At 34.1% G+C, this 72,089-nt stretch overlaps 1 pseudogene; it reads right to left on the bottom strand.

Moving 5' to 3' along the window:
• Nucleotides 1–21,063: 21,063 nt before the first annotated feature.
• LOC110585920 lies at nucleotides 21,064–21,746 on the bottom strand (annotated as a pseudogene).
• Between the last annotated feature and the right edge of the window lie 50,343 nt (nucleotides 21,747–72,089).

Here is a 72,089-nt window from a genome sequence, read left to right as displayed (position 1 = left end):
GGATGCTACATTAAGTAGATTAAATTTATTTTTAGAACAAGGAAGCATTGCTGAAGGTTTTTAAGCATGGGAGTCAAAAAAATATTTCTTTAGAATGGTGTTGGGAAAATTGGACAGCCACATGCAGAAGAATGAAACTGGACCATTTCCTTACACCACACACAAAATTAGACTCAGGATGGATGAAAGGCCTAAATGTGAGACAGGAAATCATCAAAATCCTAGAGAAGAACACAGGCAGCAACCCCTACGACCTCAGCTGCATCAACTTCTTGCTAAACACATCGCCAAAGGCAAGGGAACCTAGGGCAACAATGAACAATTGGGACTTCATCAAGATAAAAAGCTTTTGCACAGCAAAGGAAACAGTCAACAAGTCAATGGTTTCCAAGTCAGGAAACAACAGATGTTGGCGAGGATGCAGAGAAAGGGGAACCCTTCTACACTGTTGGTAGGAATGCAAGCTGGTGCAGCCACTCTGGAAAACAGTATGGAGGTTCCTCAAAAAGTTAAAAATAGAGCTACCCTATGACCCAGCAATTGCACTACTAGGTATTTACCCCAAAGATACAAATGTAGTGAGCCGAGGGGGCACCTGCACCCCAATGTTTATAGCAGCAATGTCCACAATAGCCAAACTATGGAAGGAGCCCAGATGTCCATTAACAGATGAATGGATAAAGGAGATGTAGTATATATACACGATGGAATATTATGCAACCACCAAAAAAATGAAATCTTGCTATTTACAATGACGTGGATGGAAATAGAGGGTATTATGCTAAGCGAAATAAGTCAATCAGAGAAAGACAATTATAATATGATCTCACTGATATGTGGAATTTAAGAAACAAAACAGAGGATCACAGGGGAAGAGAGGAAAAAATAAAACAAGGAAAAACCAGAGAGGGAGACAAACAATAAGAGACTCTTAATCATAGGAAACAAACTGAAGATTGCTGGAAGGGAGGAGGGTGGAGGGATGGGCTATAACTGGATGATGGACATTAAGGAGGGCATGTGATGTTATGAGCATGGGATATTATATAAGACTGGTGAATCACAGACCCATACCTCTGAAACCAATAATATATTATATGTTAATTAATTGAATTAAAATAAAAATAAAAAAATAAATATAACTCTAGTTGCATTGCCATAGGAGTTAAGGATGCCAGCAACATGGAGAACTCAGGAAAGTAATAAAGCTGATGAACTTAGTGGAAAAGGTCAGGAGATATAAACTGCATAGATTGGACAAGTGATTGATCCCAGTGTTAATGATGAAAATGGGATGACCCATGGCCATCCCAAAGATTTCTAGCTGATAACAGTATCTAGATAGTGTCTTGATTTCCCAACAGAAATAGGGCAAAAGAAGGAGCTAATATCATGAGGGAAAAATTTGGAGGCAGTTTAGATTTTTTTTCAAAGTTACCTTATAGAGGATAGCCCCTTTTTAAATCTATTTCAAGGACAAAATTAAGAAAAATGATGTTATTATTGTTCTTGTTGGTTTGGTTCTTTATCCCAGCTTTATTTATATTCAAGTTAAGTGTATATGCTATCTTATAAGATAGCAGGTGTGTAAAAGAACATATCAAATATACATAATTATAAGAAACTATTTATAAACCATAGTTAACTAATTGGAACATTTTTATCCATTTTTACTATTTGAATATTTTACATTTGACTATTTGACTACTATGCTATTTGGTATATATCCACAAAAATAATATTGCTTTCATTTTAATAAAATGTTAACTGCATTAAAATATGAGATTGTATTCAACAAATTTGAAGTTACACATTTAATTTTTATTTCATATTTCAAGTTGAGATGGAAAAAAATGGATAGCTTAAAATAGCAAAGACTTCTAATGTCATAGATGGAATTAAAATGCAAATGATCATCCCTATATACCATTGTTTAAACTTCAACTGTCTTATTAAAATCATCATTATATTTTCCATTGAGTACTTTAAAGGAAGTTTAAAACTAGTGGCAGTAATTAAAGAAGACAGACTAAATTTATAAAGAGAAAAACCTACATTTGTTTTAGTTTCAAAAAGTAACCAATGATTATTTTAAACATTTAAAAATATTTATATATGTATTATAAATAATGATATTCATAAAGTTACTTTTATATATGGGCACTGAGGAGAAGATCAAGGTGAGCGTTAAGGCCTGTAACAACAAGAGCATAATAACTTTGCACAAAAGAGCCTTGATAATGCAGAGCCTGGTTTATCAGAAAAATAATCTTTCTTTTAAATATGTATGAAGCTGTAAGCAGACAATTTTCTATAATTTATCTCCCTACTGCATGCTATCATTACATCTTCCTGGATAAAGAGATCATAATGAATTATGTAAATTTTTTATTGTGTTAGCAAGCACTCTTGTACCTTGATAATCATTGCTAGATTCTTTGCAATTTGGAAATAATGACCTCCAGAATGCTCACAGCCCATTTGTAATCTGTTCCAGGAATCAATACAAAGATTGCTTTATATGATTAAGAGTATCCTCTAATTAAAAGCATGACAACAATACATTGAGAAGCAAAAATAACTCATTGTGTTTTGTAAAAATTACTTTTTGAAAGAATGAACATTTTTTGAAATAAATTTGAATATAACAAACTGCCTAACATTATCTGAATTAGCCATAGAATTATTTTTATTGATCTTGGTAAAGAACAAGCATTATTTAAATATATTATATATGCAATGAAATTTTAGAATGTGTAAACTTCTATCAACTAAAAACCAATCTATACAAAATATACTACATGAGAGCACTATAAGTGAAACTTCATAAATTACAAATTTACCTGAAAACATACACTTTCTCTTGTTTACGTTTATGTTTGGCTATTACAATCATACTTTGACAGTTGTGACTTCCATTCTTTCACTTTTTTTGTAATAAACACATCACTAAAGCCATTAATATTCTGTCCACATTTCTTTAAATACTACATTTCTGAAAACCTGTAAAGTTTCTTAAGTGCTACCCCCACATTGTACTTAAATTAATACTCTTGGTAGCTACTTTAAAATAAAAAAAGCAAAAAAAAAAAATAAAAAATAAAATAACAAACCAAACTCCAAATGAAACAAAAACCTCAATTTTCTCCTAAGCCTGCACTGTATCGCCTGTCGTTTTGTTTTATTTTTTTTCACCCGTCATTTTAAACTAATGTAATGAAAATATTACTCTCTAAAGGTTCTTGAATTGAAAAGCAAATCGTAGTTTCCCAAATAGGCAAATATAATATTGCAAAGCTTATACAAAATATAGTAAGTCCCTACAATTAAAATCCTCAAATTATTATATATGTTTTTCTTATAAATAAAATTAAAGTTGATCCTAAAGTAATTTGAAAAAAATTTAAAAAAGATTGAAGACGGTAAGCCTTTATGATGTAAAAGCCATTGGAACTAGGGAAACAAAAGCAAAAATGAACTATTAGACTTCATCAAGATAAAAACCTTCTGCACAGTAAAGGAAACAATCAACAAAACTAAAAGGCAACCTTTGGAATGGGAGAAATATTTACAAATGTCATATCTGATAAAGAGTTAGTATCCAAAATTCATAAAGAACTTATCAAACTCAACACCCCCCAAACAAATAATCCAGTTAAGAAATGGACAGAAGACATGAATAGACATTTTTCCAAAGAAGACATCCAAATGGCACTTGAGGAGATACTCAACATCTCTCATTATCAGGGAAATGTAGATCAAAACCATGATGAGATACCACCTCACACCTATCAGAATGGCTAAAATCAACAACCCAGTAAACAACAGAAGTTGATGAGGATGTGGAGAAAGGGGAATTCTTTTGCACTGTTGGTAGGAATGTAAACTGGTGCAGCCACTCTGGAAAACAGTATGGAGGTTCCTCAAAAAGTTAAAAATAGAGCTACCCTATGATTCAGCAATTGCACTACTAGATTTTTACCCAAAGGATACAAAAACATTGATTCAAAGGGGTATTGCACCCCGATGTTTATAGTAGCATTATCAATAATAGCCAAATTATGTAGAGAGCTTAAATGTCCATCAACTGATGAATGGATAGAGAAAAGTGGTATATATACAATGGATATTATACAGCCATTTGCAATGACGTGGATGGAGCTAGAGAGTATTATGCTAAGTGAAATAAGTCAGTCACAGAAAGACAAATACCATGTGATTTCAGTCATATTTGCAATTTAAGAAAAAAAATGAACGCGGGGGGAAAAAAGAGAGGCAAACCATAAGACGTAACTATAGAGAACAAACAGGGTTGCTGGAGGGGAGGTGGACGGGGGGTGGGTTAAATGGGTGATAGGTATTAAGGAGGCCACTGGTGATGAGCACTGGGTGCTGTATGTAAGTGATGAATCATTAAATTCTACTCCTGAGACTAATATTATACTGTATGTTAACTAACTGGAATTTAAATAAACACATGAAACTATATATATAAATAAAAAATAAGTACATAAATACATAAATAAAACAAAATAAAAGGCATTTGAACTATATAAGAAAAGGTTAAAACAAAACCTATTGAAACTTTTTAGACAATTTGTAATAAAGACGCAAACTTAACTTGTTCATTCACTTGAACTTGGTCTGTTACCTGAACTTCATTTTCATCTTAAAGGTCACAAAAGAAGGTTTATTAATAAGATAAATACAAAGAATATATGAAAAACCGAAAAATCAAAGTGAAAGAGAAAGAATGAGAGGTTGACAGAGAGGGAACACAGGCACTGGGAGAAAAGATTAAGTGAGGACAAGTGACAGCATTGTCATAGTGGTCTACTTTGTAAATAAGAAAATGTGTAAATGAAAGGGTAGGCTGTGTTTGACTGACATAACAAACAATACAAAAATATTTGTGTCTCTTACATTTGTTAAACTCACAAGTTCTAGTAGCATTTCTGTAGACTTAGTACAATTTTCTACATAAAAAATGTTTACTTTTGGGCGCCTGGGTGGCTCAGTTGGTTAAGCGACTGCCTTCAGCTCAGGTCATGATCCTGGAGTCCCGGGATCGAGTCCCGCGTCGGGCTCCCTGCTCGGCGGGGAGTCTGCTTCTCCCTCTGACCCTCCTCCCTCTCATGCTCTCTGTCTCCCATTCTCTCTCTCAGATAAATAAATAAAAAATCTTTAAAAAAAAAAAAAAAAAAAAAAAAAAAATGTTTACTTTTACTTATTTCCTGGTGACTTACTTATTTTTCTAGGTGTTTTACACTGGTTACAACCACCATGTAAGTAGTAAGAGTCAACATCCTTGGCTTGTTCCTCATCTTAGGGGGAAAGCATTCAGTCTTTCACCATTAAGGAAGATGTTAGCTGTATGTAGGTTTTACATCGATGTCTTTTTTGAGATAGAGGAAATTCCCTTTTACTCAGAATTTGCCAAGAGATTTTAGGAAGAATGGATTTTTTTATTTTAGCAAATGTTTTTTTCTACATCTATTAAGATGATCATTTTTTTTTCATTATAGTAAAATAAATTGTATTCATTAATGTTCAAACATTAGACCAATTCTACATTTCTGTGATGAACTCACATGGTAGTGATAAATTATTTTTATATACGGTCTGATTTAATTTATCACATTTAAAAATTAGTAAAATCTTGTATTATTTCGTATTAGTAAAAATACAATAGTTTTAGATTTACAAAACAGTTGCAAAGACTACAGAGTTCCTGTATACTCCTCAGCCAGTTTCCCTCTTGCTTTCTCAATTAAATACCCCAGTCAGCAGACATTTACACATGTTTTCTGCTAAAGAGCTCTTAAGCCAGAACTAGTCACATAGTTACACCCCACCAGAAGAAGAAAGAAAAAGCATCTTATGGACTACAATGCTGAAAGCCAGAAACTAGACTAGGGTTTGTGAAACACAGGGCTAAAGACTGGCAATTATAAGAGTCTGAATTTTCGCCAAGAAGTGTTTTCTTTCAATAGCACCATACTATAAAACTCATACTTATTTTATTTATTTTTTTAAAAGATTTTACTTATTTATGTATTTGTCAGGGGAGGAGGAGCAGAGGGAGAGGGAAAGTATCTCAAGCTGATTCTGTGCTGAGTGGGGAGCCTGACAGGGGACTCAATCAGGAACCAGAGATCATGACTGAGCCAAAAGCAAGAGTCAGAAGCTTAACGACTGAGCTACCCAGGTGTCCCATGCTATAAAACTTTTGAAAGACAGAGCAGGATATGTACTTTTGCATATACTAAAATTATCATCATTAGCTATTATATACCTGTACATTAACATAACTGTCTATTTATCCATGATAATTGAGTGTGTTACACTGACACAAAAATAGATCTATTTTTGTACAGGACAACTCTAAAGAATTCATCCCCTTGCTTTTTTCCAAGCCTTCCTTCATCAGTTAAAACTTTCTATCTTAATATTACATCAAAAATAACTGAGTACTCTACTATTCGACATCTCAAGTAATATCCCAATAAATCTTCCTTGGACTGTTCTCACAAAACTGATCTTGGACTCTCCCAAAACTCTTCCACCAATCATTTGAAAATTTTCATGTGGGACTTATTCTACACATTACTAGTCTCTTTCACTAGGCAGTAGTTCTTTCTCAGAGGAAAAACTAACGTCAGGATTTTGAGCTGTTGCACTTAATCTCATTAGAGATAAAACAGAATTTAAAAGGGAATGATGATAATTTCCTCATATTTGTATGTGATTTACATTTTCAAAATATTTTATGCATATTGGCCTTTCTCAAACAAGTAGGGTATTGAACACCTGATAGAAGAGGAAGTAGTTTATTTTTTTAAAGATTTTATTTATTCATTACAGACACAGAGATACAGAGACAGAGAGAGAGCACGAGCAGAGGGAGAAGCAGGATCCCTGCTGAGCCAGGGGCCGGACATGGGGCTCTATTCCAGGACCCTGGGATCATGACCCGAGCTGAAGGCAGATGCTTAACCATTTGAACCACCCAGGATCCCTGAGAAAGTAGTTTAATTGATTTCCTGCATCTAGTATTCCCATCGGCATAAGTTCATAAATTCTGAAAGGGTATCATTTAATTTTGTCTTAGTATTATTTCATTACTTACCTACATATTGTGTATTTGTGTCCATCCCATTTCCAAATTGTATGTGGAAATTCTTTCATAGCTCATTGCTTTATAATAAGGAATAAATTTGATTTTAAGAAGCATCATAAATATATACTGGACTAAGTTGAAGCCATGTTTTCAGGAGAAAATACTTAATTTCTTTATTTGCACTGCCATTTTAATTTTCTGCCTATTGCATTCACCAGTCTCTTAAATATAAATACTTTCCAGGAATTTAGTGATATGATGTAATTTCTTATTTATAACCAAGAAACAATTAATTGTACAAATTTGTGTGTGTGTCCTACAATTTAGTGATTGTAAAATCTTGATAATACTTATTTGCTTAATTATTTTTAAAACAGACATCTTGGAAAGATATTCTAAAGATGTAACTATTTGTCAAATTGCATTTTCAGTTTCTAGTTAATCTTTAGCTAAAATAGTCCCTGGGCAACCACTGGTCTGATTTCTCTCATTTTAATAAAAATGGACTTATATTTAGTTTAATGATTTAATAATATTGAATGAGAAGTATGAACTATTTCAGGCTCTTTTTACTCAGCACAGTTATTCTGAAATTCATTTATGATGTTAGATGAAACAATACTTTGTTCTTTTGAGGGAAACAATATTTTGTTCTTTGTTCACTGAGTGGTACTCAATGTTAGGCTATATTTGTTTGTGTAGTCACTCATTGGATATTTGTATTGTTTCCATTTTAAGGCTATTAAAGTCAAGCTACTGTGGACATTTGTGTTTATGTCTTTATGTGATAATAGGTTTTTATTACTTTTGGTCATATATCTAGGACTGGAATAGATATGGTAGATAAAGTCTTAACATTTCAAGAAACTGTCAAATTCTTATCCAATATGTCTGTACCTATTTAAATTCCCAATGGTAGTGCTGAGAGTCCCAGATATTTCACTGACGTCCTCGATAATACTTGGTATGTTCAGTCTTTAATTGTCATCATTCTATCAGATATCTGGTTGTATTCCATTGTTAATTTATCTTGCATTTCTCTGATTAATACTGATTTTTCACATCTTTCATGAGTACATATTCATGCATATATCTCTGGGTCAGCTATTTGTTCAAATCATTTACTTCTATTTTAATTGTATTGTTTGTCTCATTTGGGAGTGATAATCATATATTCTCAATACAAGTACTTTGCCAGATACTTTTTAAAAAAATCTTGTCTCCTGGGCGCCTGGGTGGCTCAGTTTGTTAAGCGACTGCCTTCAGCTCAGGTCATGATCCCAGGGTCCTGGGATCGAGTCCCGCATCGGGCTCCCTGCTCTGCAGGGAGCCTGCTTCTCCCTCTCCCACTCCCCCTGCTTGTGTTCCCTCTCTCGCTGTGTCTCTCTCTGTCAAATAAATAAATAAAATCTTTAAAAAAAAAAAAAAAAAAAAAAATCTTGTCTCCTAAACTATGGTTGAGTCTCCCTTTGCATTTTGTTAACAATGAATATTGAAGACCAAAGCTTTTATGTTTTATGAAGTCCAAGTTATTTTTTTCTTGATTGTTTATGCCCATCATTATATTAAGACAGTGTTGCATAACACAAGGTAAAGAATACTTTTTCTTATGGTTTTCTTTTTTTAGAAGTTTAGTAATTAACTTTCTTACATCTTGGCCAGTGGTTGTCAACCTCAGCACTCAATATTTGGGTGGATAATGCTTTGTTAGGTAGGCTGTCCTAGGGATGGTATGCTTAGTAGTTCTACCTTTATCTGCCACATTTTGTTAGCAACTCTTTCCAGTTGTAACAACCAAATATATGGTTGTAGTTGTTGAGTGCATCAATAATTTCATTTTTATTGCTGTGTAATATTCCATTACATAAAAAATACCACAGTTATGGTATATTATTTTAAACATTATCATTAGGACGCCTGGGTGGCACAGTCGGTTAAGCATCCAACTCTTGGTTTCAGAAGCCCAGGTTGTGATCTCAGGGTTGTGAGATTGAGCCCCATATCAGGTTCCATGCTCAGTGCAGAATCCACTTGAGATTTTCTCTCCCTTTCTCTCTGCCCCTCCTGCTCATGCTCTCTCTAAAATAAATAAATAAAATCTTTGAAAAAAACTCATTATCACAATATTCTTTTTATTTTTTTAAGATTTTATTTATTTATTTGACAGAGAGATAGACAGAAGAGCACAAGCAGAGGGAGTGGCAGAGGGAGAGGGAGAAGCAGGCTCTGCACTGAGCAGGGAACCCGATGCGGGACTCGATCCCAGGACCCTGAGATCATGACCTGAGCCGAAAGCAGACGCTTAACCATCTGAGCCACCCAGGCGCCCAATCACAATATTCTTGTAGGCATTGTTAAATACATAAAATGCAACTGTGCATTTTTCATATATGGATAGTTCTTTCAGCTACATTTTTGCTATTTATTTTTAAGTTCAGAAAATAGGAAACAAATTTTCCTTCATTATTAACACAAAAATATTTTACACTAATATTGAGTGATAGTATGGCATTTATTCTACCATTCATTTATTTTTTTTAATATATTTTTTAAAGATTTTATTTATTTACCTAATAGAGCGCGAGCGTGAGCACAAGCAGTGGGGAGTGGGAGAGGGAGAAGCAGGCTTCCCGCAGAGCAGGGAGTCCAATGCGGGGCTCGATCCCAGGACCCTGGGATCATGACCTGAGCCGAAGGCAGATGCTTGATCGACTGAGCCACTCAGGCGCCCCCCCCATTCATTCATTTTACAAAGGTTTCCATGTGTTTAAAGTTTGCACAGAAATGGGAAGTTCATATATTTATAAAGACAAAACTTCACTTGTTTTAGCCTTTGGTTGTGCCTAAAGAGCCAACTTTTTATTAAATAAAATATATACATATATATTTGATCCCAACATTTGCATCTTAGAATTCCTGACTTCTATCACCTAAAAAAACCAAAAACAAAAAACAAAACAAAAACAAAACCTTTTAGTGACAGAAACAACAAAAATTACAAAAGCAACACTGGTAAGAACTGTATACAAGATTTGTGCAAACATCAAATCATTGTCAGTTGCATCTATTATGGTTATGGAAGCTTTCCATGTAGCTTGGCAGTGTGTGTACAATAACCTTACATATAAAATCTTACTCCAAGTTGGTTAGAAAAACAGACAGAGACTTGCACATGTCCAATGTTGTAAAAGCCACTAATCAAAAATGATTATTCATTATATTTCAAATGAATAAAGATATTTTCTTTTTTAATTATCAATGATATTTTAAGAATATCTACAAGCAAAATCATGATTTTGTAGTTTGTGGATTTATTAAGATAGGGAGAATGAACTAATAATACTAAACATTTGTTACTATGTTTAATTGGAAAGAAGTTATGTAATTTTATTTTTTATATTTTTAAAGATTTTATTTATTTATTTTTAGAGAAAGAGAAAGGGAGAGAGCACGAAAGGAGAAAGGTAGAGGGAGAGAGAGAATCTCAAGCAGACTCCTTGCTGAGCTAAGTGCATCACCTGGGGCTCAATCCCACCACCCTGAGATCATGACCGGAGCCAAAATCAAGACTAATTTTGACTAAGCCACCCAGGCACCCCAGAAGTTATGTAATTTTAAAAATGTATTTTAAAATTATATGGATTTTTGCAACATAAGCATCTCAAGGTAAAATATATGAGTCCAACTATTGTATTAAAATTTTCTATAAATACTGTGCTTGAGAAAGTTACTTTCAATAGAGAAATTTAGGAAAAGGTGTTTCTGATATGTTTATTACCATAATCTACAAATCATAATTGTTCTCAAGAAAGTTTAACTAGCTGACACCCAGGTATCCATTTTTTTTTCTTTATAGTTCATAATCTGAGACATATCATGAGAAAAAAGTAAAGGCCACAAAATATATTTTCTTACTAACTTTCTAGAGTTGTCCTGTCTACTACGGCACCTACTAGCACATTTGACTATTTAAATCTGAATTAATTAAATTAAATAGAATTAGATTTCAGATTTTCAATTAACGTACCCATACTTAAAGTCTTCAATCATTGAACGTAACTAGGGACTGTCATATTGGACAGCATGGCAGAGCATTTCCATTATTACTGAATGTTTATTAGGCAACACTGTTTGAGGGGTTATCTTTGAAATTTCATGCTGAAACTCCAAAGAGCCTGCATTAACATGTTTTCTGTCCAATTAGTACTCTGTGACCTTGGACAATCAGTTGAATTTCTCTGCTCCAGTTTCCTCCTCTACAAAATAATCCAAATCACAGTACCTATCACCAAAGTTTCCAGTAAGAGTTAAGGGGGTAATGGAAATAAGGTGATCTGGAAAGTGCCAGGTATATTTATGTGGTATATAACTGCTATTGTAACAATAAAATAATATTTATCCTTATTGTATAAAGAACGATGGCATAATTTAATTGTTTCTTGATTGTCACAGCTTCAAAATCTCTCTTTTATCTCCCTAGTATGGTGTTACTCCCTATGAGAATTTGCTTCTTTCACTCTGCCTCCAAACTGAGCTACCATACTGGCCATTTTACTTTTCCTGAACACACACACTCACACATGCACACACACACACACAGTGGGAGTGAGGTCAATGCCCAATTTTATTAATTCATCCGCCTACCACTTTACCGTACCCCTTTCTCCAAGTCCTGTGTTCACATGAGCCACTATAAGTCCCATAGCTAGGCTGACCCTATATCTTCCAAACAAGATGTTTGCAAGAATTAAAGTAAGAATGATTTTGGATTGTTCTAGAATATGACTTTGAAATGGAGACTATCCCAGGCAATGTGGTAAATTAGGATCATTCTACGAATAGCCTTTCTAGCCCCAGAGGAGGGAGAAGAGAACCTGAAATCCGGAACCTGTAGCTTTCTCTGGTGTGCCCTACATGGAACTCCTGACTTATTATTGACACTGCATCCCTGGGCACTGACATTCCTCATATTTCACATGAGTGTGGAATTTACTCAAAAGCAGGGTGAGGGTAGAGGTGGGATTAGTGCAGTGATGTTATTATTCATTTTTTCTTCAGCTTTTTCTTGTCCCTTCAGGTTTTCTTTTTTCTCTTCTTCCACTTATAATTTCCCCAGCATTATAGTGAAGTGAAAAATGTACAGTCATTGACACTTTAATCATTATCAAAATATGCAGAAGGATTAAGTGACTTATTCTACATTATCCTCTAAATCTCTATTTATTCTGTGATCCTTAAGAGTCCAGTAAAGTGCCCCACAGGCTGTCTACAGAAATATCTACTAAACATGACCTCAGGGTTTGCTGCCTGAAGCAGGAATGAAATGGCATCTCTCACTGTTACTTATCCTACTCTCTGTTTCCTATTTGCCAAAATGTCCGCACCTTATAATGCACGGGTTCACCCTTTTGGGGCATCTTCCACCACACTCTGGCCTCCGGCTGTTGTACATTTCAGCATTTCTTTGTGCTATGTTAATCACCTACTAATAACATAGTTTGTGGTTTTCCTGTTGACTTAGCTGCATGCAGCTTTCTTAATCTTCACACCCATTTCTCATAGCCTATTTTTGTCAACCGGGTATACTCGTTAATGTACATATTATGTACCAGTACATCCAGAAATGAGAATTGGAATACTTAACTTTGTCCTGATTCACATCTCAGCTGAAAACTATTATTAATGTCAGATTACTTAAAACCTGTTAACATAATGTGATTGGGCATTAATATTTCTTTTTTTTTTTAAGATTTTATTTATTTATTTGAGAGAGAATGAGTATTCCACATTTATCTAGCATATATACTAGAAATTAGTAAATCTTCATTCTTCATAGTTGTGTTAAGCAGATAACTAAACATCACTTTTAGAATATTTTATTTTCATAATCTTGAATGCACCTTGCTAGGTCATATCTATGTTACTTCTGACTGCTAATGTTTAAATTGTACCACATCTACTTTCAACGTTTGTTTTACATCAATACCTATATTAAGAATTCTAGGGGCGCCTGAGTGGCTCAGTTGGTTAAGTGACTGCCTTCGGCTCAGGTCATGATCCTGGAGTCCCGGGATCGAGTCCCGCATCGGGCTCCCTGCTCGGCAGGGAGTCTGCTTCTCCCTCTGACCCTCCCCCTCTCATGCTCTCTATCTCATTCTCTCTCTCAAATAAATAAATAAAATCTTTAAAAAAAATTAAAAAAGAAAGAAAAAGAATTCTGAATGTGCTTTCAATGAAAAGGATTCTGCGGATACACAGTTGTCCTAAAATTAATTCCAATTCGGTGGTGTGTTGCAGTGTATCTGTGAGCACGTGACATTGTATATGGATGTATGTGTAACAAAACAAATGAAGTAAAACTATTTTAATGGAAATTAGGTCCTCCCTTAAATTAACTTTGGTGAGGATTGTGGGAAGAGGCCTCCCATGCAAAATTATTTGAGAATAGATATTACTGCCACTTCATAAAAATGAGCTTGATTTGTTTCTTCCATCACTGCCTTCTGCAAATTTTTTTTCCTAGTCCAACACCCCAGCAGGAACAGTTTCTTCTGCCTTTTGATGATTGCTTAGGAAGTTAACATGCAGAATTATAATCTGTTTTGCCTTTCCACACACTCATTTGTCATCCTGCCATTTTCAGATTTTCGAATTATTCAGGCTTTAGAAAATCTTGAGTACAAAGTTCATGGGCTTTAAAGAATTATCTGTAATTTATATCAGGTTAATGCTCATTTTATTTTTTACTTATTTTTCACTTTTTTAAGGTAATGGTCATTTTAGAAGTGCAATCTCAAATTACCTAAAAATGTTGTTGTCTGTGGCTTCCAGTGTGGACTTCATTATTTGACCTACTGTCCGTTTTTAGAGAATATGCTGGAATTTGGAGATTCCAAATGCCAGGTGATTATAAAAAAGCAACTGGGGAAAGGCTGGAGGTTGTGTTCAAGGCCACAACATTTGACTTAGGTGAGTCTTTATTAGATAAATAATTTTTGTTGTATTTTTGTAGGTTCGATAATATTTACACACTAATTTCTAAAGTCCCTCAATGTTTGTCACTCAAATGCACCATAGTATCTCTTTTCTAGAATAGTTTATATAAATAACAAAGCAAACTGTATAATAAATATAATAAACATAAATATAATAAATATAATATTAATATAATAAATAATAAAATTTACTTTTCAATTCCTGCAATATTAAAAATTCCTTCTTGGGAATTTTATAGGAACAACAAATTATTTTCAATAATTTTAAATTTTTTAAGGATTATTTATTGAGAGAAAGAGAGCATGAGAACAGGGGGAGGGACAGCAGGAAAGGGAAAGAAAATCTCAAGCAGACTCCCTGCTGAACGCAGAGTGGATTCAGGGCTCCATCTCAGGACCCTGAGATCATGACCTGAACTGAAACCAAGAGTTGGACTCTCAACCAACTGAGCCACCCAGGTGCCCCAATAATTTTAATTTTTAGCTGAAACTATAAGGAGAGAGTCAAATATGTAGCTCATTCATGAGGACTCTAGCATGATATGAAGGCTGATTCCAAAAGAAAGTAAGAGTGTGAAGTGTTTATAGTGGTTAAAAAAAAAATGCTTGAATAAGATTACTATTTAGCAAAAAATTAAGGTTCTATGGGACAACAACTTTTAAATTTCGAGATTTTCTTATGAACAGAACTTAATTCCAGCTCTATCATACATACTCTGTGTGCATCATTTGCATCTTCATTAGTTTTTTTCACTAGCTACCAGGGCCATTACAGAAATGTAAAATACCCTAATCAATAGTAAAGAGCAAATATGTATTTTTAAAAGGTACACACTTTTCAACCAGAGTCTTAGGTAGAAATGGAGATTGTGGGTTGCTATACAATGTCCAGCATGACACTGAAAAAGCACATGGTGATTCCTTTTACCTTAACAATTATTGGATATTTTTTAAACACATACAGAACCCTAATTCTGACTATTCACTATTGTTCACTGTTATTCGCTATTGCACAATTAAGGGAAACTCAGTCACTGGTTTTTTGTTTGTTTGTTTTAGATTCACTGTTTTTGCCTTTTTTTTTTTTTTTTTTTTTTTCCTGACTGATCCCTTTCATAACTTCTTAAAGACTGATGTAATTCTACGCTGGGAATGGTGTAGTGATAGAAGGCTTCAGTTTCCTCCTGGCAAAAAGACAAACCATCTCTCTGCTTCTTGGTCATCTACCTATCCTAAATGGTTTCTATTGAGCTGTATGTTGCCCACTGCCTTTTCTACACTTCCTTTCCAACATGCGCCTTTTTGGCATTCACTGCATGCTTTTGTTTTAGAAGGAGTTTACTCTGCACCTTCAAATGTAAACACAGCAGGTATGTCTCCCATTCTGCTCTCTGATTACCACATGATACATTCTTCATGTACGGAACTCACCCAAGTTTGCTCCTGATCTCCACACACAAACACAGCATGCCGCTCTTGATATTTTAAGTCCACACACCATGATTTTAAATGGAAGATTGCTCTGTGAGGCTTGAAATATATTCAGCTTCACCAAAGAATCAAGATGCAATCCTATCTGCCCTGGAGTTCTGAAACGTTATGGAAATGTTATAATCCCAGTTAAATCTTCCACTGAGACTTAAATGAGAGTAATATAGCACTGTTTAGGTCTCATGTCTGTTTCCGAATTTTTCCTTCCTCAGAAAATTGTAAATAATTTTCAGGGGCGGTCTGTTGTTTTATTTATTATCTTTCCAATCTGTTTTTGTGGCACAACTGTTAACATGCTTATTCTTTTGGCTTATAGCATTTTAAATTGCAAAATAGTTTTTACTCCTCAAAAGTATTGGCTTTAAAGAAACTATTTTAGAATATGGAGCTAGGAATCTCCCTTCTTTGTTTTCTCTGATTTCTCTTTTAATATTGTCCTCTTACTGATAAATGATACCGAAGCACTGAATGCAGCTGGTTGATTCAATCTGGTAGTGGAAGTATGCAGGAGAAAGATGGAAGAAAGAGTGAAAATTTGGGGTGGAAATCATTTTGTACATTTAAACCACATTTGTCTTTTTATTCTCAATAATTATGTCTTTTTAGTGGGTTTTTTTTTTTTTGCTGTCATTCTCAACATATAGTACAATAAGTCACTCTTATATTTTTAACTGTTTAATATTATTGACTGAAGAACTTGGTAGAATGTATAAAGACATTAAGAAAGAAATGCAACTCTACTAACCCTGTGTTGCTCTAAGTGAATATTTTAAGTGTAATGATATCTGTACCTACAATATGTCATCATTTTTCACAAAATCACAATATATTTTTTCTATTTTTCTATTGGGATTATGTATTCCTTATAAAGCTTTCTTTTTTCCCTCCAGGAATGCCAAATTAAGTTACACATTTCCTGTTGCCAGTACACATCAAAATATTCAATAATCACTAATTCCCACCAAAATGTCTTAAAATTTTACACACAGAGTCACCTTTTTCTTTAAGTACTTTAGTAATGTCAAATGTTCCCTAGATCATTATAAAGCTGTTATTTTTGATAGCCCCAACATTGATTTATTGATAAGTCTTCTTTTATCTTACTCTTTCCTTGTGATAATGCTCAAGAAATACATATATATATATATATATATATATATATATATATATATTGCCATGTGTATTACAAGTTCTGAGTCCCTGCACATTGGAAAATAATTTTAACATTTACTTAGAATTGGAAGGCAGTTCTGGTTGGGTCTGGAGTTCTAGGTTCAAATTTTTTTTTCTCAAACTTTACCAATTTATGTATTTGTTTCTCTGTGAATATTACTTTTTTTAATGCTGAATTTTTTTTTCAGAGTACATCATTATATTTGCCAAAAATCATTAGATTTGGCAGTTTGCCAGTGTTTCTCCACTTGAAGATACATAATTTTCTTAGGTTGATTTCAGTAACATATTTTAACATTTTGTTTTTTTTCAACTCTTGCTCCAATCTTATTCTTTTTTTTTTAAATAAAAATAATGGCATGTAGAATGTATAGTTTCTCACATTTTTATACTTTACATTTTTTATCGTGTACAAGACACCAATTGATTCTTTGGATATATCCTTTCTGTTCTTCAACAATTGTTAAATACAGATTACACCCTCTTTTTTTTTTTTTTAAGATTTTATTTATTTATTTGAGAGAGAATGAGAGACAGCACAAGAGGGAAGAGGGTCAGAGGGAGAAGCAGACCCCCGGCTGAGCAGGGAGCCCGATGCAGGACTCGATCCCGGGACTCCAGGATCATGACCGGAGCTGAAGGCAGTCGCTTAACCAACTGAGCCACCCAGGCGCCCCAGATTACACCCTCTTAAAAACATTCAGTAACACATTTTTTTCTTTAGTTACTGTTCTTTTATAGAAGTTCCTTTCATGTCTGGTTATGCAAAAATTTTCTGATAACTTTTAGAAGCTCACATTTTTTAAAGTTCTTTATTGTGCTTCAAATTATCTTTGTTTCTTCATTTTTTAATTATTTCTCCTGGTCCTCAATTCACTTTTATATACTATAGATGATAAAATGATAGATTATACTTTGACAGGAAAGGAACTCAAGTTTTTAATAAAGCCTGTTCAGCAGTCAAAACCACGACTACGTTTACCAGCATCTTCGGGAAATGTTAGGAAAATCATGAGTTAGTAAGTACTTTTGCATACTGCATAATTAAATATTCAAAAGCATGTATAATCATTACTTTTCTATCTATCAAACAATATTAACAGTAGAAATTGTTAAGAAAGGATTGGTAGGTAACAAAATTCCTAACAAGTAACAGATTAGGTGAAAGAGTAACTGATTTTTGCCCTGGAGTTGTTTTGCTTAAGTATTATAGTTTGATATCTGATCAACGGACTGAAATATTGTGTTCACATCAAAGTCTTGTCCATACACTGTTCCGATATCAAACCTTTTCCAGAAAGCATTACTTGTGCCACCAAACCTTATTCTGCCCAGTTTCATGATCTCATTTATCCATTTAAACCTGCCTTCCCTTAAACTTCAGTTATTCTGTTTGAAATGCTTCTCAAACTTAAAACAACCCATTTGCTAAATACTTTTTAGAAGGAGAAAATTGTTTGAGAACTATGTAATATTTGAGTCGCAGTTCCGCTATTGCTTCAAAAATCATTCTGTTTTCACACGGTATTACACTTTCCTTCTTTAAATAGATAAATAAGGGCCTAAAGGCAGTCCCAGTCTTAGTACTTGCAAGGTTGGGCACAAATGGCAGCCCACATACCATATGTCCAAATACTTAAAAGTTACAAATCAAGTTAACAGATTGTGAAATGAAGTATATTCTATCTTTCCACTTTGACAAATATACCTTTATAAAGTCTTGGAAAGCCAGGTTTGAATTTGGAATTATTAGACTCCTTCTACTGCCATAATGAAATATGGCACTCTGGAGAGAGCCAGCCCTGGATTCCAGCCTATATATATATATATATATATATATATATATATATATATATATATATATACTCTCTCCATCCATGGTTCCCTCCTGCACTATGATGGGCCTTGAACATATGGAGGTAGACCAGTTGCCCACATGACCAAGTTTTGTTCATGTGCTCTGAAATGAAATCTTCTTGGTCTCTTTGAGGATAGACCTGGGGTAAAGGCACATGAAGATTCTGATATTGGTCTGAGAATCATTTGAATTCAGAATTTTAGTCCCAAGTCCCCAGTGCATAATCTTCAAAGACAGAGGCATATGCTCGAAGTGGGAACATTCCCTTGGCCTGTGGGGAATGGTATGTGTAGAAATGGAATCTAGTAAGGCTCCAAAACAAGCGTGATGCATTTGATCTTTTGCCGGGGTCAAAGGGCAGTAGTACCTTGTCACATCATATCATTATCATGCCATTGTCAATTATCTTGATGAAGTAGTAGCTTCCAAATACAATACCAGGTAACAATCCCAGATGTCATGGAATAGAAATGCTCACAGAACAATTTAAGGTGATAACTTATCAAATTAAATTGAAATGCACAGAAAGAAGCAAGGAGAAGGATACTAGGGAGAAAAATATACTTAGAAAAAGGTACTCATGGGTGGAAGAATACCACTATTTGAACCCTGAGTTATGCAATTTTTAAAAAAGATTTTATTTATTTATTTGAGAGAGAGAGAACACATGAGCAGGGTGAGGGGCAGAGGGAGAAGCAGACTCCCCGCTGAGCAAGGAGCCCTACGCAGGGCTCATTCCTGGGACTTCAGGATCATGACCTGAGCCGAAGGCAGACACTTAACGACTGAGCCACCCAGGCCCCCTGAGTTAATAAATGTTTATACATTGTCTTTCTCTCTCTCTTTTCTCTACCACCACCAGCTTCTCCACAAAAAGTCTGATTATAAGAACTAGAGTCAAGATTTGAGCAAAAAGTCCCCAGCAGATGACGACTGAACCAATGATACACACACATCTTCTATTAGAATTATTCGTAAGAATAGGTGAATATATGCCTTGCCAAGAGCTGTAGCTTACCAGTTGCCCTGCTGAATGGTTATGAGTTTTACCTGTTTTTCTTGGGCTGAGCACATATGGGCAGAATAGGACTATATGAGTGTCACCAATAGGTGGCCAATTTAGGGGAGACATAGCTGTTAGCCCAGATATGTCATAATCATGACTTATTTATGTCTTTCTATTTAAAAGTAGCACTCTTTTTTAAATCAAATTCTTTATTTATTGCTACTATCTTTGCTCTTCCTTACATTTAACATACTATACACTTAACACACTAATTGAATCTGTCTTTTATGCCACTAACTCACCCTAAATATCAAAAGCATCCTATAAGTGCATCTAGATATCATGAGCAAATAGATAACTTATGATCCATGTTTAACTTTTCTCATGAATTTCACCCTTCTAATTGTTTTTATTATTTATAGAAAAATTGAGTATTTTCAAATAGTACAACATCATATAGATGTCATACTATCTTTTAAAGTTTTTACTTCTTTTAATAGTCACATCGGTTTTTGAGGTAGTCTTGATAAAATCCTTCATTTTGTCATATGAGTAAATAATTAAGCTATGGTATTTTGAAAACATTTTATGGCAGACATCACAACTTCAGGTGGAATAGAATCTAAAAATGCCCAAAATTATGGGATTTTTTTTCCCCTTACTTTCTTTTTACCAGTCCTTTGACTTTTTTCCCAATCTGCAAGTCTATTCACTTAAGAAAACACGCCATCTCATTAAAGTAGACAACAAAATAAACATACTCATCATTATCCTTGAGTTTTTTCCCCATGTATTCTAAAATGCTTCATTGGAGAAGTATATATATATATATATATATATATATACAAATTTTTTTTTTTTAAGGAAAAAAAAGAAAGGAAGATATTAGGCTTTCCTTATTCACTATGCACTAGCAAAGATCAATTCCAGCTAATGAGAAATTTTTCAAATCAAGAGTCGGGTAGGTTTTTTTTGTTGTTTTTTTTGTTTGTTTGTTTGTATTTATATTCATGTTATCATTTATTTACTTATTCATTTAGGTGATATTTTTTTAATTTAATTTTATTATGTTATGTTAATCATCATACATTATATCAGTAGTTTTTTTGGGGGGGGGCAGGAGTTAGAGGCTTATTATCAGTCTATGTGAGACTAAACTTCAAAGCAAATTCAATTTTGCTTAAGGGAACACTGTAAAGTAACAATTCTTGATATTACATGCCTCATATGATCCATTCAAATCATAGAGAATTACATCTTTACGTGTCACTGTTCCAAGAGACAAACAAATGTGAACAGCTAAAACATCTTAAGAATGCATCAAGCTTATGAAGTCTCAAAGAAAACTTGAATTTTCTGTACATACTCCTGTCAAATGAAGTTATTTCGTGTACACCACTACCTCTTGCAAACTGGTCTTCTATTTCCTTTCATTTGACCTACATCGGCAAGAGACCTAGAGAAGGATCGGGAAGGCTTGTGATTTCTCTCCTGAGACAGTGATCTCTGTCTCCTCCTATCTCTAGAAAGGGACCTGCTCCGGCTGCGGGAGAAGCTTCTCTGTCTTGGAGATCTGCGGCGAGGTGGAGGACTCCTTCTCCGATAATCATCTCGAGGGGGACAACCCCAAGACGGTGGTGGGCCACGATTTCGACTTCTCTTTTCACCATTCGAGAGTTCCACTCTTACTCAGCAGCCACATAATGTTCTCCCAACTAGTTCTCGAAAAGCATCGGGGATCTTAAATTCAACAAAAGCAACAAAACCCGGGAGGGTTTCTAGCAACACACACTTCGGAGTGGTCCATAATAGCCAAAAGCTGGTTCCGATTCAGTCTTTTTTTTTTTTTTTTTTTAGATTTTATTTATTTATTCATGAGAGAGAGAGGGAGAGAGGCAGAGGCAGAAGAAGAAGCAGGCTCCCCACGGAGCAGGGAGCCCGATGCGGGACTCCATCCCAGGACCCTGGGATCATGACCTGAGCTGAAAGCAGACGCTTAACCGACTGAGCCACCCAGGCGTCCCCCGATTCAGTCTTGTTACCAGTGTTTCCAAGATTACCTACATAAACCTTACAGTCCAATGGATAGGAATCACCATGCATTTCGAGATCTTGGGTTGGAAAGCGGACGCTCAAATCCACACCCCCCCAGATGGGTCTTCCCGCTTCCCGCTCCCCTCCCTGCCCGGCTCCCGCAGATGCTCTCACTGACCTGGCGTCCACGAAATGGTGGACATCATTAGTTTTTGATGTAGTGTTCCATGATTCATTGTTTGCGTAGAGTCAGGTAGGTTTAAATAAAAGGTGTTTACTGTTCCTTTTATCAGTCAAAAGGAATAAAGAAAAATTTACATTTATTTCTTTAGTGATAAGCATTTCATGGTTATAATGTAATGTAATTTTTAACATGTTTTTATTCTAAATACTTGTTGGAGTCCGTTAAATATCTTTTCTTTCAACTTTACCTTTAAGCTAGAGGTGAACAAATAACTTTTGAATATTTAGCAGTTTCTGTTACCAAAAGATCCTCATTAGTCCACATTTAGCTAAAGCTGTTCACGCAATGAATGTCTATAATTCAGAACTAGACACCCAGCAACAAATTGCTGTATTACCTTCTTCTATTTTTTACTGCAATAAACTAATTTTAAGGAAGTTTATAGAGTTTAGAAATTCTTCATAATAAAATCTTATATAATTAATTGGTCACAATAATTTACATGAAGTGCTTCTTCATTTTCTTAATTGCATTAACTTACAGCCATATATATTCACATGCAAATAAGCTACTATATAATTATCTGTATGACAGAAAATGGCAATATCAAGATTCATTAGTATAATTAGAATCAATTCAATAGCAGATGTTAGTATACTATATCTTCATTTAGTTTACTTCTTTTCTATGATACTTTTGGAGTAGCAAATCAAACTAAATCCACTCTACATATTATAGCACACCATCATCTTTGGTCTATAAAAACTCAATCTTTTATTTTGTTGGAGGAGTATATATTATGGTTGCAGAGAATTATGGGAATTATGTAGGGAACAAAACCATCATATTCCCTGCTGTCATCTTAATGGAGACAGAAGAATGATGATAAGACTTCTAACCTACGACACCAGTAATAAGTGCTACAAAGAAAAAAACCTAAGGGAGGTGATATGAAATGCTGCGGCAGGGCAAAAGTGGATTGTGGTCAGAAAATGACTCCCTGATAAGCTAACATATATGGAAAGAGAGTGGACAACAGTGAGGACATTAAGAAGGGTGAGCATAGGGGCGCCTGGGTGGCTCAGTCGTTAAGCGTCTGCCTTCGGCTCAGATCATGATCCCAGGGTCCTGGGATCGAGCCCCGCATCGAGCCCCGCATCGAGCCCCGCATCGGGCTCCCTGCTCCGCGGGAAGCCTGCTTCTCCCTCTCCCACTCCCCCTGCTTGTGTCCCTGCTCTCACTGTCTCTCTCTCTATCAAATAAATAAATAAATAAATAAATAAATCTTTAAAAAAAAAGAAGGGTGAACATAAAAATAATAATAATAGTAATACTAATAGCTTTAAAGGATAGAAACTATTTGTTCTCTGCAAGGACTCTAGCATGGCTGGTGCATCAGATAGAGTGTTAGAAGATGAAACCCTACAAATGCAGATAGGAAAATCGTATTGAAACTTTAGGCCATTTAAGTACTTAGGGTTTTACTCTCATTTAAAGGGTAAAATTTATACAAATTCAAGCAAAGAAGAGACATGATCTGACCTCAGTGTTTCAGTGGATCATTGTGGTTGCATTGCCAAGAACAGACATAGGCAAGGAAGGGCAATGATACCACTTTGATGCTTCTGCAAAAATCCAGATGAGGCGTACCTGTATCTGTACCAGGATTATAACAGTAGAGGAGGCATTTTAGAGTTAGTAAGTACATGGACCTTGGCCTCGGAGGATCTGGGTTCTAAACTCAATTTATAAACACTGAATTATGATAGTGTAAAAGTCACATTGTTCCTCTAAGGTTTAGTCTCCTCATCCATGAACAAAATTTTATATATAAAATTTATATTTTATATAATTTATATAAATATATTATATATGAGGTAATACTTATAAAGTATAAGACACAATACCTTGTATAGAATTAAAGTTAAATAATTTATTAACTTTAAGATAGGGTGTGAATAGGGAACAGGATGGAATGAATGGGAAAATGAAATATGGTAAATATATTCAAAACCATTGAGCTGTACACTTTTAAAAAAAGATGAATTTTATAGCGTGTGGATTATACCTCATTAATTAAATGAAACAAAAGAAATGGAGACAATGACTTTCCAAATATGTCATTTTATATAGATCTGTTGGAGCCATATTTATGTTTCACATATTAAAGAATAAAATCAAAGAGGGAAAGAAAACTCAAAATGGAATAGAAATAGAACTAAATGAATCCCTCAATTTCAAATGAATAACATAACTATACCACACAGAGGCAAGGAGGAAGGATGAACTTAGGTAACTCTTTAAGGCAACATTTTGGCCATCTAATTTAAGGCTAAAGCCAAAAAGAACAATAAGGAAATATTGTACTTCAGTCAGTAGATTTGTTACTCGGAGTGTGATTTAATAATTTTAAAATTGTTTTATGTGTATTCTAGGATTGAGCAAATAACTAAATATATTGTGTCTAAGCATATATTAAATATATTAGAGATAATCAGTATGAACTCTTGTTTGTATAGCTTTATAAAGAGATCGAGAGAGAGAGAGGTAGATGTATAAATGTATATTAAGAATTTAATATTAATATTTTAGGTAATAAATATCATTTTAACTCATTTTCATATTTTCAATCATATTTAATTTTCTTGGTTTACATCCTTCCTGTTTCTTTTAACATTCAGCTATATCGTTTATCACATAAAATCACTTAACAATGACATACATTTGATGACGGTTTTACCAGGTCTCTTTGTTTAATATTACTAAAATTTACATTTCTACTTATCAGACAGAACAAGAGGTTGAATTCCATACATCACTAAAATATATACTAGAGCATAATGTAATGATAGCAAATATGAAATAAGATGTCAGCTTTACATTACATAGTTCTATGATTTGCAACATCAAAAAATGATCTAATCAGGTAATCTTTTCTATGGAATAGTATTTATTTTATGCATTTATGTTCACTATCTAATAAATATAAGAATATATTATGTTGTGAGATGTCAGGATAATATCATGAAGACAAAGCAATCCACAATACATGTAAAAATTGAATATCTAGAACATGAAGACAAATATCAATATTCAAGAGATAGAAAATCTGGTACTTCACAGGACTTCCTGTTTTATCTTGTTTCTCAGTAAAAATATTATTTGACATAAAAACATTTACTGATCTGTTTTGATAACATAGTCATTCTTAACCCAGTCGCTCTCTACTTTCTATCCTTTTTGAGAAATGCCACTTGTCAGTGCATTTTGTGTAAAAAAAAAAAAAGGAGGGGGGGAAGGAAAACAGTAAAATATACATGTTTTTGAATATTGCAAAAAGGAAACCACAAATGATGCACCATAACACAGAGAGCTTGGTTACCTAGAGAAGATGGATGGGAACTGCATGAAGAGGGTAGCAATAATATGGAGTGAAATCCCTTTTCTCTTTCTTTTTGCACATTTCTGACTTTTGGAACCATGATAATGTTTCACATACCCAAAGAAAGTAATTATAATAAACAACAGTGGGGAAATGATACTTAAAATGAAATACAAAAGGGAACAAAGGAAATAAAACATATTTTAACTGAATTATGTAACAACAGTGAAGGGTAGATAGGCAAGGGAAAGTAACAAACTAAAATTTGTGTTCAGTATTTAATCTATATACCCTCAGGCTGAAGAAAAAATATACAGTATAAGCTCTAATTCATAGGGTTTTGTTTTCTTTTTTACATAGCCGTAGTCTAGCAATTTTGAAACCAGAATATACTACCTATGTATTGTGGACTGGCAAATAAGTAAAAATATTTTAGGTAATGGTATTTTCACTGACATGGAGGGGAAATATAAATACAGAAAAAAGGGAACTGGCTTGAAATCTGACTTTATGTATAGAAATATAGATATATATTTCTGTGTATATGTGTCACACATACTTATGCATACATGTATGTATGATCTGAGAATTCATGCATCTCCTTCCTAATTTTTCCACTGAGAGGTTTGACAAGCACCAACACCCCAGAAGAAATGAGCACAATTATCATTCCAGCTCTGGATTCAAATATTATTTTATATAAATATTATTCTTCACAAAAAGGAACCAGTGTTCTTTGGAGAAATGATTGCCTCCAGGTATGGACAATATAGGTACAAAGTGAGCCTGACACATTTTGTGGTGGCAGAAAATAAAGTAGTCATCAAACAACAATGGGGACATGTGTAAAGGACCAGTGGTAGAAAAAGGATATAAATAGTGAATAAAATAAGAAACCACTAACCACACTGCTATAAAGAAATGCATATAGAATACATAAATACCAAAATAAATGGTGTAGCAAGAAAAGAACTCCCTTGCAATAGAAAAGCTAACTAATTGTATAAGAGATCATGGAATTAAGAAGTTGCCAAATTATTTAGGCAAGAATCATCAATAAAACTGAGTGCAAATATCAGATCATGTGTTACATTTAGTTGCCTTTATTATTATTGGGTAATCTGGTAAACTGTCATTTTATACACTATTTATGGTTTCTCATTTGTCACATATCAAGTCAATATATGTGTATAAGTGAATACCATGTACATACACACACATACTGTGTCTAACCTATCCTTATCAAACTATTTTTTCATGAACCACAGACACTATTTTATTACTTTAACTTTGATTATTTTAATGTTTGTAAGGCTGAATGTTCCTTTTTATCTTCCCTTTTCTTTCTTTGTCTCTGTCTCTCATTCTTTCTATCTTCAAACCTTATGATTAAAAAAACAAAAAAATATATATATAGTATGTTAAATTTTTAAGAACTCTTTGCTTGCTTGTGCTATTTTTGTACAATTCTGTTATTATTTCACATAGGCACAACATTTGAGGAAGTTAATTATACATTCTTTATTTTTTTTAACTTTTCTTTTCATCCCTGAATGTATTCTGTTCCCTTCTTTATTTCATTTTTACTGTATATTTTTTTAACTTTTTAATGTTAAACAATTTCGTCATTCTGGTGATTCCTTGTTTTCTACAATATGAATAAAGAAAAAATAGTATGTTTATACAGTCTCACAGTATCTTCCCATGATGCAATTATTAATTTAAAAGGAGAAAATAATTGTCTTACAATGAAGGAACCAGAGGGTTATCATCATACTAGGTGATTAAAGTACATAGCAATGGTTGGCATCATCTGCTTCTTAATACAATGGACTAAGAAGGCCACAACATTATTTCTGTGGTATACCTGCCATACTGAATAATGTGACAAAATGTTAGACAGATTCAAATTGAGATGTGTTCTACAAAATATCCATAGAGAAAATGATATAAAATGGAAGAGTAAACTCATATGCAATTCCCAAAAAAGCATAAAAAATAATGATGGAACTGATTATGGTGAGTTTAAATATTCTGATTAACAAACCAACCAACCAACAAACAAATAAATAAGAAATTCTAGTTAACAACAACAAAAAAAAACTACCTTAGACAAAATTAGCTACTTTGTAAAGCTTAGAGATTATACTCAGATAATTTTAGACTAAGAAGGAATTAATATTTGAAATATTCAGCAAATTCTTGCCTATAACAATAAAAACACCAGAGCCTGTAGGGCAAATTGCTTAAGAATTAAGATAAAGTAGATTATAGACAGAAAAAGCCAATTCCTGACAAATATATACAAAGATGTTCAAACTGATATTGAAAAATAATAATAAGATGCAAATCAAAATAGCAATTAAATCCATTCAACAGTATGGCAAATATTAGACATCTGTATAATACCAAGTGTTGACAAGAATGTGGGGATATAGAAACACTCATGGAAGGGAGTGCAAGCTAAAATAATAATTTGCTGATGTTGCATTGTCAAAATAGAAATGCATGTGCTTTATAACTCAGTATTCTTACTCCTGGACATACTTCCTAGTGTAATTCTTACACATTTCATTGGTAGGGTATCTGAAAACATATTCATATTATTATTGCTTTTGGTTGAAGGTAGATGAGTACCCTGGAAACCTATCACTGGATGGGCACAATAACAAAATGTGGGTGATATATACTGTGAAAAATTATGCGACAATTGGAAACAACAAATTAGATATAGTTAGAGCTACATGGACCGTTCTTATAAATGGCTAGCTGAGAATGATAAGATGTATAACCTAATGACTTTGTGTAAAATATAATTAAGTATCTGTGAAAAATACAAATTTTATCTAAAGTTCTTATGAGGGGAGAACAATAAGAATTGGAAAAGAATATAGAGCTTTTAACAACAACAACGAAGTAACAAGAGCTTCACACTGCCTGCTGCTGATAATCCCCATTGAATTGAGAGGATTGTGACTAAGTTAACATTATACACTGGATTTTTAATTAAAGCATAGCCACCACCCAAAGAAACTATTATCAATAGTTTGGTGTTCTTATTAAAATAATTATTGTATAGATTTTTTCTCTGAATGTTAAAAACAATTGCATTTGGGGGCGCCTAGGTGGCTCAGTCATTTAAGCGTCTGCCTTCGGCTCAGGTTATGATCCCAGGGTCCTGGGATCCAGTCTCACATCATGCTCCTGCTCAGCAGGGAGCCTGTTCCTCCCTGCCCTACTCCCCCTACTTGTGCTCTCTCTCTGAAATAAATAAATAAAAATCTTAAAAAAAAAACCCACACAATTGCATTTGATAATTGTGGGCATTTGATGGTTTCTCATGTTATTCATTGGGTAGTATCTAAAAATTAGAGAAGAGACAATAAACATATTTTTTCCAAGAATAATAATAAACATTAAGGCATTTGCAGCTTAGGACACAGTTTTGGTAAAAAAGATGTTTCCTAGCACTAGCACATTTTGAATTTAACTTAATTTTTTCATAATTTTGTTTAAGTTATGGGGAAAATATTAAATTACTATATGATTTCACTCATATGTGGCACTTAATAAACAAAACAAATGATCATAGGAAAAAAAAAAGAGAGAGAGGCGAGTCGAAAAAGAGACTCTTGACTACAGAAAAAAACTGATGATTACCAGAGGAAAGGTGGGCAGGGGGATGGGTGAAATAGGTGATGGGGATTAAAGAGTGCACTTGTTGTTATGAGCACTGGGTATTGTATGGAAGTGTTGAATCACTAAATTGTACACCTGAAACTAATATTAAACTGTATGTTAATTAACTGGAATTTAAATAAAAACTTGAAAAAGGAAAAAAAATGACATTTCCAGTGTCTGAAATATAATTGTTAGTGTTGGGGAAAAAATGTATCTTGTGTAGAATTTTGGTAACTTTTAACTGGATTGCAGTGCCTTTCTTAACTCATTAAAACTTCATAGAAAGTATGGCTAAGACCAGGTTTTATTTTATTAATTAAGTTTGAACAAATCAGAATTTCTTTTTTTTCTTTTAAAGATTTTATTTATTTGACAGAGAGAGACACAGCGAGGGAGGGAACACAAGCAGGGGGAGTGGGAGAGGGAGAAGCAGGCTTCCTGCTGAACAGAGAGCCCCATGCGGGGCTCGATCCCAGGACACCGGGATCACGACCGGAGCTGAAGGCAGACCCTTAATGACTGAGCCACCCAGGCACCCCATAAATCAGAATTTCTAAAAATGTAATTCCATGGAACACAATTCCCTTCTAAATTTAAGTATCATATATTTAAATTCCTTTGGGAAAATCAAGTAATGCATCTATATTTTAATATTCAAAGTTATTATTAATAATTATTAAAATATCTAGGGCACCTGGGTGGCTCAGTCATTAAGCATCTGCCTTCAGCTCAGGTCATGATCCTAGGGTCCTGGGATCGAGCCCTGCATCAGGCTCTCTGCTCCGCCGGGAGCCTGCTTCTCCCTCTCCCACTCCTGCTTGTGTTCCCACTCTCGCTGTGTCTCTGTCAAATAAATAAATAAAATATTTTAAAAAATAATTATTAAAATATCTAAACCTATTTATACTTTTATAATACATCATTATCCAAATGCATTTGAATATTGTTGCATTCATATTTACTCAAGCTTATTAATATTTTAATACCTCACTATTTATATATATGAAATGTTTTGAAATATAAAAATTCACTAAAATTTTAAATATTGTCTGTAGCCCATAGAGAAATAGAGTGAAAAAATCACAGCTAGCTCAGAATACAGAACAAGAAACTAGATAATTTAAAGCCTAACAATCTAATTTACAGAAAAAAAATCACTCAATGTTTCATGCACTTCAAAGAATGTCAGAAGTATCGTCTTCATATATGAAGGTCATCATATTTTATTTGTAGCTGCTTGCCCCTAATGTAATACTGACTTCTTTGCTTCAAAAAAAATCCATATATGCTGTAAATCAGAGTGTTAGTAAATGACTAAATTTTACCTACAGATTTATGAGATGAAAATGTAACCATTAGTCACATGCACTCAAGATACAGATACTTTCCTCTGGCTGTTCCAACCAATTTACCTTAAAAGTTTATATCACTTTGGAAAATTTGTTGTATTTCATTGAAAAAAAAATTGAGTTAAAACCTTAGGAAGTATATATTTCAAATAATAAAAAATTTGAACATACTTCAGTACACTTATTTTACATTGCAACTCTATTAAGGGAAATATTTCATAATTGATTAAAGATTCAGTCAGGAGAAATTTTTAAGACAGTTTTTTATTACTTACAAATATGTTTTGATTTCAAATGTACTCATGCAAAAGGTATATACTTTTACTACCCAGATATAGATATAGATATAGATACACATAACTGCTTCCTGTCATTTTGATCACTTAATTTTAATAAAAGCATGGATTTCACAAAACGGATGAATATAGGGAAAGGGAGGGAAAAATAAAATAAGACGAAATCAGAGAGGGAGATAAACCGTCCGTGACTCTTAGCTATAGGAAACAAACTGAGGGCTACTGGAGGGGTGGGGTGTGGGGGGATGGGGTAACTGTGTGAAGGGCATTAAGGAGGGCACTTGATGGAATGAGCACTGTGTGTTATATGCAACTGATGAATCACTAAACTCTACCTCTGAAACTAATAATATACTATATGTTAATTAGTTGATTTTAAGTAAATTTTTTTTAAAAAGATGGATTTCAATTTTTAACTATTTAAAATTAATATTACAGAAATAATGATTTCAATTGTACTCTATAATCTTAAACAACTATGTTAGTAGTTACAAGATATTCCATTTAATAAGTTAAAGTTGCTTTCATTAATACATGGAATAATTATGCTATTGAGAAGTCATGGACAAATTTAAAATATTTATAACAATTAGGTTTCTCTTATTGGATTTAAGAAAATTCAGTAAATATATTTCAGTAAGCTTAGTTATAAATTATATATACCTAAATAAACAAACCAAAAAATAAAACAAAAATTTGTTTCTGATCATATGTGATGCCATAGTAGAAATTTTAGCTGACAGTCCTGGCTATGTTATTCTTCTACTCTTTCTATGCTAAGAATCTTGAGAAAAGAAATACTTTTTAATTTATTGTGGGTCTAGGTGTAGCATTTTCTTAAATCTTGATCATATTTTGCTGAGGTGATTTTGCTGTGCTTTCTCTTTATGCATGGAGAAGAAAATTCTTACCTTTTCTATACCTAGTATTGTTTTTCTTTTTTTAATATTTTATTTATTTATTTTAGAAAAGAGAGAGAGCATGAGTGGGGGCAGGGACAGAGGGAGAGAGAGAATCTCAAGCAGACTCAGTGCTGAGACCAGAGCCCGACATGTGGTTCAATCTCAGGACTCTGAAATCATGACTTGAGTTGAAATCAAGAGTTGGACACTTAACTGACTGAGCCACCCAGGCACCTCATATACCTAGTATTCTCACTGTAATACCTAATATTAATCCCCAGTAATAACTCCATATTTATCAGATGATGGAAGCCACTGTCTACTAAGTCATACAGGATCTAACTGCAGTGTTAGGAGCCATTGTATAATGCTTATTTCTCCAAAATTTAAAATAGATTATACTTAGAGATGTAGCTAGACAGACAGACAGATAGATAAAAATGTTTTTAAAAAATTATGGAAAACAACTGATTTCACTGAGTACATTAGCCACCCACACAAAATACAGAGAAAATATAAACCTGATCACTGGAATATTTATTAGTTCTTTAAAACCTATTTTGAAATGGAGGTTTACATTTTTAAAAGTTTTTTAATCTTATTTCTATCCCTAAAAGTGCAAAAATTTCATGTCCTATAAGTTGAGAATCTGGCATATTACCTATTGGTTTTACCAGTTGTTTTTCTGTTTGCTTTCAGGTAAATAGCTTTTTAATGCTCTGCTCTGCTCTGCTCTGAATCTTAGGGCAGGACCATTTCTCAGTCTACCTTGCCAGTTTACTTCTGGCCATGTTCTGGCAATTAAGTTCCTAAAAGTTGAGTGCAAAACTGGGAGGAGGAGAAACAAGGATGTATGTTTTAGGAATCTAGTTGCTTTCAGATAGCTCTGCCCTCCACGATTCCAGGTCATCCAGGGAAGCTCACGTCCTGGTTCTAGTTCTAAGTGGCACACCATGTAAAATGTTCTATAGAAAGCAGACTTTAAGATATCGTTTACTATGCAGATTGTTATCGGTTAGTGTGTAAAGTACTCTTACAAATAATACCCATGAAAGACAGAGTAAGGAGCAGGAGTAGCAGATGGAGAAGCTGAGCTGTGAGGTAGACCCAGAAACAGTTTGGACAGACCTCATGGGGAGATCTGGAGAAATAGCCACCCTTGATTATCCTCGTGTTATCCTAGTGAACTGGGAGGGCTATTCTTTATGCTCACTCAGTCAGTTGTTGGATGTTGATTTTGTAGGAAGAGGTGTGACTTTGGGAGCAAAAGTACCAGGTGGGTGACAAAATCACAGAAGGGCTTTCAGCTGAAGATTGTCCACCTACAGCATCCCTGGAAGTTGGGACAATGGGTTCTTCACTGAAGGGAGATCTAGGCAGTGCATCAATGTTCAATACAGATCACCTTTGGTGCCAGCTTCTTTAAGGTTCTGATAAACTTCTCGAAGAAATGTAGGAAATAATCATATTAAGTTGAACTACTAACCCAGATACTACATCTAGTCTCAGGACCAAATGTAAAACTCATTGTCTCCTTTCTCCTATACCCATCCTCTATTCCCTCCATCCTCAGCTAGGACAACAGTTGGTGTCAGAGGTATAGTTAGATGTAACTAAAACCTTTGTCTTGGAGGGATTTGAGCCCCTAGCACATTCTTTTCTCAGGACACAGTTGCTAAACATTTGTATTTGCTATCAAACTTGGGCAAGGGAAATACAAGAGCTGCTCAAGAGAAACAACTGGGTACCTAACATCATCCTGATCCCTTCTTCTGTGTGACTGCAGCCTTATTTCCTCCTGCTGATCAGGATCAAGTCCCCAGTCTGGATGGTGATTCTTGTTCTTGTCTTCTGCTCCCTTAACACAAGGAATGTGACATGTCCCGGTGGCAACCACAGCTTATGATTCACTAACTTTCTTTCTCTATCCCTGGCAGCAGTATTCTCCTTTTCAGAACAAAAACCTCTAAATTTTCAGCGATCAAAGTTGTGGTGAGTGAAAGCACACCAGGAGTGTTGATAAGGAGAACTATTCCTGTTTCTAACTCTGTGGTTCTTGGACTTCGTGGTCCTGATGAAGAAATGGCATTATAAAGGTGTATATGTAGATGCATCAGCATATGTATATGAGTAAATGTATTATAATAGTGTAGAGTCTGTCCTGAATGATAGTGCTTCATTTTACTAAATTATTGCCTTTAAGCTAGTACATCGTTCTCTACACAAGCTATCAGGTCAACAACTTCTGTATAGTATTTTGGATCCCAAGTCATAGGGCCACTCCCAACATTTGGGATAATGTGAGAAAGAACTCTGGACAGATATGTTGATAAAATTGATCCCATGTTGACAGAGGAAACACTCAATAAGGTTCTAGACAGTTGCACTAGCTAAGGCCCTTTGGGCAGGAAAAGAAAACTCATATCTGCATTATGGGTCTACCCTATAAGAATGAATCACTGAATCAGTTTGACAGAGTCTACTATAATCAAGTATGGGGTTTTCTGAAGGATGGTGGCATATCTGGGACTTAGCATTAGTTCCCATTGCTGGAAAGTTGGACATTCAGCCATAAGATACCAGAGCTCTTTCTGTTTTCTGCCATATGAAAATACACAGTAAGAGGATGGCTGTCCACAGGCCAGGAAAGCACCCTCATCGAGAAATGAATCTGTCTAGGGCAACTTGATCTTGAACTTTCCACACTCCAAAACTGTGACAACTAAATGTTTGCTGAATAAGCCACCCAATCCATGGTAATTTGTTATAGTAACCCAAATAGTCCAAGATATGTGAGTCACTTGAAAATTATTTAAGATTTCTTCTTAATTTATTTATAGTGTTTTATGGTGTGTAGCTTTGTATAGTTTTCTTAGTGATTGGTCTAGATATTATAGTGTATATAAAAACATATCACAGTCAACTGGCATTAATGCTTTTTTCAGATTAAACTAATATTTTACTTCTATTTAGGTCCCTTTACCCTCCCCAGGTTATATATAATTATTTTAAGAATTTCCTTGGTATACATTGTACACAACATCAGATGTGTTATGATTTTTACTTCAGCATCAAATGTGATTTTAAGAAAATCATGAGATTAATGGTCTGTTTACCCTTATTTGTACTGATTCCATGTTTTAATTTCCTTTCTGGAATTCCAAGCCTTTTTTCTATTATCATTTCCTTTCTGTATATAGAAAGGATAAACTTCCTAGTAACAAATTTTCTTAGTTTCCCTTTATCTGAGAATGTCTTACTATGTCTTTACTCCTGAAGGATAGTTTTGTCAGCTATAGATCTCACAGTCGAGGATTCTTTTCTTTTAGTATTTAAAGTGTGCTTATTTCCTTCTGACCTGCAAATTTTCAGATGAAAAATGTTTTTCCCCTATAAATAATTTGCCCTTTTTCTCTGACTTCTTCCAAGATTATTTGTTGATCATCAGCTTTTAGACATTTAATTAGGGTATGTCTCGGCAGGAGTTTCTTTAGGTCCTATTTGAGGTCCAGGGTCTTAAATCTGTAGATTTATGCCTTTCACCAAATTTGGAGACGTTAAAATCACTATTTCTTTGAGTTCTTTTTTGGCCCCACATTCTTTCTCTTTCCTCTCTTGGTGTTGAATGATAGGAATTTGTTAGTGTTGCTCTTGTTGCTAAGACTCTATTCATTACTTTTTTTTTTTTTTTATTCTGTTCTTCCTATTTTCTCTGATTGAGTAAATTCTGTTGATTTGACTTGAAGTTCGCTGAGTTCACAGAATCTATTCTCTGTCATCTCCACTATATGCTATTAAGCCCATAGAGTTTTCATTGTTGTTGTTATTGTTGTCACTGTATTTTTCAGTTATAATTTGCATTTTGGCCTCTTTTCTATAACTTGTTTTTGTCAATACGTTCTCTTTTTTATTTGATTCAAGAGAACTAATAATTTCTTGCTATAAAGTGAATGAGTAGTCAGGGCCTTGCAATCCTGACATATCCAACAATATGTGTAGGAGTCCAGGAGGCCCATCCTGGGCTGCTTCCAAATAATCAGTAAATATGGCAAGGCTGCAAAGCAACAGAATTCGGTGTGTGCAATTACCTTAGTAAGTGATAAGTGGCAAGGTCAGACCATCAAGCAAGGGCCTGAACCTCATAGATTTATAATGAAAAGCGCTAGCCAAGATGGAGAAGTCTAATTCCTACTAGGTCCTTCTACTTACTACTACTACTAAAAAAAAAAAAAAAAAAAAAAAAAAGATAAAGGCAAAAACAAGTATAAAAAAATCTTGAAAATTGGAAAGACAAAGGAATACTAAGGGACCTTGTGATTTGAGGAATTTCTCTACTATGGGTCCTTTCTTTGTTGCCTCCCATATATCTTAGACAGGGCATGGTAGATGCTACCAAACAAGAAACTCCAATAATGACAAATAAAAATTTCATCAAAAGCCCTTCTCTCTAGCTCAGAGACTGGGAAAATAATGGCCCAGTAGTAAAGAAGACCTTTTTGACAAATACCCTGCTACAGTCCAAACAAACGAAAGTAGAAAAACATTCCCCTCTTATCCTCATGGTTTTAACAAAGCTGTGTGGATCTGGTCTTCCATCCTACTCCTTCATTCCATGGATGACACAGCTGTTAGAATTATCTGACTAGGATTTTAAAGCTGCCACACCATATTTCATTAAGTTTAAAATATTTATACCAATTTGGTTTTTCTTGTTAGACTTAAGAAAATTCAGTAAATATACTCCGGAGGGATTAGTTATGTTATATACGCCTGAAATAAACAAAAACTTAACTCTGATACTAAATTCTGCAATAGTAATAAGTAAGAATAAGTATCTTTTCAAGATTTTGATTTTAATTCTACAGAAAGACAAATACTGCATGATTCCACTTATATGAAGCATCTAAAATAGTCAAATTAATAGAATCATAGAGTAGAATGGTGATTGCCAGAGGTTAGGGGAGGGAGGAAACAAGAAGTTATTAATAAATAGGCACAAAGTATCATTTATGCAAGAGATTAAGTTCTGGAGATCTACTGTACAACATTATATCTATAGTCAAAAATAATATCACATACTTAGAATCTGCTAAAAGGGTAGATTTCGTATTGTTTTTACCACAATAATTTTTTTTTTAAAGGTATGCTCAGAGATGTATCACTTGCTCCTCATTTCTTCTACCTTGTTCTTATTCTCAGATTCGTTTCTCCCTTTCTCTACCCACTGCCTGTAACTACCCAATTTTATTATTTTCTGGTTTCCCCTTCTTATATTTCTTTAAACAAAAGAGGAGATATGAGCATAATTTCTTTTATTTTTATTTTTTAAACCACTCTATTGAGCTATGATTGACATACAAAAAACTGTACATATTTAATGTATACAATTGGATGAGTTTGGAAATAAATATGCATCCAATGACCCATCACCACAATCTATGCCATAAACATACTCATTACCTCCAAAAATTTCCTCCATCTTTATTTAAAATAATGATGATATAATATTATAACAATTATTTATAATAATAAAAGTATTATTATTTGCAATAAGAACATTTAACATAAGATTTATTCTCAGCAAATTTTCAAGTAAATAATACAATTGGTATTATTAACTATAGGCACTATGTTTTGTAGGGATCTTTAGAACTTACTCATCTTTCATGACTGAAATGTTGGACCCTTTGACTAAAACCTCACCATTTTCCTCCCTTGCCCCCCAGTCCCGGGCAACTACCATTCTATTTCCTGCATTTTTGTATAGAGTATAACATACTGCATATAATTTGTGATAACTTGCCTTTTTGCAACTAACAACATATCTTACAATATGTCTTGGAAACCAGTCCATATCAATTCATAGAGTCCGTTTTCATTCTTCCTTCCTCCATTGGTTGTATAAAACATGCTTTATTTAACTACTTTTTTATGATGGACATTTAGGTTGTTTCCGCCTTTTTTTTTTTTAAGATTTTATTTATTTATTTGACACAGAGAGATAGCGAGAGCAGGAACATAAGCAGGGGGAGCAGGAGAGAGAGAAGCAGGTCTCCCGCAGAGCCGGGAGCCCAATGTGGGGCTCGATCCCAAGACTCAGGGATCATGAACTGAGCCGAAGGCAGACGCTTAACAACTGAGCCACCTAGCGCCCCAGTTTCCAACTTTTTTATATTTGATTTGCTTCCTCAATTTTGAAAACTCTTTTATATTAAGGATATTATTAGCTCCTTATGATATATGTTGCAAATATGTTCTCCGTTTGTCAGTTTATTGTTTGCCAGTTATTATTATTTCATTTAATGATTATTTTTTAAACTTATATAGTTGAATTTAGAATATTTTCCCTCTGGATTTTTATTCACTTATTAAGCATTTCCATACATGAAGCTTAAAGTAGAGTCACTTGTTTGTTTCCCTCTCAGGCATGTATAGTTTCGTTTTCATAGTGGATATTTAGACCTTATATTATTAAAAATTCTAATTTCATTCCATTTAAAGACGGGTTATTGAGCTAATGGCAGGAAACAGCATAGAAAGAGAAATTGTAAACATATGAGATCTATAACTGAGAGGTAAAGGTAATGTAGATATTGTGAGAACAGATGAGGAAAAGTTATGAGGAAATGGTTAACGTGACAAGGACTTATATGAATTGCTTTTTGTTTTGTTTTTTCTGTTTTGTTTTGTTTTGTTTTGATGTTAAGAAGTTTATTTAAAAGAGGGACACCTGGGGCGCCTGGGTGGCTCAGATGGTTAAGCGTCTGCCTTCGGCTCAGGTCATGATCCCAGTGTCCTGGGATCGAGCCCCACATCGGTGTCCTGGCTCAGGGGGGAGTCTGCTTCTCCCTCTTCCTCTGCTTCTCCCACTGCTCATGCTCTCTCTCTATATATATCTCTGTGTCTTAAATGAATAAATAAAATCTTTAAAATAAATAAATAAATAAATAAATAAATAAATAAATAAATAAAAGAGGGACACCTGAAGGTAATTTTTGTACCTGTGTGACAAAGAACACTCGGGAGCTCCCTGGCACTCTCCGCTGCCCCTTCTGTAACAGGAGATCTGCTCTAGGACCCCCAACCTAAAGAGCTGACCTGGGGTCCTTCCCATGAGCAGCAACTGCAGCTCATCCAGTTAAACTCTCCCCAGACAGCACTTATAAAACAGAATCTCCAAGGCTACTTTTTTCCCCAAGGGATCCAAAACAAGAAATTAGCTGAAAGATGAAGACTATTCTTTCTCCTGACGCAGAAGCAAGAAAATAAACCAAGGCAAAATCCAACCCAGAGGCCACCATGTCCTCCCAGTCCAAAGCCGTGTTCAGGTAACTCTCTTCTCTCATCCATGACGATAAAAAAAAAGAACAGTGCTGGTCTTTAAGAGCTGCAATTTCTCCAGATGGAACTTATATGAATTGCTAAGCTGAAACAGGATGGCAGGATCTAAAAATGATGCTGTTGGTGGTGGTGATGGTGGGTGATGGGTGATGATGCTTGTGATGATGGTGGGTGATGATGCTGGTGTTGATGGTATTTGCTTGAGTGTATGCGAGTATGTGTGCATGAGTCAGTGTATGTCTGTGCAAGTAGGAAGAAAAAGCACAGAAAAAGAAAAGAAGGGGAGGAGGGACATAATTTGACAAATGTCTTGGTTTCTATATGAAGTAAGAAGACCAAGCTTTCTGAGGATGCTGAAAGGGATGGGACTTCTCTTCCTTCTTTGCTTGCTGTCTCTACCTCATATCTTTCCCTTCACCTTCATTTTTCAGGGCAATAGGACCAGCCGAGACCTGTAGAATCTACCTCTGCCATTACTCTCTTCTCTCATTTCTAGGGCTGTAATTATGACTCTAATTCAGATCGTTAGTTTTATCTCACCAGGTTGTTGCAGGAAGATTCTAGTCGCATTATCTTCTTTTTTCAAAAGACACACACATGCTGTGTTTTTATTTATTTTGGTTTCCCCAAAGTTTGAGGTTCCTAAATGAAAGGTGCTTCGAATTTGAGACATTGCAGAAAGTAACATATGTGGTTGCAATTTGTTACTCATGGCTACACTGCATATGCTTTGTGTTACTCATCATTCTTGCCACAAACACTGGGATTTCCAGACTATGTGACATGACTTAGCTTTTTCATCGCTGTCTAGAAAACTCCTTCCTTTACCACCGTCTACTGAAAGTTGTTTCAATCACTCATATTCTCTATTTTTCCTCCATTCAGTCTGTATGAATTCTATTTTATATCTCTTTTCTTCCTCCAGAACTTTTTGTGTCATTAAAAATAATCTGACCTACGTTATAGTTATAGGTGTACTTTTCATCACCTCTCCTAGCCTAGTAAGTTATAAACTAAGAGCAAATAAATTTTAATTATTTAATAAAAACATTAACCTTTCTCTTGGTAAGGATCAATCATATATGTCACACTGACCAATTTTTACAGATTCACTAAATTTAAAAATATATATAATCTTGTGGATCCTAAAGAGATGTTAATCACTGCAGCTCCCAAATAAGTTTTAAGAACAAGATATTTTCCTCATTTCAGAATTTACATATAAATGTATATATATAATATTTATATATTATATATCATTTAAACATGTAATTTATATACATATATTTAACCTACAAATAGCAAAATACGGCATGTGTCCTGCTATTATGGTATATTATCATTGTGATGATTATAATTTTATTTTGAAAAATGAAACTACTGTTAGCACAGTGTAACAAAAAGAAGCTGATACAAATTTACTTAAAATCTATACATTAATCTAAGGAAATACTAGGAAATATTTAAACATAGCTCTTCTCTAGCTACTTTTTTTTTATAAATTCCATAGGCTTAATGTTTCATAGGATCTGCATTTTCAAAGTTCAATAGTGCCAATTTAATTTTTTATTTTATCTAAATTTTAACTGTAAATATATACTATTTGCATTTATGAGCAAAGCCCGTTTTGAAGGAAGTGGGAACTTTAAATATTAACTTTGATATTTTAGGTATTAGTAGCAACTAGTTTTAGAAGTCCTGGCTCTGGGAAACATATTCAGAAAGGCATATATATTAATTATTAAATCTTCTTTTATCTTTCAAGGTGTTCACAAAATACAATGTATTTTTAACTCACAATGTTAAAAGCAAAGTATTAAAAAACTTACTTGTTATAATCAAAACACAGCAGCTATTAGAAGTATAGCAAAGCACTAGGACAATCAAAACTTTTCCAATTCCAGTATATCAACTTGATTTCTGATACTCAAATTACTTTGCCCCTTAAACATAGTGAGATAAAAGTTAAGCTCTTTAGTAGGAGTGCCTTTTATATTTATTGCAGTATTGTGCTCCATACCTTTTCGTGTTTTGTTTGCTTTTTGAAAATGTTCTTCCTTAAAATGTACTCAATTTTCTCTTAAAATAATCTGTGTTAATATTTCTTAAAATAGGGGCACCTCTGTGGCTCAGTTGGTTAAGCGTCTGCCTTCAGCTCAGGTCATGACCTCAAGGTCCTGGGATCGAGTCCCGCGTCAGGGCTCCCTGCTCAGCGAGGAGTCTGCTTCTCCCTCTCCCTCTCCACTCATGTTCTCTCTCTCTGCCTCTCTCTCTCTCTTTCAAATAAATAAATAAAATCTTTAAAAAGTATATTTCTTAAAATAAAATCCAGCCTAGGTTACAATGAAGTACACCTGGAAACTCCAACTGTTACATCCACTATTGCCAACTCCAAGTCAACGGGTGGGATCGCTCTTTTTAGAATAGTTGTTTGCATGAGACTAAAATGAGGTATGGAGAAGAGCAGAGGACGTATTTGATTTATTTTTTAAGCATTTTTACAAAAACTTGGCTAAGAAATAGGAAAATTGTTTTGTAGTCACAAACCAGTGCTTGAGTAAGTGATATGTTTCTAATATCCATATTTATTCATTTTCATCACAAAACACACATTTTCTGGAATAGATTTCAGACATATTATTACATACAGCAATAACCACATTAGATCCCTAAGCCCCATTCTCTCCCAAGCAGATGCTATGAAGGTCAGATACTCCTGGGCATATGCAAAAAGAGGATTAAATTTACCACAAGAAAGGAGTCCCCAAATTATGAATCTGAACATTTATATAGGTTATAGGCGGCTCAGTTGCCAACCTCCTCTCCTGAGAGAGGGAAAGAAGAATCATCTTCCTAATGTAAACAAATATTTTGGAATGTAAAACATGCCTTAAGATTTTATCTCCCTTAGTAAAGTAATCACACCTTCCAACGGAGTTAAATCTCTCTGGAAGTTATTTCTCTATACATTCAGTGATTTTTTTTTTTTCTTTTTCATTTCAGAGGATGTGTTTTGAGTCATGTTCCAGTTGTCTTTGAGTTCTTTTGCTTTGCATTAAAAAACAATATTTTTTATGACAGTAGACAGGATGATTTCCTTCTCTCTACCAATGTTATCATTACTTTATCCTCATTCTATGAAGACAATTAGGAGCAAAGGTAAGATTTGGAGAAATTCTGCTTCAGTTATTTTTAGGTGCCATTTTTACCCTCTACTTAAATCTTTAAGAGTTACTTTTCCTATATGAGTTAATAATGACCAAACCATTAAAAGGAGAAGAAAAGATAATTTTAAGGAGTTGGAATTTATATATGATTATAAAAATATTTTTCCCAAATATTAAAATAACTTTTGCTGTAATTATTTAATATTTCCATTATATACCTGATGGATGGACATAAAATTTTATTTCAGATTCTTTTTGTAACTAATTAACTCAAAAAATATATATTGAGGAGTTCTATATGCTCTGTCATAGATGTTAAAAATAAAGTTATGAACTTCCTGGTGTTTGTACTATGGTTGGAAAGACACTCAAAATATAAAAAACAAATCGCACATTCTAAGTGGCTGTTCTGTTTTGCATTCTCAACAGCAATGTGTGAGAGTTCCTATTGCTCCATATCCTCACCAACATTTGGTGTCAGCCACTCTGGAAAAAAGTTTGACGGCTTCTTACAAAATTTAACTTGTACCATATGACCCAGCAATCAATTCCTTGATATTTACTCAAAGGAGATAAAAACTTATATCTACACAAAAACTGCATACAGATGTTTATAGCCACTTTACCATAATTGTGAAAACTTGAAAGTAACCAAGATGTCCTTTAGTGAGTGAATGGATAAAAAAGAGTTAACAAGAAATTAGCTATCAAGCCATGAAAAGGCATGAAGGAAACTTAAATGCCTATTACTAAGTAGAAGAAGCCTATCTGAGAAGGCTACATCATGTATTATTCCAACTACATGAACAGACAAAACTATGGAGACAGTAAAAAGATCAGTGGTTTCTAAAAACGAAGTGGGGAGAGATGAATAGGCAGAGCACAGGAGTTTTAGGGCAGTGGAAATACTCCATATGATATTGTAATGATGGATATGCCATCATACTTTTTCCAAACCCATAGAATATACAATACCAAGAGTAAACCTTAATGTATACTATGGACTTAGGTGATTATGATGCATCCATTTCCTTAGGGGTAAAAAACATACCATTCTGATGAATGTTGATAACAGGAAAAGCTATGCATGTGTAGGGGTAGCGGTATACGGGAAAACTCTACTTTTCTCTCAATTTTGTTGTACACCTAACACTGCTCTTATAAAGTCTTAAAATTATATTTTTTCAGGAAAAAAATGAAAAATATAAAAAATATATACTATTTTCAAGTAAAATTGTATCCTATGTAGAAAATAAAGGATGATAAGTTATGAATAATTGAAATGGAGTGGAAGGCAGCATTTTAGGAGTTGTAGTCATGGGAGATAACAGTTTAGCCAAGAGCTGAGTAAAGAGTTTTGAATGCCCCCCAAATAACCAAAGAAAGAATATTCCTGTTTAAAAAAGTAAATTGTGAACTATTGGCAAGGCCCTAAAGATGAGAACAAAATTGTTTTCTTCTTTTAAGAAAAAAGAAAGAATGATTATGTGCCTGGGCGCCTGGGTGGCTCAGTCGGTTGGGCGTCTGCCTTCGGCTCAGGTCATGATCCCAGGGTCCTGGGATCGAGCCCCGCATCGGGCTCCCTGATCCATGAGAAGCCTGCTTCTCCCTCTCCCTCTGCCCCTGCTTGTGTTCCCTCTCTCGCTGTGTCTCTCTTCTGTCAAATAAATAAATAAAATCTTAAAAAAAAAAAAAAAGAATGATTATATGCCTGGACTCTGCTATGTATGTGGAAGAGAGTGCTATGAGGTGACGCTGGGGAGCTAGGAAGTGGCCATATAATTTAGACCCATTTAGGCTATGCCTAGGCACACAAATTTTATTACAATGATTAGGAGGAAAACAATGAGAGCGAATTTGTCTTAATTATGTAGTAGACAGATCCATGTGATTGCAGAGCAAAAATTAGACTAGCAAAGGGCAGAAGTGGCCACAAGTTGAATTTGTCAATGCCAGTGATGCTACAATTACCAAAAAAAGAAAGCATCTATATTTAGGATCATAAAAGTTGAAGTAAGATGCGGTTAAATATGAGAAATATCTTGAGATACAATGAACTGACTTTACATTTGGGTAGAATTTTTGTGTGTTTCTGGGTAGCAGAATGAAGAAAGCAATAGAATTAAACCATAGAGGATTCCATTTAGTGAGATGGGCATCTGGGAAAATGTGGAGCTGTTAACTGAGATTAGGAAACTGGGAGAAGATATGATAAATGGGTGCACCAAGTTTAATACAATCTGTCGATGAGGAAGAAAAGTGGTAGATCTACCATGTATTTTATGCTGACCATTGTGTTTCTACTAATTTCACATGAAGATCAAATAAAGATTTGTGATCACAAAATACTTCACAAGATCACATGAAGTATTTTGGTGCTCACATCAAAATATTAACTCATTGAAATGTGTGTCAACTGAAGTTCCTAATAATTTTTTTTAAGATTTATTTGTTTTAGAAAGAGAGAGGGAATGAGAGAGAGCAAGAGCATAAATGAGGGGAGGGGCAGAGGGAGTGGGAAATAGAGAATCTCAAGCAGACTCCCTGCTGAGTGCAGAGCCTGAGGCAGGATTCCATCCCAGGACCCTGAGATCCTGACCTGAGCCAGAAACCAAGAGTTGGCCACTTAATCAGCTGAGTCACCCAGGTATCCCCTCTAGGAACTTTTAGTACAATCTGTTGTTATGGGCATTGGTAGTTTGAAAGTAAATTCATAGATTTTGCTTGCAGTTATTAGCTGTCACTTATCAGATGTGTTCTATTGTTCTAATCTGTCAAAAGCATTTTTTTAAAGATTTTATTTTTCTGAGAGAGAAAAAGCACAAGGGGGTGGTCAGAGGGAGAAGCAGGCTCCTCGATGAGTGGGGACCCTGATGCAGGACTCGATCCTGGGACTCCATCCTGGGATTCCAGGATCATGACCTGAGCTGAAGGCAGACACTTAACCAACTAAGCCACCCAGGTGCCCTGTGAAAAAGCATTTTTTGTATTACAGCTTTGCTTTCCAATACTTCATGTTAACAACAACATAAACAGTTTTCTGACTTATAGTATATCACCTGGATGCACCAGTTTTTGCATATGATCTTTTTCTGAGTTTCTTGGCAATCTATACCACATTGGTTTTGTGGTACTGTACTGCAATTAGATCCTATAAAATTTCAAAAAACAAGGAAAACTTAAAGGGTCAAATAACCAAGCTCACTGATTCCCCTGCATTCACTATTCTTATCACCAAAACAGCAAATAAAGACACAGAGATTGTCATTCATACATGTCAAATCACAAACTGGGGTTGAAATTTAAAAAGAAAGGAAAGAAATGGAAAAAAAAAAGATAAAAGTCAAAGAAAGGAGTAGGATGGGTTGGGGCAAATAAGGACATTTGAGAATTCTAGTTTTGAAATCAGATTACCTGAGGTCCGATGCCAGCCTCACTGCTTTCTAGCTATGTGGCCTTCAGCAATTTGGTGTTCTCATCTGTCAAATGGTGATAACAGAATTTACTTTATTGGTTAAAGAAAAAAAAGATAGTATCAGGGCGCCTGGGTGGCTCAGTCGTCAAGCGTCTGCTTTAGGCTCAAGTCTTGATCCCAGGGTCCTGGGATTGAGCCCCGCATCAGGCTCCCTGCTCAGTGGGAAGCCTGCTTCTCCCTCTCCCACTCCCCCTGCTTGTGTTCCCGCTCTCGCAGTGTCTCTCTCTGTCAAATAAATAAATAAAATCTTAAAAAAAAAAGACAGTATCTAAAATGCTATTGATATGTTTGCTAAAATTAAGCCCATGACTAAAATATTCAGTAAGCCCAGATCAATATTTTACTGCCTTTACAGTTCAGTAATCATCATCACACTTTTTGATTGAATTGTGCAGAGAAAACACTATGATTAATTAGGCAACATATCTTCGATTTCTCATAAAATTAAATATTCAGAAAAAATATGTTCATAATTCATATATGTATAATTCTTACTCTATTATCATTTATTGAGATAGTTTTAGTACTGTCCAATATATGAACAAAATATTGTTGGTTTTATTCCATTATTTTCATCATAAAATATTTTATTAGTACAATAATTTAGAACGTATCAGCATGTTAACATTGGCATGTGACTAAAACCGTTATTATAGTTATTTATTTATTTATTTTTTTTTTTTAAAGATTTTATTTATTTATTTACTTGAGACAGAGAATGAGAGAGAGAGAGCACATGAGAGGGGGGAGGGTCAGAGGCAGAAGCAGGCTCCCTGTCGAGCAGGGAGCCCGATGCGGGACTCGATCTAGGGACTCCAGGATCATGACCTGAGCCGAAGGCAGTCGCTTAACCAACTGAGCCACCCAGGCGCCCTATTATAGTTATTTAAAACTGCTTGAAGGTGTATAAAAAGAGAGGAAAATTCTCCCTAATTAAAATTAAAAATAAGACACAAACTAAAAAGGAAACAGAAAAAAATGACCTATAAAAAAGTTGATGCTGAAAATACCCAAATATGTATCCACGTGTGTCCAATCAGAATTTAGAACATATAGTAACTGTGACGCTGGACTCTTTTTCTACATTATATACAATGTATTAATTCACTGATGTTGAAAGAATGACTTTTCCAAAATTAGTAGACAAGTGATTTTTCAAAAATAGTAAAATCAACTGAAAAATATAACATTTTGTTCATTCTTTTAATTTTTAAACAATACCTTAAGCATCAATTCCTTAAAGCTAGCAGATGATATAAACAACATAAGTCCATTTTACAAATGGTGTAAATCATACATCAATTTATATGTAATTTAATACACTGAAGAATATGGCACTATCATAGTTAATGAAAAGTATAAATAGTAGGATTAAATAATAAACCACCAAAAATTGACAAAGATTTTTAAATAATGAAAATAAAATCAAAATATGTTGTACATTTTTATTTGTGGAAAAATTAATACAATAAACAAAAAGATAATTCAAGGAAGCAGATTTAAATGGAATCATAAGGGTTACCATAAAGGTCATAATTTATGGTAAATTTAAGAATTTGAGCTTTTATAAATTTGAACAGATGGTTTAAAATACATTCAAAAAAAACATAAATTCTAGGAATAAACAAATACAACAGTCTTTACTAGATCAATTAATAGAGACTATGATAAAATTTGAATAATACAAATTATACCTACATATGGCAATTGACATTTAAAAATAATTTTGTATTTGGTTCAACAGGTAGAAATATTATAGCCATATCATCTGATCACAATGCAATCCGATTTACTTATTAATAAAATGTTAAATCATCTCCCTAAAATATGTAAACATATAGGTAATTCCCTAAATAACTCTTGCATCAATCAAGAGCTCATATATTGTAAAAATGAATAAAGGATACCTGATTTCAGATGAAGTCTGGATGCCATGAAGAGAGAGGTCTCACACATGGACCATTCATCTCACCTTACATGACCAGAGAGGAAAGAGTTCCAAATACCTCAGTAACTTCCCACTACTTGCAGCCAATGAGAAACCACTACAACAACCTCAAATTCTCATTCTCTCCCAATGAATTTCTGTTCAAAACAACTCTTCCCAATTTCCTCCCCAAACCTAATAAAAGCTGGTCTTCCCTTTGGCTCTTTGGATTTGCCAATGGTTTGTTATAGTTTGCTTGTCCCAAATTTCAATTCCACAGCTATTCCTGAATAAACTCATCTTTGTTTAATTAAATGCCCCTAATTTTTTTTGTTATTTTAGATTGACAGATATTTGAAAAGCAAACAGAAAGTTAACAGAACAATACTCAGAGGCAAGTGTTTAAAGTCATAAAATATTATCCTTAATAATAAAAAAATAAAGTTAAGTAAAATAATCATTGAACAACTGAAGTTATTTATATAAAATGAGTATTAGTTCCATAGGAAGGAGGTAATACATATATAAAGGACAAATTAGGCAAGAATTAGAAAGATAAAAATACATTTTAAAATCTAAGAATTTTTTTTTTTTTTTTTAAGATTTATTTGACAGAGAGACAGTGTAGGAGCACAAGCAGGGGGAGCTGCAGAGGGAGAGGGAGAAGCAGGCTCTCCGCTGAGCAGGGAGCCCTGATTTGGGGCTCGATCCCAGGACTCTGGGATCATGACCTAAATGGAAGGCAGATGCTTTTTTTTTTTTTTTAAGATTTTATTTATTTATTTGACACAGAGAGAGAGAGCACAAGCAGGGGGAGTGGCAGGCAGAGGGAGAGGGAGAAGCAGTCTCCCCGAGGAGCAAGGAGCCCAATGCAGGGCTCGATTCCAGGACCCCGGGATCATGACCTGAGCCGAAGGCAGTCACTTAACCAACTGAGCCACCCAGGTGCCCCTGGAAGGCAGATGCTTAACTGACTGAGCCATCCAGGCACCCTTCTAAGAAATTATTTTTTAAAAATATTTTAATAGAAAAAAACTTCCAGTAAGATTGAACATGATACCAGAGAAATGATGGAACTATCAAGGTTAGAAATGGAAAAATAATATAGTCACAAATATCAAGTATATTCAAACATTTAGTAAAATACTGTATATAATAATATGCTAATACATAGTATATCTTTATAACTAGACATGTTTTTGAATAAATAAATATGAAAGATTAAAATAACTAACTGTGCCCCAGAGAGATTAAAATCTCAAGTTATCATTTCTCAAAATATCACCCTCTTTTTATTACTTATTTGTCCTCTACTACAAGTTCTATGCCTGAGAGTTAACACTTCCATGGCAATTTTATTTGCCTTTGGTTTTCTTACTTGCTCTCATTTTATGTAACACTCTGTATAAATGTTAAGCTTCCTCTTCTTTATTATTATTATTTCTCTTAGAATTAAGCATATTCTTCTTTTTTTTTTTAAGATTTTATTTATTTATTTGTCAGAGAGACAGAACACAAGCAGGGGGAGAGGCAAGTGAGGGAGAATCAGGCTCCCCGCCGAGCAAGGAGCCCGATGTGGGACTTGATCCCAGGACCCTGGGATCATGACCTGAGCCGAAGGCAGCCGCTTAACCGACTGAGCCATCCAGGCGTCCCTAAGCATATTCTTCTTAAATCTTTTATTATCTATTCAGTACATTTTACCTATTTCTACAATGTCTCAGATGTTAGGATCAGTACTTTAAGCATTTTATAACCTCTATCATTATTTTTAAATCTGTGGATTATTCATTATGTATACCAGCATATCTTATGAATTTCATGTATCTGATATTTTACTTTTATTCTTCTACAGTATAACTAAACATCCTCAAATATTAACTAAAGTACACAGTACACCAATACAGATTAAAAGGAGTCATGATGGGTAAGAATAGAAAGCTAGATGATAGATACAAATATACTTAAAAATGTACATTTAATAAATATTGTAGTCTTTATGAATAAAAATTAGTATCCAAAATCTTTGGCTGACTGTAGGCATTTTTTTTTTTTTGTGAAAGAAGGGGTAAACTATCATTTTTAACTAGTATTTTAGTACAAAAATTCCTCATATATTCAAGATCGGATTATAAATAAAAGAAAAAAATCCCACCAAACTCTATATGACTTTATGTCTTTGTGGTTGGGAAAATTAATATTACTAAAATCATTTTATCATGTCACTTAGAAAATGCTTTGCTAAGACAGTTTGATGACATGTAAACTAAAATTTGAGATTTTATTTACAAAAGCTGAATTTAGTTATATGCATTCCTTTTAGTATTTATAATTCTACTCAGGATACTGAAGAATGTTTGACTGATATGAATTATAAAATATGACCTCAGCTAAAGTCACTCATCCAATTGAGACATTTTCATGAAATATATACATACTATTTTATGGTCATTACATAAGCAGGCTGTTTTATCTTCTTTACAGTTTCATTTTGCCCTAGGGAATCCAGCTGCCAGAAAATGTGTTATCATTACATGCATGTCAAAGAAGATACTACACACTTCACTAAAATACACTCATTCAACACATTCATTTGGCAACCCCCAGCTGCTACATATTTAACACAACATTGAAATTATCTGCCGTACTGGGAATTGAGAGCAAGATTTATTTCAGTGGAAATATAAAACTAACTGGATAATGTAATTTGCAGTTTATTCCTTTAAATTCCTGTAAAAACAAACCTCTTTTAGCTAGATAGATTTTTTCTTTAACAAAATGAATTCACTACCCTCAATCAGAATATTGTAATATAGCCATCATGATTTAAAGGCATGAGTAAGTGGATTAGGAAAAGATAAGAAAAATATTGATTCTTTCAGGTATATTTTAGGCATGAATTTAGGGGAATTTTTTACACATGTATAACCAATTGCCTTTTTATTCATTCTCCTGGCATTTGTGATTCACTCATTTTGACCAAATACATTTTTGTGAGTCAACTCCAGAAAGCTTTTCCTTTTGTCAAGACATATTCAATTAATTCCAGAAATCATTATCTAACCATGAAAAACTTAAGTCTAATATATTAACAATAAAATATATCTACACTTACTTCAAAGCTCTTTTTGATGGCCCTGCTTCAAGATAACAATACACAAAGCTAAAAATTTGCATGCATTTCCACTTTGTCATCAATTGTTCACTTCACAAATATGAGTGCCTTTTTAATCAATATTTTACATAAAAAAATCAAGACTTCACATATATAATATGAATATGTATATATGTATACTATGCATACATGTATGCTGACAGGTCTTTTATTTTATTTTATTTTAAAGATTTTACTTATTTATTTGAGACAGAGAGAATGAGATACAGAGAGCATGAGAGGGAGGAGGGTCAGAGGGAGAAGCAGACTCCCTACCAAGCAGGGAGCCCGATGCGGGACTCGATCTCGGGACTCCAGGATCATGACCTGAGCCGAAGGCAGTCGCTTAACCAACTGAGCCACCCAGGCGCCCACAGGTCTTTTATTTTAAAGACATTAAATGATATGCATATTTGTTATAACAATATTTTTCTAAAATATAGTTTTAATTTCTAAAAATATAATTTCCAACACTGTTTTACTTATAAATCATCTGAACTCTATTCAGATCAACTATGCAAATAGCTCCAAATATCCAAATACATGGTCCTATACCTTAAAATATAAAACAAACTTTTCATCATTAGGGTTTTAACCTTCAGAAATATGAGTTAGAGAAACCAGACAAAACTCACAAATATTCGCAAACACACAGAAGAGACAGAAAGAGAGAGAGATTGAATCTTCCTCCAAAAGTATAGCTCCCTGGAAACTAAAGAAAATATAATCTGGATTTTTTTATCCACAATGAATATACATACACAATGCTTCCAATTGCAAATGACCTTATCTTTTGGTTGTTAAGGACACTGTGAGTCACCTTGGGAAATCAGTCGCTATATTCAGAGCAAATCATGGTGTTATTTACAAAGTCTATGAGAGCAAATGAGATTATTTATACCCAAAGGACCTACATACCTCACCTATTGCTTTTATGGATTTAAAGGCGTTAGTTCTTATCTTTTGCTCTGTATCAATATCCACTGATGGTACCTCTAAAAAGAATTGGGCTAAGGAGATAAATATAATTTGCAATATTTCTGGTGAATGCAAAAAGGAATGCTATGTGTGGTCCTTAGCAATTTGACTGCTTAGCACAGGTAATAAAAATCTGCCTCACTACTCTGTAGTGGATGACTAACATTGAAATACCTTTATGCTACCCAAACTTGAGAAAGCAGAAACAAATTTGAACTTTGGCAGAACTTACAACTGAAATAATTTTGGAAGTGCCTTTTCCTGTAGGACAGGATGATTCTATAGAGAACTGTCACACACAAAGTGGTCTCCCCAGCATACTGATGTTCAAAGAAATGTCATAATTGACGTCAGTCTCCAAGGCCATCATTATCCAGCTATATGTAAAAGCAAGGTAAGTTTCACTCGTCAGCAAGGATTTAAGTGGTGCACATGTGTATTTTAAAATGAAACAAAGAAATTTGGAGTATAAAAATCATATTGATAGGTATGTTTGATAGTCCAAAATCTGTGTCTCCTCAGTAAATAGGAAATATTTTCAAGCAATGCATAATTTTCTTGTTCATGAAATAATTTCATAGAATTAATTTCTCAATGCAACACTTTTTATTGTCTGTGTTTCTTCATTTATTTCTGTTTTAACATTAGAAAATAACAACCCTGGGAAGATGATCAATCTTATCATTTCTTAGATGAGGTAACCAAGGTATTTATTTCTTACAAGGGCTGAAGAACTTTTAGAAAAGCTTCTGATAAACTTCCTTCCTGGATTATATCAATTGTCATTATATCATCTCCTTCCACTTTTTCTCTTTCACAGCAAATTCTCCTCAAAACAGATTAGAGCAATCCCTTTAAAACATAGATCATATCATTCTACAACTCAGTTACTCACATAATCATCACATTTGGGTTAAAAATGTCAAATCCTACCACATCTCTTCATCAGCTAGCTGCTGGTTCTTCTGTGTCATCTGCTCTGGCCACCTTGTCCTTCATTTGGAGTTATTGTCTTATGGGTGGGTATGAGGTGTATTCTCTCCATGCACTCAAGTCTGTGCTAAGATATGCTAGACATTGGTCAGCTGCTCCCCAAGCCTGCTTTTCCTTACCAGGACAGAGCTAGCAACAGCTACATTGCAGTTCCACTGGAACTGAGTCCCACAAAACTCTCTGGTCAGTAGATGTGGTATGGGCAGGGGTTTGTGCTGGTCTTTGGGGGAGGGGCCCCTCATGCTGGGACAAGACATGCATGACTGAGAAGGGCAGTTCCACACTGGAGTGCAGGGGGTTGTTGCATGGTGTAAGCAAGTTAGACAGTAAGTGTTGGTATTGTACTGCTTACTTCAGGTGGCTCTGTGCTTATGTTGAGGGGAGAGGGAAAGAAATGGACCGGCCAGCTTCTTAGTTCCTAGAGAGTTATCTCTGTGAATGCTGCCGCTCAGGGACATGCTCCAAGAAGTGAGAATAATCTTCCCACTGTGTGCCTCAGGTGTTCTTAAGATTGCTGTTTCCATACTGTCTGTCCCTGGGTTGTTTTTTTGCCTTCTCTCAGGAGCAGTGCAGTACCATTTGGGTTCTCTAGGCCAAGCCCATTGACTTTTAATACTCCAACCCCACCCACTGGTTGCAAGAACTCACAAAATTGAGCCCCTCTTGTTTTCCAGCCAGTGGTTTTGGGGAGATGTTCTCCTTGTGAGTTCCCCTGTGTGTTCCTCTCTGTCTTGCCCTTCTCTGTAGCCACAGCTCCCTCCCCTCTGCAGCAGCCTTAACCCCTTTCTCTCCTAAACCATGTCCCCACACTTCCTTACCTTCTTCAGTATGGCATCCTCCCTCCCTTTAGTTGTGAAGTTTCTTCTGTCAGTCTTCAGGTTGATTTCTGAGGTATTTAGGATGACTTGATAGTTACCAAGTTGTGTTTGTGGGATGAGGCAAGCCTAGGGTCTTCTTACTCCACCCACCAGCATCTTCCTGCTCCCCACTAAAGTCAAATAAATTTTGTAAAACTTCAGAAAATAAAAATACTTATAAGAACCTTCTGGAGGTGAGAAGAAAATGTCTTTGGTACATGAAGAAATCACAATAGTACCTCCCTTCTCTACAGCAACACTGACTACAACAATATAATGACACTTGTCTTAAAATTTCTGCAGGAAATCTTTTTCCAACCTACAATAATATCCAGTCAAACCACCAAATATAAGGATATCATAAGGCATATTCAGATATGCCAACTACATTTTCTTAAGAAGCAGTTGAAGGTTATTCTTTAGCAAATGAGAGAATAAACCAAGAAGAAAGCCCTGATATCTGGGAAATAGTGTAGCTAATAGAAGGGAATGGTTTTGAGTAATGACAAGATGAGAGCTCTGTTTCAGCGTGAGTAAGAAAACGTACAGGTTAGAAAAGAAATATGGCTGTCCTAGAAAGGAAGTCTTCAGAAGAAAGAAATTAGGAACCAATTTCATGAGGACATTACCAATATGTCTGTGACAAGGATGTCAGGGTGTGTGGTATATAATACATGATATTTACTCTGCTCATCATTTGCCTACAACTCTATAATTTGGTCCCCATCATTCCTCTGTCCCACAAGAGCCTGACTCCTGCCGACTAAATGTTCCAGGCTTCTTTGTTAAATGGATTCCAGTTAGGTTAGGCAATGGAAGATAATGGCAGGCGATTGAGAAGTAGGGGAAGGGAGAAGTCAGTGTGTATGTACCCTCCCTACCTTCACCACCCCCACACACACTGCTACCATTGGCTTTTCCATCTTTGGCTGAATTTCTTCCATGTTCTAATTCTTACCAGCTAGCTCCTCTGTCTTGTGGCCCAAGTTTCTGCTGATCAGGCCTTATAGTAGTTACAGTGTCCCTCAAAGTGACCCTGATTTTTAGGTTCCAGTAATTGTTCACTTGCACAATATTTTTATAAACAATACAGTATAAACAACGACTTCTGGTTATATCAAAATATGGTGATAACTGAGGAAGAAGAGAGGGAGATGGGGTAAATATGAGGAAACCTACCCTTACTAGTCAGGAAAAGGATGAAAGTAATGCATAAGATTGAAAAGAATCCAGAAAAAATGCTTATTAAATTATGTCTGTATTGAATATAAATGAAATTATTTTGGTAAATAGTGAAGTATAAAAAAACAAGAATACTTGAGTTGTAGACTTGTGAAATAATCTTGTTTATTATAAGTCCTTTAGTACCGTTTGATTTTTAAAACTATGTTTAGGAATTACTTTGATATCAACAAAATTATTTTGTTTTAAAATGAAGTACATTGTATAAAGTGTTGTAGTATAAATCAAGTCATACTTTCTTTTACTTAATCTATGATTGCAATAATTAAATATCTTGCTAATACTAAATATGGTAATTTATAATACTATAGTGCAATTTGAACTGTCAACTATCACATTCTAAAATCCCATCAAGTCACAAATATATCCCACTCATTAGACACTAGTAGTAGATGAAATTGAACACTAGTTTATATAAATCAAGTTTAAGACTATCTTTGTCAGAAATTGCCCAAATACCATTATTCCTACATAAATAACAATTATACATAGTGTTGATTTTTTTCTGGTTTTTAACTTTCAAATTATCAACAAGTTTAAGACTATCTTTGTCAGAAATTGCCCAAATACCATTATTCCTACATAAATAACAATTATATACAGTGTTAATTTTTTCTGGTTTTTAACTTTCAAATTATCAAATGCCCAAATAAATATGTTATTCTATTGAGAATATTACACTTCAATAAATGTTAGGATGTCAATTACATTTAGTTTATAATGACTCTTAATAAACTTTAAATATTCAGTATTGTTTATTGCTGCCTTAGAATGCGTACTTAAAATACTACTTGCCATTAACATGATGTTACTTATTTTGACTTACAACCACTTATACCTTATGATACTAAATTTTAAAAAGCAGAATACAAACCTCATTTATTACACACTGATTTAGAAATTTGTGATTTTTTTTAATTCTCTGGCAAGTTTTACATAATTTCTTTACATATTTTAAAAAGATCACTTCATAGAAGTTTTGTATTTGTTTTCATTATTGCAGAGATGATTTGTCCTTCTTCAAAGCTCGGGCATGTTGTGTCAAATGCCAGCAGGCATGTTGTGTCAAATGCCAGCATTCCGCACATCAATTTAGGCAATTCTAATTCATATGTGCAGAAGAAAGGGAAATATATTTGATGTAAGTATTAAATATTCTTCCACCATTTGATAAAAAAATATACAGAAGTAGGAAATTGTTTTATTTTTCTTCCATCTGGGAAAATAATGAAAGATATAGATTAAAAATTCAAGAGTTATTCTCCTTGTAAGTTAATCAATTAGCCAAGGAAAGACACTACGTTGATTTAGCTGGGACTTTCATTTCTTTCTCAACAACTTTAAATTATCTTTAGCTTATCATTTAATTCAGGTTTTCCAATTCTTTCCACCAACTTGATAACACTTTATCCTGATTTATTCTAGTAATAGTGGTTCATTCAGGACTATTTTATGAATTATCTTCATTTTGTCATTTAACTCTCAGGTTTTCCAATACTGTTCAGTGATCACATGTCACTCCGCCCTGATTTGTTCTAATAGTCTCTAAGATAATTTTGGAACAAATCTGATGTTATGCCTGGAATTAAATTCTACTTTCCTTATTAGCAAAAACCCTCACATGATTCTACCCATAAATTCAAAAACATATTTGGGAAAAAAAAACCCTATTATTTTAATTGGATGTACTCCTAGTATTGTTGTGCATTCCCAAGTTATTTCAAAAATAGAAAATTTGAGAAGTGGCATGGAAATAAATTGAAGCAGAATATAAATGACATAAAATATGCATACAATTATTGTAATATAACCTAGGTTTGGTATAGATTGACATTTATTTGACTTTGTAAATCATCAAAATGTCTGCTTTTTGTTAGATATTTCATTAAGGGTACATATTGCCATAAATAATATTTATTGAAAATATATGCTATGTATAACCTTGAATAAAGCCTTAGGGAGAATATGATGGCTTTTGTATTACCTGAGCAGTCAATCTAAAAGAATTATTATACATACACAGAAACAACAATTACAAAAAAGTCATTAGCAAAATAAAGAATTTAATGAATTATTACATGGATTCCTAAAAGAAGTGTCTTTAGATGGAGAAAGACCTATAAAGAAATATGTAGAAGTGGGCTGTTTATCATAGCCATGACAAATTATATAAAAAATCATATTATGTTCTTACTTTGAGGAGATTTGGAGGTGAATCTGGTTCAAAAGGCCATTTTCTTTGACTCTATTCTACCACATGTCCACAAAGTTTACTTCCTGGTATATCTTTGAATACCTCCAATCATAAGTAACTTTATATTTTCCAAGGTAGCTAATTTTAACTGTATTGTGTTTAATAGAACAGTTTCAATGGAATATATCTCCTTACAGATTGTAGATATATCATTAAAAGTTCCAACCCCATAATACACACAGAAAAATTTAATAAGATTTATTAATTGCTCCAAAGAGATTGGTTCATGAAGGGGTAGGGGTTATATGTAAACAAACCCACAAACACATTTACACACTTATACAATGAAGATGTGTTGTTAAAATCACTTAGACATTCCCATTCTGCTTGAGATAAAATTTTTCAGGAACATATTTACAGGTCACATAAACCTAATATTTTTAAAATTCATTACAAGATTATAAACATAATCTGTTCTGAATGTACTTAGAAGATATCAAGATTTTAATCTATTCTAAGCCAAAAGAGAAACTGTATTTGAGAGCATCTCTCTATTATTATCATTTATATATCCCTTGATTATTGTTGTTTGTGGTAGTGGGAATATCCAAATAGTTGGTATTTAATTAGATTTATTACTATGATTTTATCCATGAATATTTTAAACAAAGAGGATCTGACATTTTGGTAAGATCTCATCACTAAGAATCCCTTAGATGGTATGGAAAAAGTCAGTGATCTACTAAAAATTTCTAAGTTGCTCTGATTTTATGAGAGAGTCACATGTGCCTAAGAGATCTTTCTCTTAGGAGACAAAACTGATAATATATTTATACTTAGTCTCTTTGTTTATTTAGAAAAGAACTGGGGGGAGGGGGAGGGTTGGCACCTGGGTGCTCAGTGGGTTAAATATCAGACTCTTGGTTTCAGCTCTGGTCATGATCTCAGGGTCCTGGGATGGAGCCCTTGAAGCTTCCCACTTAACAGGGAGTCTACTTCTCTCCCTCTCCCTCTGCCCCTCTCCCAGCTCACGCATTCTCTGTCTCTGTCTCTCGCTCTCTAAAATAAATAAATCTTAAAAAAAAGAAAGGAAAAGAACAGGGGTGTCTGAGTGGCTCCGTCAGGAGAGCGTGCGACTCTTGATCTCAGAGTCATGAGTTTGAAACCCACATGGGTGTAGAGTTACTTAAAAAATTTTTTTTTAATTAAGAAAGAAGAATAATTTTAATGTAATGTATCCTAGAGGCTATTACTTTCCAAATTTATTTGTTCTGATTTACAATACAATATATGAATGATAGACAATTTCATTTTTACTAAAACATATTTATTAAAGCACCTATTCTATAAATGTCATCCTGTTAAGTTAAATGGGCTATAAAAAGTGACTACAGCATAATTCCTACCTTGGAAACATAAACAAAATGAGATCAGAAGTATTAAAATGATAGCGTGTATTACAAACTACATAAATATTTTGTATAGTTGAAAAGACTGAATTTAATATAAATGTAGTTTTACAAAAAGATCTTAGGATATAGCATTCACTCTTGGCTAAAATAATAAGAAAGGTAATTTCCTATAAGGATATCACAATTCAATTGCTTTTAAAATTCAGTGAATTTTTGACATTAGAGATGACTATTTTTCCTTCACCTCAAATTCAAGAAACATAAGGACAGTAGCTTTTGGTAAAGTCCCCTGCTGCACAGTAGGAACTCAATAATTCTTTGCTTTATGACTAATTGAATACATCGCTTTAGGATATTTGGACATCTTCATCCAGAAACAAATTAATAATAATAATTGAATAAAAGGTAGTCATAAATGTACACATATTTGTAAAAAATGTACATTGCACACATTTTTAAATGAAAGACTGAATGAATTAACTTAGCATTACTAATATAGGTTAATGAAATAGCTATAAGCTTTCTAATTTTAAAATTTTTGTGAGTTTTTTTGTCATTTTTATTTTTATTTTTTAAATTTTATTTTATTATGTTATGTTAGTCACCACACAATACATCATTAGTTTTTTCTTGTCTTCCAGTAAGCCACATCTACGAAATATATAAGATTATATTGAGAAATCTGTCAGATACCCTACTTTTCACCAAGTGCTAGACACATTATATTCATGCAGCAAAGCGCTTAGAAGAAAGAAAACACAGTTTTGAATCTTGGTCTAGAAAACCAAACCAAAGACTGAACAGAGATTACATCTTCAGTAAATGCTTACAACAACTAGAGCTTTCAAAATAAATGTTTTTAGTTAAGTTTTATGTTTATATTGTGTTCCTTCTTAGAGTTTTAAAAAAGAAAACCACAAAATTTTTTTTTAAAGAAAATGGAATGATAACTTATTAACACTGCAAAATAATGATGTTCTCAGATGAGAAGTGAAACATGCTTCTCAATTTAGTTGCACAGAGCATGCCTATATTTGTCATGTCATGGAAAATATTACATTAATATTAGGAAGTAGATTATTGCATGGGAGATAGAGTTCTGTCTGGGTGCTGACTGATATGTAAAGGATGTGGCCCTGCTTAAATGCTTAAACACGAAAAGAAACCCATATTTTAAGCATTCCCACAAAAAAGCCTCCATAAATCTTTGGTAGACATTTATCTGGATTGGTTATACAAGCCTGAGGGCTAAAAGAATGCTAGTATGGAATCCTTATTTCAGTTATGAAAGAAACTGATACATACATTATCTAGTGACTCTGTTTGCAATTCCTACTCTATAGTATGACACTTCATTCTTGATTGACTGTGTCTCCAGACCTTGCATAGGTCAATCACATGCTGCTCTTTCCCACCTCAGGGACGGCTCAAGCAATTCTCTTTTCTGTGAACATTCTTCCTTCCACTTTTGTTTTGGTTTGTCATTCAGATTATAGTCATTTTTTAAAATGCCTTATCCTCAAAGTTCCTACTTTAAAATCCTGTTTAAATATATCACCACATATTTTAATTCAGCACCTGGTTAATGTATTTAAATGTTATAGATATATATTTTTCACACACACACACACACACACATATATGTAGTGAGAACATTTAAGTTCCATTTTCTTAGCAAATCTCAATTATACAGTATAATGTTATCAACTATGATGAGGAATAGAGGCAGAAAAATATTTACCTTTAGCCCAGAAGGCTGACCTATAGGTGGCGTAGTTTTGATAAAGATCAAATTTGTACTGTTTGCTACATTGTTAAAGGGTCTCGTGACTGCCTGTAGATCTCATCGGATAGTTAATATTGAACTGAATGATAAGCACCAGGGAAATCTTGGGAAAGCAGTTTTACAACTAAAAATTAGAAAAAAAACATTTATGATCTAATGCTCCCTGCACATCCACTCCCCCTTGAGCACTAAGCATATAACCACCAGCTTCATACAGCGGAAGTGCCGCTCTTTCTGCCCACTGTTGCTGTGCTACTTAAATGCACTTAGTAAGTTGCACCACACAACCTCTCAAGAATTCTCTCTTGATGGTCGACCCCTCACCCAGCTATAGTAACCATGTTTCACATTAGATGCTCAGACTTTATTCATCTCATCTTTGACTGTACCCTTTTTATCAACCTCTCCTTATTTCCTCCACTGCCTAACCCCAATCCCTGGTAACTAATTTTCTACTCTATTTCTATGAGCTTGTTTTTTTTTTTTTTAATTTTATCTTATTATGTTATGTTAATAACCATACATTACATCATTAGTTTTTTAAAATTATGTTATGTTAATCGCCATACATTACATCATTAGTTTTTGATGTAGTGTTCCATGACTCATTGTGTATAACACCCAGTGCTCCATGCAGAACGTGCCCTCTTTAATACCCATCACCAGGCTAACCCAACCCCACACCCTCCTCCCCTCTAGAACCCTCAGTTTGTTTTTATTTCAGATTCCACATATAAGTGACAGGCAATATTTGTCTTTCTCTGTTGCTTTTTTCACTTATATGTTGCCTTCAAGATCCATCCCTGTTGTCACAAATGGCAGTTTCTTTCTTTCTCATGGACGAATAATATTGTATTATGCATATATACCACATCTTTCTTATTTATTCATCTGTTGAGAGATACTTAGGTTGTTTCTCTATCTTAGCTATTGTGAACATATATATTATAAAGTGGATTCTTGTTCACAGCAGTTATGTTCTAAAAATCAGCACAAACACTGAATTAGACAATAATGAGACTGAGGGACTTCTTAGGTCTTTTCTAGACGTGCACACAATCCTGCACGTGTACATGGTCTTCTAGATTTCCAGGAACATTTTGGAGTTTTTCAAAGCTCAGTATGGACATCTAATTCCGTAGTTTTTCCTTTTCATTTTTATTTACTCAGCTTTTGTTACTCCCCATGATGATGCTTTGCTGCCTCAGGTAGCTGCACTATTAAACAGTTGCTGGTAATTCTTTTTTCCCCACAAATGCTCTAGCTCTAGGGTTCTTGGCACATAATAGCTCTGAGTCAGTTCAAATGAAGACAAGCTCTGGAAGTGGCTGTTTTAAGGAGGTTCCAGACATGTCAACTGGTGGCAATTATGTGGGAAGGAAGCTTTGTGGGAGCTATTCCTCGCCCTTCAAATGGCTTCAAAGCTGCTGATTTCATAGCTACTGTACTTGTAGGGAGGGATGCTGGTTTTCAAAACTACTTTGAATTTGCGGACTGAGATGGCAATCAGACAAGTGAAAATGTCAAAAGCCTCCTGCTCTAACACCCTTTAGATCGTTGCAAGCCTTTGCTAATTTCCAGAGATGTGAAAAAGCTGACTTCGATAATTTTGGCTAATATTCTCATCACTTTTATAGTGGAACAGATTTCTAGGCTTCCTTACATTGCCATTCCTGAAATTCCTCTTGTGTTCATATACATTTCCAATGAACACCTGTGAAAGATTGTATTTAATTTGTTAATTAAGAATGAAAATAGGGGCGCCTGGGTGGCTCAGTTGGTTAAGCGACTGCCTTCGGCTCAGGTCATGATCCCGGGGTCCTGGGATCGAGTCCTGCATCGGGCTCCCTGCTCGGCAGGGAGTCTGCTTCTCCCTCTGACCCTCCTCCCTCTCATGCTGTCTCTCATTCTCGCTCTCAAATAAATAAAAAAATCTTTAAAAAAAAAAAAGAATGAAAATAGCAATGCGGTAAATTTGTTCCAAGAACATTTGAGGGTATTATATTGTTCATCAGAAAAGTTTCTCTTTAAAAAAAAGTATATTTGGATAAGATTTCTGAATCTTGTTAATATCCTAAAGGGAAATAAAACAAACAGGGTCACTGACTTTGGGGTAATGTAATTCTTTTTGCAAGTATGTTTATGGTTAACTTGTAACTTCACTGTGTCCAGGCTTTAAATAAATAAATGGCATAGTCAAACACAGATAGAGTCTTCTGGAAAAAAATGCATAAATTAGCCTGTTAAACATCTATATTTTGGCCTACCCTCCAACACATTTCCTCTACCTCCTCCATCCGTTTCCTCTTTCTACCAGAAATTAATGTTTCGGTCTTACTAATACATCTTTAGGCGATTCATATATACATTATGCAACCTAAATTCATTTTAAAGGAAGCAATATATGCAGAAAATATTGTCATGCATAAAATAAGATTATGTCTTGCTTAATTAAAATTAAAATTAAAATTCTTAATATATTTTGATAAGTAAAATCCATAACTCTGTGATGTATGTTAACATTTTTTCATTACTTATAATTCACTTATAATGTCAGTATTATATAAGCAGTTGCTTAAGACATGACAAATAATTCTCAATATATGTCACTAAGTGATTTAAATAAGTCCTAATGAACTAAAATCACTGTGAAATATTCTGCATTTCTATTTTTCATGAAATCTGTAGTATAAAAGTGAACTTTATTATTTTAAACAGTTTGACTTAAATGTGAAAAATTTAATACTTGCAAACATTTTATTAAATCCAGTTTTAAACGACAATTTGTAATAGAAGGTACTAACTAGATTATAATCATTTTTGCATTAAAATTTCTTCAAGCTATAAAGTATCATGCACCAAAAAATAATATGTAAAATAAGATTACTTTACATAGAAATAGTAATTTAAAAATAAATTAGTAATAATTGAGACACTCAAAAATGTTTTCCTTCTTTTTTTTTCCCAAAAGGATAATTTTGCTTATTCTCCCTATCCAGATGTAACTGCATCCTCATATAGGTATGGTCCTGTATACTAATTAGTTGCCCCAAGGTCTCTACTAGACTTTTGCCTCTATCTCTAGAGCTGTCAGATGAATTAACAACTGGGATTGCATTTTATATACAAAGGACTACAGCCTACTTTTAAAAACTTAGGCATTCTGCTATTTGCGCTAATGGACTACTTTTTAAATAACTTGTAGAAGTGTTATCAACTGAAGCAATGTTTAATGAACAACTGTGTAAAGCTTTAAACAACAAGCACACTGATATGCATTTTGTTTATAAAGACAGTGCATTTGGTGAATCTGTATATTTTTCGTGTTTAATCTTTAAATACATCTGAGATTAAATAGTATGTTTTACATTGATGAATTAGCAGATATAGATATCTCAGAGAATTTCCCAGAAAACCTTTATGAAGTGACATACTCCGCTGGACGGAACCAGTCTCATGTGGATATTTTCCCTGTCCTGTGATGTTATTAATCCAAACTCCAAAAATAAGACATTATATGTAACATTACATGATCCCCCATTGGCATTTTAATGTATCCTCAGAGTGTATTTATAGTATCTACAACAAAATTTGATTGTGAAACTTCAAAAAATTAATGCCTTAGGATTTCTTATATTTAAATATGTACACTAAATAATTTGAAAAGCATAAACTGTCTCAGAGATGAGAATTGGTAATTCTTTGTGAAAATAAATTTGGTGAAAATACAAGTACTATGGAAGGAAAAGCAGGTTTGTATTGCATATTAGGCACTATATGTCTATTCAATAAAAAATTTGCTTTAGCAGAAATAGTGTTGGAGAAAAAACAGAACAGTAAAAATCACCTAGGAATAAATCATATAACATTGAATTAGAGCTGGATTCATTAATTTGAACTTATGTTTAGATATATTTGCACATATATTTGCACATATACCAGCAAATATATGGTATATGTAAAATTATGTATTATATATTATATAATTATATTTATAGAGGGCCTAGAAGCAGTGAAATACCAGTTGCAACAATCACATCCTGTACCTGGATCTTGTTTTCTAAATACCAATCTCTAATAAAAATATTATTCTCTGATTTTCAGGGATCCCTAAAAAGTGGCTTATTCTAACACTAGGGCTGTATAAATACAAAATGAGCCTGGAGCATCTTACATTGCCAGAAATAAAGTGTCCCCCTTACCCCCAAAAAGATGGGGGTTAATAAAACAAACAAGAAAAATAACAGGAGCCAACCCACAACAGTTTCTAATGTGAAAATCTGGGACAATTTTGTAAATAAAATTAATCTCTTAGTATTGTATTATAAGAGATAAAGAACAAAATAAATATCTATGAGTCCATAATGATATAAATAAGGGATTGAATAATAAATAAATGCCAAAGAGGGGACAATTATTCTGTATAGAAAATTCCAACTTATTTATAATTTACACAGATATTGCCCCATCCATTCCCTTGAGTATGTACTGGGCTTACTGACTAGTCTGAAAGAGTAGTGTACAAAAGGGGAATGAAGAATCTCTCCAGTGGACAAACCTGGAAGATTCTACCTCGATGAGGTGATCAAGGTTAACAATTACGGTGATAAGTCATAATGATAGTATGTATCACCTGCATTGATATAAAGAGAAATTTACTTATTTTTTTGGTATTTCTTTCCCAAATTCCATACCTTTGTATAAACATGAGGACAATATCAACAAAACTCAAGTAGAGAGACAGCCTACAAATGTCTGAGAGATAATTCTTAAAGCTTTCAAGGTAACGAAAGATGATGCAAAAGTATTACAGACCAGAGTAGACTAAGAAGGCATCATGAATAAATACAGCGTGGTATACTAGACAAGATCCTGGAACAGAAAAAGGGCACTAATAAGAAAACTAGAAATGTGAATAAATTTTGGAATTTAGCTGATACTGGTGTACAGTTTTTTTGAACAACATCAGTAACAACAAATCTCTTGCAACAATATAGGTGGTTATTGATGAAAACTATGAATAGGGTGTTAAATTAGGAAAGAAAGGAGTGCAAGAGACATAACAAAAGGCAAATGATTAAGCTTGAATTTGATATGACATAGGTACAAAATACAAGAATTAAAAAATTTAACCAGGAATCCTGGGAGAAATGTCAATTATTTAAATAGAATTAGCATAAATCTGAAAAATTTGAATGACTGTAAAATATTTGTGGGCAGTAAAGTTGAGGGGTGAGTTAATTACACATTTGTCAAACCCATAGAATGTACAACACCAAGAGTGAACCTTGGGATAATGGAAATTATGAACTTTGGGATAATGATGTACCATGCATTTGAACACCTAAAAAATATCAGTGATAACTAACCCTCCTTCAGTTTCCTTGTTCTTCAAGTCAGGTAAAATTAAAATATTTAAGGTTTTAATATGCCATGCCAACAGGGGCAGCTAGTCAATTACATGCATATTTATAAATAACAAGAGTATTACTAAAGGGGATGGAAATTTTAAGCTCCTTTCTCCACAAGTGACTCAACTCTGACTACTCTTGTAGTGCTACGTTCCCAGTAAAGAGAGGGTTATTAATTTGATTGATCAAAAATCAGTGATTGGACCACAGTGAGTACTAGACATTCCTTATTTTGTCTTAATAGGAGTGAAACAGAAAATGGCTATTTAGAAAGTTCTGATTCACACTTATACTGAAACTTTGTGTGTTTAATTGCACTGTTTTGTTTCTTATTTTAAAGAGTATGTGACCCTAAAGTATGCGGGTCTTTAGATCAATTACTTTTACAATACCACCCAAGTCTTTTTGTAGCACATAACTTTCATCTTCAATCATTTTGAAAGCTCTCAGAAAAACAATTTGAGGTAAATGTAATAAATTGTAAGATAGAAATTTTCAATGTCAAGGTATGCTATTATTTTAGTATTATAGTAATATACTTTTAATCATAAATAACTCTTTTTCCTGGGTAGAAATCATGCATTTCTCATAAAAGTGATTTATCTTTATAACTTACATAACTACAATGTCTTTACGTCCACATGCTTTGTAAAGAATTTGATGTGACTTTGGGGTGAATATTTAAAGTTGCACCATTAAAATACAGAGCAGTGGAAAATGATTATACAACTAATATCGGCTTTTGTTATATAATGTTTAAGTACCTCATTCAATTCTGAGCTTCCTATAAGCCAAGGACAAAATGAAATATACAAAGTGTAAGCATCTCATTTTCTGAAAATTATAGCAACATTATTTTTTCAAGAGATAACACTGTTTGTCTAAGAAATATATGTTTGTGTGTGTTTCACACATTCCAACAAAATTAAATATGGTTGAGTTTTCAAAATGGGTATTGTAGAATATGCAGAAATATCCAACTTAAGAGTATTTCTTAGACTTTCCAGAAAATGGCAAAGCATTTAAAAAAAATAGTCATCACTTCTTAACATATCTATACTGACATTTGTGAATATTATCTTCATAGTGTTAGGGAAAAAGATAGTAGTGTTAAAAGAAATTAGTGATTAATATTTTGCAGTATGGCTATGTCTAGAGTTATTTATAAGATTTGATTTTAAACACCACATATTTATTTTGTGATGACAGCATTAAACACGGCAGCAGGATGTTTGAGCCTACTTTCCTTTCCTCTTGAACACGGATCTGTGAAAAAGCTGTAGCAGCAATGTTAATCAATGCATAAAGGTAGGACTACCATTCCATAATTCACCAGGATAGAGACAAGAAATGGTGGATGCAGTGTTAATATGTGGCGACACTCATCTGGATTGCAGTCAGTTTAATTTTAGCAGAAGCTGAGTAGATCATTTATCAGGACTGAATGTATTACTATAATTCATTGCAGTGATTGTAGGGAAACAGTGGTATTATAGATGTGCGGCTGTAACTCATAATGACAAACCCCCCCTGGTGGCTTTCTATCGTGCTATTTTCAGCCAGACCAGACTTTCTCCTAGAAATTTTAGTATACTGTTGACTTATTCAAAAAATAAGGTCAGATAAACAAAGCAACATCTTCTAGAATATACTGAGAAAGATTAAAAGTCTGTCAACTCATTTCACAATAAAAGAAGCTCTAGTAAGGCAATTAGGCAATAATTATGATCCCTGATCCTCCCCCTTCTCCTAAAACCACTATGCTCTCTGTTTCAGGATGAAAAAACTCTGGCCTCATGCATTCCTTGATATTTTTATAGCTTCTTGCAGAATTTAAATATTTGATCCAGGTGTGCCCATAGTACTTAATATTGAAATCCTAAACCCTAGGAGTTACTTTTTTTTCCTGTCTAACATCGAGCCCCTCCTATCAGTTAAGTGGAAGTGATACGAAGTTATGCATGTTTTCTTTCCTAATCTTATTTGCTTAAAATATAATTAAAACAATGATGTGATTCTAAATTATGTAAGCTCATTTTAGAAACTCTTTAGTGTTTCTAAACAAACCCATGAAGGGCATTATTTTTTTAATCACCTTGGTAATCAAATAAATAATAAATACAGGTACTTTGCTAGGTTTTTCTTTTTTTTTTTTTTTCATATTCTGACTCACATATCCATAAAAAGCCTTATTGACAAGTTGCCCTTTGTAAGCAATTTTAAAAATAATTTTTTAAAGATTTTATTTATTGGGTGCCTGGGTGGCTCAGTTGGTTAAGCGACTGCCTTCGGCTCAGGTCATGATCCTGGAGTCCCTGGATCGAGTCCCGCATCGGGCTCCCTGCTCGGCGGGGAACCTGCTTCTCCCTCTGACCCTCCCCCATCTCGTGCTCTCTCTCTCTCATTCTCTCTGTCTCAAATAAATAAATAAAACCTTATTTATTTATTAGAGAGAGCACAAGTAGGCAGATCACTGGACAGAATGAGAAGGAGAAGAAGGCTCCCTGCCGAGCAGAGAACCAGATGAGGGGCTCAATTCTAGGACCCTGGGATCATGACCTGAGCCTAAGGCAGATGCTTAACCGACTGAGCCACCTAGGCACCCCAAAATAATTTTAAAATTAATTCTGAACACCTAATATAAAAAATTAGCATACATTTTTAAGTATCCAGTCCAGTGCCATTAAGTGCATTCACATTGCTGCGCAACTGAAAGCACATTTGAAATGATTAATCAATTTCAAATCCATTTTATTTTTGTCTGACCTTTTATTTTTTTTTAAAGATTGTATTTATTTGTCAGAGGGAGAGAGAGAGAGACAGACAGAGAGAGACAGAGAGAGCACAAGCAGGGGGAGCGGCAGGCAGAAGGAGGATGTAGGTTCCCTGCTGAGCAAGGAGCCTGATGCAGGACTCGATCCCAGGACTCCATCCGAGGACCCTGAGATCATGACTTGAGCTGAAGGCAGATGCTTACCCAACTGAGCCAACCAGGTGTCCCTCTGTCTGACCTTTTAATCATTATCTTCCATAGGAATCCATAACCTTCCTTTTGTCTCACTAGTCTAGGTCACTCGTCGCCTTTCATTTGAATGTTTATAACAGGTTTCTTGCTCTTTCCCCTGACTACAGCTTCACTACTCTTCAGATATTCCTATCAACAGATACAAAAAAGCAAATCTAAACACATAGCAATTCTATTTTAAACTCTTCATAAGTAGATTCACTCTCTAAAACCTCAAATTTACGTCTGAATTCCAGGCTGCCATCCATCGCTAGACTCCTGAATGATTTTTTATTTCAGTGTCCATCCCTCTCCCACTCACATCTCACTTCTCACCACACGGTCTCCCTGAGCACCTTCCTGTTTTAGTGGTGCTTGCTTGCCCAGGCTGTTCATTCTGCTGCAAGAGTCGCTCACCTTCATCAAACCTCTGCCAATCCTCAAATGCTTCACCTCTCACCTGTGTTTTGAGCACTTCTCCGAATTAAGTCCTCCTCCAACTCAAGTGCAATTTTAAGTTATATATACACATACCAGCATGTCTGCTATGCAGTGTATTTGCAATTGTGTACATCCATGGCTATCCTACTAACTGAACTCAATTTACTTAATTTCTGCCTATTTATGTACTTACTCATAATTCTTTCCTTCTTTGTCACGACTTTTTTTCAAGTTATAAGGATAATGTTGCAGCAACAAAGATAAAAACATGCCCTTTACTTTCAAGAAGTTGCAAGTTTATTGTTACATGCATGCACATCTAGCATATGATATATATGAATCCTACGGGAATATGAACTGAACAAATACATGAAGAATTGTAGTCTTCTACACATCTGCTTTCGATGATATCATCAAACTTCTTAGTTGAGACACTTGTAGGCTTATAAGGATTAAATGAAATACAATATATATGTGGCCCTATTTTATATATCTATATAGATAGAACATAATTAATTCTATAATCAATACATAGATCTACACAGATATAACATAATTAATTATATATAATTTATTATATTTAATATAATTTAAATGGATTAATATTTTCACAAATAATATATGCAAATTACATGTAATATATCAATTTTCTGAGTATTCTTTATCTAAAATGTTTTTTCAACTAATTAATTAGCATAATAAAGGGATTCAAATTTGAAAGAATGACAAAGATATCAATTTTGAGATTTCACCTATATCTGCTGAAAATATTTAATTTATAAACTCAAATAGTATATAAATCCTCAGAAGGAAATGATGAACATGTAAGTGGAAACTGGAGAAAGTGCTATCTTTGTTATTTGTAGCAGAAAGTTTAGAAAAATTTTGTCCTGCAGTTATGTGAAAAGCAGAACATGCAAGTGATAAATTACATATTTAGCCAAGGAAATTTCTAAGGAAAGTATTGATGGATATATCTTAGATTCTTCTGACTTTGGTGGAGAACCTTGCTCTTTTGAAAATAACAAAATGAGAGCAAACATTTTTTTTTAAAGATTTTATTTATTTATTTGAGAGAGAGAGAATGAGAGACAGAGAGCATGAGAGGGAGGAAGGTCAGAGGGAGAAGCAGACTCCCTGCCAAGCAGAGAGCCTGACGCGGGACTCGATCCCGGGACTCCAGGATCATGACCTGAGCCGAAGGCAGTCGCTTAACCAACTGAGCCACCCAGGCGCCCCGAGAGCAAACATTTTAACTGAGATTCAGAGTTGGAATAAGAATTTGAAGAAAGTTATGACACAGATGTAGTTGCATGGAGGTATCATCAAAAATGATCACAGGTTAATTTCAAGAGGTCAACTTGGCTAGCTATATAGTATCAGTTATTTGGTCAAATCAAGTCTAGATGTTGCTGTCAAGATGTTTTAAGATGTGATTGATATTTAAATCAATATAGTCTGAGTAAAGCAGATTGTTCTCTATAATGTTGGTGGGCCTCATCTAATCAGTTGAAGGCCTTAGCAGTGAAAACTTTGGACTCAAGACTGAAACATAAAAACTCTGCTTAAATTTCCAGCCTGTCTATTCTGCACTGTGAATTGTGGATCAAGACTGTAACATCAACTCTTACCTTAATATTCAGCCTGCTGGTTTGCCCTACAGATTTCAGACTTGCCAACATCCATAATTACATGAACAAGCTCTTTAAAAAATCTCTTTCTCTCTCTCCATATATATAGAGTTTTTAATAGAATATATTTAGATCTAAGGTAGCCTGGGTGGCTCAGTCGGTTAAGCATCTGCCTTCAGCTCAGGTCATGATCTTGGGGTCTTGGTGGGATAGAGCCCTGCATCGAGCTCCCTGCTTGGCATGAGTCTGGTTCTCTCTCTGCCCTTCACGCCACTCGTGCTCTCTGTCTCCCACTCTCTCTCTCTCAAATAAATAAAGAAAATCTTTTTTTTTTTTTAAAGAGAATATATTTAGATCTACATATATCTGTCTCTCTGGATAACCCTGACTAATGTAGACTAAATTTACAAAATATATTAAATGAACAACTTTATTTTTAGAAAGAGAGAGAGAGCACAACAAATGGGGGGAGGGGCAGAGGGAGAGGGAGTGCAGAGCCCAATTTGGGGCTTGATCCTAGGACCCTGAGATCATAACCTGAGCTGAAATCAAGAGTTGGATGCTTAACTAACTGAGCCACCCATGTGCCCCATGAATTACATTTTTTTAAATAAATATTTCATCTAAAGAAGATGTCATTCTCAAAGAATATGTCTTAAACTTCCACTGTTTGAAATGTAATGGTTGATTTCCATAAGCATTTACAATCTGTAACAAATTTTATTAATTGTAATTTTTAACAGTGACCCTATGTACAAATCCTATTGTGTCTGTCTCCCATGTAATAAATAATACGAAATTTCAATTCAGTGAAATTATATAAATGTATATGTGTAGTGAACTTAAATGGGTAGATAAAATAAATAATTTGGCCAGATTGGAGGGTTTATAGAAGACCTATAAATTAGTCCTGAATGAGAAGAAAAGAGAAATAAACTAAACATAAAACATATATAAACTAAATATAAAAGTGAAAGATAAAAATCAATGTTACATTGAAATGAAAACAAAATTAATGCTGAAATTTACTAACAGGAATGGAGTGAACTGTGTAGATTTAAGGAAGTGACTTCCCATTAATTGTTCCTTCAGAAATTAATGCTGGGTCATCAGCAAAGGTAGGTTGAATTTTTGCTTATGACAGAACATAATAAATAAGTAAGTAAATAAATAAAATAAGGTAAATAACCTTTTTAAAAAAACTATTAAAATCTGTCTTGTATATTATTAAAATGTATAACAAAAAGAAAGGAAAGTGACATCAATTTAGTGCATACTATGTGCCTAAAATGTATTATTTGAAAGCAAATACTGCAGTGCATTTGTGTGGTTGTAGAAAATAATCAGTGCCTTGAAAGAAGAAAATTCTTAGTATCTATAAAAATTATTTATAATATTAAGTCCCTAAGTGAAATAATGCATGGAACAATAATGAAAGATACACTAAATCTGCCACTTTTAAATTTATCACTCTCAAATCTGATCATATACAAATTAATATTTTTAATTGCTTCCATACCCAGTTGCATTTGAAATATGCTTTGGCAGATTTATTAATCTTTTGAGACCAACTACAGCTTTTTATTGTTTTTACTTCTCAGGCAA

Source organism: Neomonachus schauinslandi, chromosome 3 (genome assembly GCF_002201575.2).
Source record: "Neomonachus schauinslandi chromosome 3, ASM220157v2, whole genome shotgun sequence".
Classification (NCBI taxonomy): domain Eukaryota; kingdom Metazoa; phylum Chordata; class Mammalia; order Carnivora; family Phocidae; genus Neomonachus; species Neomonachus schauinslandi.
This window is presented reverse-complemented; position numbering and strand designations above follow the sequence as displayed.